This window comes from Taurulus bubalis (assembly GCF_910589615.1).
Source record: "Taurulus bubalis genome assembly, chromosome: 3".
Classification (NCBI taxonomy): Eukaryota; Metazoa; Chordata; class Actinopteri; order Perciformes; family Cottidae; genus Taurulus; species Taurulus bubalis.
The window spans coordinates 27882105-27950177 of NC_136591.1; the positions used below are offsets into that span (position 1 = coordinate 27882105).

General features: G+C 42.3%; 5 protein-coding genes across 7 annotated transcripts; 2 read left to right on the forward strand and 3 right to left on the reverse strand.

Moving 5' to 3' along the window:
- Window positions 1–6578: 6578 nt before the first annotated feature.
- Window positions 6579–9871, reverse strand: sod2 (superoxide dismutase 2, mitochondrial). Its single transcript, XM_079216261.1, has 5 exons — window positions 9793–9871; window positions 8593–8798; window positions 8271–8387; window positions 7304–7483; window positions 6579–7230 (listed from the first exon to the last, which is right to left on the reverse strand). Exons 1-5 carry the CDS (start codon window positions 9828–9830, stop codon window positions 7085–7087), a joined length of 687 nt encoding a protein of 228 aa, XP_079072387.1. The 5' UTR covers window positions 9831–9871; the 3' UTR covers window positions 6579–7084.
- Window positions 9872–11181: 1310 nt separating this feature from the next.
- Window positions 11182–17507, forward strand: wtap (WT1 associated protein). 3 transcript variants are annotated; one of them, XM_079216061.1, is made up of 8 exons: window positions 11182–11319; window positions 11897–11934; window positions 12045–12100; window positions 12202–12260; window positions 12407–12537; window positions 13415–13593; window positions 15983–16137; window positions 16290–17507. In XM_079216061.1, the coding sequence occupies exons 2-8, from the start codon at window positions 11905–11907 to the stop codon at window positions 16946–16948; spliced, it is 1269 nt and encodes a 422-aa protein (XP_079072187.1). In that variant the 5' UTR covers window positions 11182–11319; window positions 11897–11904; the 3' UTR covers window positions 16949–17507. The 3 variants fall into 3 exon arrangements, with proteins under 3 accessions (XP_079072187.1, XP_079072189.1, XP_079072188.1); XM_079216063.1 differs by lacking the exons at window positions 15983–16137; window positions 16290–17507 and having other exon boundaries at window positions 13415–14252; XM_079216062.1 differs by lacking the exons at window positions 11182–11319; window positions 11897–11934; window positions 12045–12100; ... (1 more) ...; window positions 12407–12537; window positions 13415–13593 and adding an exon at window positions 14301–14332.
- Window positions 17508–17988: 481 nt separating this feature from the next.
- acat2 (acetyl-CoA acetyltransferase 2) lies at window positions 17989–22396 on the forward strand. The gene is made up of 9 exons (XM_079215037.1): window positions 17989–18088; window positions 19160–19294; window positions 19387–19568; window positions 20467–20584; window positions 20686–20829; window positions 20902–21024; window positions 21134–21288; window positions 21373–21483; window positions 21561–22396. Exons 1-9 carry the CDS (start codon window positions 18040–18042, stop codon window positions 21729–21731), a joined length of 1188 nt encoding a protein of 395 aa, XP_079071163.1. The 5' UTR covers window positions 17989–18039; the 3' UTR covers window positions 21732–22396.
- Window positions 22397–22416: 20 nt separating this feature from the next.
- Window positions 22417–27309, reverse strand: tcp1 (t-complex 1). Its single transcript, XM_079215038.1, has 12 exons — window positions 27232–27309; window positions 26637–26722; window positions 26214–26342; window positions 25726–25823; window positions 25497–25607; window positions 25191–25372; window positions 24703–24829; window positions 24282–24457; window positions 24008–24131; window positions 23574–23766; window positions 23255–23418; window positions 22417–22873 (listed from the first exon to the last, which is right to left on the reverse strand). The coding sequence occupies exons 1-12, from the start codon at window positions 27302–27304 to the stop codon at window positions 22660–22662; spliced, it is 1677 nt and encodes a 558-aa protein (XP_079071164.1). The 5' UTR covers window positions 27305–27309; the 3' UTR covers window positions 22417–22659.
- A 5556-nt stretch (window positions 27310–32865) lies between these two features.
- LOC306734399 (pleckstrin homology domain-containing family G member 1) lies at window positions 32866–58030 on the reverse strand (the record flags this gene model as incomplete). The annotated part of the gene is made up of 17 exons (XM_079215756.1): window positions 32866–34388; window positions 35422–37249; window positions 37341–37460; window positions 37559–37744; window positions 37916–37977; window positions 38076–38168; window positions 38304–38337; window positions 38765–38851; window positions 39192–39287; window positions 39385–39567; window positions 40523–40654; window positions 41113–41263; window positions 42740–42786; window positions 48496–48565; window positions 49709–49809; window positions 54562–55127; window positions 58018–58030. The coding sequence occupies 17 exons, from the start codon at window positions 58028–58030 to the stop codon at window positions 33409–33411; spliced, it is 4749 nt and encodes a 1582-aa protein (XP_079071882.1). The 3' UTR covers window positions 32866–33408.
- Window positions 58031–68073: the final 10043 nt, after the last annotated feature.

Consider the following 68073-nt stretch of genomic DNA (forward strand, 5'->3'; position numbering starts at 1 on the left):
CTGAGCAGAAGAAGCTTAATCCAGAGAAGAAAAAGTGAAAGAAAGAGATGAGAAAGAGTCCAAGACTGACAGTACAATAGTGCAGTGGGAGTAAAACAAGAGGAATTAGTGTAGTTGAGGAGGTTGTATTAGAAGCAGGAATGGCAGTGAGGGAGTGTGAAATTATCTGGGATAACTGGAAGAATGCTTTGAGGGCTTATTTTCTAAGACTTTCTACCCGACTACTGGTCTGACTACCAGTACTGCATCTGTTTCTGAATACAGCAGTGACTATGGAAAAACCCCTGGCAAGGAAAACCTCCATCCCGCGCGCGCACACACACACACACACACACACACACACACACACACACACACACACACACACACACACACACACACACACACACAGTCTTCATTATTTCAAACAGGATTCAGACCTGTAAAGGACAGGTGAAACAAGACAAAAAGTGGAAACAAGATTAAAAGCCCCCAAATGGTCTCTGAGATGGGAGATTCATCTTTTCTATTACTTTTTCAAACTCTGTGGAGAGGAGGCGAACAATCTACCATTGAGACATTGGAAGTAGCTTCTGACTTTGTTTTGTGTCTCTTTTCAAAATACCTTCTGTTGTGACCCAGTCATTTTTTCCGTTCTGGTTTCTGCTGCTAGTTTTCCATGTGGAGATGTGTTTAGACAGACAATGAAATATAACAGGCCACAATGAGGAATGGATTCTGATGGATTCTCGCTAAAATATAGACAACCGTCCCTTCTGTCCAGCATAATTACATTATGTATGACACATGAAGTCAGCTGAGTGCAGTTTTCAGATGTAAATAGCTTGCCATGATCGTTCAATCCCATACATCAACGAGCTGATCGATAACTGTTTTCTATGAAGACTCTCAAGGACATGAATTAATTACTAAAAGGGCCCAAAAGGGTCAGACGCCCTTCTGGCTTTCAACTGCAGAAGGTCACTCAAAGAGACTCATGCTGACCACAGAGAGATGCAAAACGACCCCAAAGAAACTTAAAACAACACCAAAGAGACACAAATCCACTGCAAAGAGAGAAAATGACTATGATGTCTTACAAAAAGAGACACTGTTTGTATTTTCTTGTTGACATTCATGGTGTTGCAGTGAATGCAATCGGTTGTACACACAATACATTTTGTGAGGAATAAAAAAAACGGGAAGTTCAAATATTGCCTCTTTTTTCTCACCTTTGCACACCTGTGACAAGGCTGTGTGAAGCGCTATTGTTGGACTTTCTGCTTCCGAAAGTAAAAATGGCAACTTCCAGTGTAGAAAAGGTGTATTTAGCAGTTGAAAGAGGAAATATTAAATAATTGAATATGGGCCTGACACAATTCCCAAGAAACTGGAGAGACTCGATGACTAAAGTCATGGATTGCAGGTTTGCAGTGCCGCTAAAGGAGGTTGCATTGAGGTACATTATGATGAGTTCAAACTCTGTTCAGCAAAAATGAAATAAATGATGTGATCATACTGTGTTCAAATGAATTGTGTAAGATGTAGTTTTTGGCGAGAAACTTGAATAAATGCAGTTGTTTAAGGAGATATTTTCACGGCAATAAAAAATATATTAGAGAGTGAGTTATGACCTGCATAACTCCCCAAAACTAGCTATAAGCAGCTTATAATAGGCTCCATAACTAAAACAAGTAAAATTGCATGTATCAATGGAATAGTGGGTAGAACATTCGATCGCTAAAATAATTGATAGCTGCGGTCCTAATATAATAAACAATCACACATGTATCATGAGAACAAATGCCTGCGTTCCATTTATGAAAACATTTATGAAACATGCTTATTGAAAGTAACCCTCGACTCACTTTATGCTCTTATTTCTCCTGAATGCACATCTGCTGAAGGGACTGTTTTCCAGTCAGCCAATGTGTTATAAGGAGAACCTCCCAAAGTGTCTGCAGCTGCAAACACAGCCAGCTTTCCACGGTGTATTGGTAAAGGTTAAGAGGAAAACGTTGACACACAGCTCAATGTGTTGGCATATAAGGTACTGCTAGTGGGATTTATGTCTTGCTCAACCCTATATGCACTTATGAACATGCAACTTTCATCACGATACTTTTGTTCAACAATTAAATAATTTCAATAGATCACATTTTTGTCCTCTTATTTTCCGTTGTATTGTGTTGTTCAATGTTAATAGAACAAGGACGTAAACATTTACTTAGAATTGGATGGGATCAAAACAGCATGTGCATATTTTCACATACAAAGCTTACATATAAAAACTTTTTTAGATTTATATTCTCTGAATTTATAAAAATACTTGTGTTAAATGTGGTATTGTTATTAATATTATGTATGAATTAGATGAGCTAGACTGATAAATCAACTAGGTCTATCTATAGGTTGGCTGATATTACATTATTGCAGATATAATGATATTGGCATGTACTCCAAGTACATGCCAGCTGGTAGATAAAATTGACTTAGATATTCTTGAAACATCTACTGGCGTACCTCCAATTTACTAATAACATCTAGTTTAATATTCATATCTTAATAAATCAGCAAAAGAAACCTTCAGGCACATGGTAATAAATCGCAATTTTGGCTAGTTCATCCTCAGCCGTATTGTGGCTACCTGGTGAAGAAGGTGGAAAGTTGTGTTGTGTGAGACCTGGAGAGACCCATATGCTTTTAAATATGACCACTTTCAGTTCAACCCGGTGCAACAGTAACATCTCCTTGCCAGACAGGAAGTCAAGTCTTCTGCACATGAAGGCACCCTATTGTATTATAATACTCTCGTCTTTGGGTATCCTCCAGATACTCTTCACTTCTTTTCATTCTCTTCCCCTCTGACATCCTGAGCGGCCAGCCAAAGAGGATCTGCTGAGTGCTGACTCTCAGCAAAGGATGAGAGAAGACTTATTCTCTCTCTTGATTGAATCCAATGGGATTATTGAATCAAACCCCAACAGGCTTAATTGCCAAGAAGATGGATATAGAAATGGAAACAGCAGCTATAGAAATTCTGGATGTGGAAAGAGAAAGTACAGGCAGAGGTAATATTTTCCAAACAACAAACAAGGTGTCTGTGTTCTAAAGTGCTTTTCACTTTCAAGCTTCAAAAATGTCTCCAGTTTTCTCTGATCTGCAAGCCTGTAAAATGATCCATAAACCAATGCAGAGGTGAGGCATTATGAGTATAAATATGTTCAATTATTGTTGTTTAATGGATACAAGGAAGGATCACATGTCTACAATTCTCTTCCTTGTATGAGACACATTTGGCAGCAAGGAGAGAGTAAAAGAAAAATCTGAGATGGATTTGTGAAGCTTGGATTGATCCCAGATAAACCTAAATGACCCCGGGCCCTAACGATGTCCACACGCCTTGGAGATGACTGTTACATAACTGAGACGAATTAACCAGACACAGCCACGCCCTCTTGGTAAAACAATCTTTTCTTCTCTTTTCTTTTCAGCAAAGACTTTCTCAAGTTGGGCTGAACCAAATTCCTTGAGAAACTCTTTGTATATTCCTCGGGATGGTGGTGAAAAAACTTGAATGTCAGATGAAACTTAAATCCATTAAATAGGTTTAGGTAGAATACTCTATGACAAAAATAACAGATAGCTGCAGCACTATTTCTCCAAGGGAGATGCTCAGGCGTAGAAAAGCTAACAGTCAAATAAAACAGCAGCAGAAGAGTCCAAGTCACAGAGAACGATGAAACTTACTGTATACACCTAAACCTTATTCAAGCTCTTGAGGATGCTTTTCTGCAGCCATGATGAATCAATCAGCCTGTCAGGCTGAGGTATCAAAGGTTTCCCACAAAACCCTGCTGCCTCAGACCCTTTGCAATTTCTGGCTGTAGCTCTCAGCGCCTGGTGGAGAGCTCCCATCCAAAGCACTCAGACCCGGGCTCAGACCCAAACGGGTGCCCCGAATTTAGCTCCGTCACCCTCTCTGCCAGGAACAACGGGCGGCAAATGCTGGAAAGTTTTACATCCTTAATGCTAACACTTTACTTTTTCTATTGGCTTTCCAGTCCAAATGGGACAATGACAGCTTGTGTAGAGCAAACCTGGAAAGCAGTTCACATCAGGAAACAATGTGGGACAGCTTTGAGAGGCGGAGAATAGTCAGGAGCCTCGAAATGTGATGACAAAGCCGCTAGGGTTGGAGAGGCAGAGGAGAGAGATTGCAGAGATTTTTGGTTGTGCGCGAACAGATGACGGCCGATACACAATAGAACGTTTTCAAATAAAAAGCATTCGTTCGTGGGTTTTTATTTAAGATATTTTCAGTAATTGCAGAATGGAATTCTTGCCCATGAGGAAGGCTACTGTGACACCCTCATTGCGGACACCTCAGTGGCACAAATCAATCATCCTCGTGTTGATCGTGTGCCAGTGAGTGAACCTTTCAGAACCTTCAAGATGTACTGAACGCATTACATGACAACATATTGAGCAGTCGACCGGCCCACCATCATCTCTTTCCAGTCCCAGCGGGTGTCTTCATCCGAGAACCCACAGCGCTGTGGGGTCTGTCTGACCTTGAATTGAGCGCTTGGGTCCACGATCACACTCGACCCCTTCATGGATTCACTGGGAGTCACACAAAGCCGCATATGCCACCAATGCACTTAACAACAGGTAGCGTGTAGCTGAGCAGTTAGCAGCCGCTAGCTTAGCGGCTCACTGATAACATTATAGGATTTCCTGTAATGCGACAACACCAAGTCTCATTGCATGCTTGTGTGCGCCCACTGAAAAACCACACAGAGGAAGTCGTGTTTCCCTGAGTTTGTGTGTTTGAAGGAGAAACAAAAGTATCTTTTTTGTAGCAATTTAAAGTTATTTCTTATCAAAAACACATAGTATTATGGACATTCCTTACGTGCCTGATGGATACTCCATAAAGTTCAATATATTTCAGAGTTTTGCATGAAATAGTTTTGTAGGAAAGAGCACTAGAGACCGAGAGAGGGGAGAAAGAAGAAAGATAGATTTCAGAGAAGAGTTTAACTCAGTCTCACAGTCCCAATATTTTTCTTTCTTCCGTTCCAGAGGTTAAAGAAACGTTATCCTGATTGAGTTCCATCTTTTTTATGAGTTGTGGAAGAGGGGAATAATTTTTGGCACGCCCAAACCTTTACAGAGAAAAAGTAGGCCACATTTAGAAAAACTATCGCCTTACGAACGGGGGAGACTTCTGTTTTTAAAGACTGGCACTGACTCGCAAATGAAATTACTCTAGTTTGTCTACTAAAAAATATTTTTATTCCAAAAGCCGGATGAAGAAAATTGTCGTTAATCTGTCTGGGTTCACACAGGCTTTGGGCTGCAGCTGGTTTCTGCCACATAGTATATTTGGTCACGCGAGTCTCAAAAGGCCTGTGGGCCAGATTTAACAATCCATATCCACGTCACAAGAGTCAAGCTACAACCAATATGTAATTATTAACTGATGCATTTGCAAAGTGTAAATCAAAACTGTCAAATTGACTTTCTAATTTATTTTTTATTTGTAATGATCGACAATCCCAACCAAAATAATACACAACACAACCAAAGGGGTGCTGATTCCAGTCTCACAACTGGAGTCTGGTAACCACGTGCTTAACTGTGTCCACTGGAAACCAGTTTACTCACCACCGCCAGGAAAAGGGAGAGATCTTTCAAATGTTAAAATTCACACTGGCAAACTGGTCAGTCCTAATCACTAACAGGAAGAGCGACATCACTTGGATGACCGAAGATGAACCAGCTGGAAACCATTTGTTCAGTCAAAGTCCTTGATATTTCTTTTTTTAACAAACTCATAAATCACAGTGTACTTGTTCTGCTAAAGCCCTTTCAAATCTACTAGGTTGATTGGATAAAGGAGGTGCGGATCTTTTCAAAGTCTGTTTAAGCCAGAAGCATGACATAACTTTCATATATTCGTCATTTTAATGCACTTGCTAGTCAAGTCGTTTTTCTAAAGAAATGTGTGCATTAAATTCGCTCAGAGCATCGACAGCAGAACAACTTGGGAAGCACTGCCCTCTTTTGGTAACACTGCAAGAAGCAGGGCAGAACCTACAGTCTGCAGGCAACTGTGTCCAAAAAGTACTCAAGTCTAATATTTCAGCTCAGACACGTTCATAAGGTTTAAGCGTGTGCACACGAAAGATGTGCGAAAAATGTAAATCTTTTGATTGGACTGAAGGCAGAGAAAAACAAAAAAAAAGTGGAAAAACTTCTTTTTTGATAAGGCCATTATGTAGATGATGAGGATTACAGCCAGGGAGAGCTCTTTCAAGTAGACTGGTTTCCAAATGTCTTGCATTCCTCACCAAATGTAGAAAACAAAACAAAAAAGCCACTAATGCTTGCATTCAAAGTCCTTGTCATTTTGTTCTTCCTTTTGTAATTCCTTGACACGCGTTTCACCCGACAGTTATTGTGATATTGTCTATGCAATAACTATGTTTTATTTTCTCTGACATAAATAACTCTCCATCAATAGCTTGAAAAAGTCTTAGTCGATTATCCATCACCGTGAAGAAGTGGAAGAATGAAGGTCCAAACATGAAGCTTGTACAATTGAAATATATTTTTATTATAATACATCAAAAGCATGGACTGCAATAACAATTTCTGATTTTAGTGCGACTCATTCCGACGAAACTCACTGAATATGCACTCTGGTTATCCGACACCTAGTTCACACGATTGGGAGCAAATATTTGGTTGAGATTAACAATAGCCAGCCTCGATGGGAAAGGTGGCCGATTTGTGAGCTTGAACAGAGTGGAGCTAAAAAGCACTTGTAAATTATTTTTAAAGTTTTCTTTAAACTGTGTGTGCAGGGCTTTAAGTTTGCCATGAAGACAACATTATCTGGACCAACGTAAGACATATTTTAAAGTTAATTTAATCAACTTTAAATGTAGCTGATCATATGAAAAGGCCAAACGATCATAAATCTGAATACAAAAAAACACATCACTCAAGTGATCCTTACAACGTAAGCTGAACATTTTTTGCAACTACGATATTACCCAGGTCAGGAAGAAAAGGACTATTTAAAGATCCGGTTCTACTTTTTGGCGGACTGGAGACGCTCGCTCACATTCTCCCAGTTGATGGCGTTCCAGATTGCCTTAACATAGTCCGGTCGCACATTTTTGTACTGAAGGTAGTAGGCATGCTCCCATACATCAATACCAAGGAGGGGGATGAGACCTGAGAATCAGAGACACTGAGGTAAAGATCAGGCACTTGTAAAACAAAGTCATCAAAGAGGGTTTCAACAGACCTGTAGTTCCATGCAGGGGATCCTGGTTAGCACAAGCAGCGACACGAAGTCTTCCACTCTCCTTCTCGTAGCCCAGCCAGCCCCAACCAGAGCCCTGTACCGCCACTGTGGCAGCAGACATCTTCTCCTTCATCTTCTGGAAAGAGCCGAAGTCCCGCTTAATAGCCTCCATCAGCTCCCCTACAGGAAGTGACACATACAGGTGCTACTTCAGGGAAGTACTAGATATTAAAAGTAAATAAAAAAAAAAAAAAAATACTTAAATTTTATAGTTTATAGACCTTTGCTTCCCATTAGCAACTGCATTTAGAAACATTGCAACAGGAGGGGCCACTTTCACGTTGTCAAGTTTGAGAGGGTCTATTTATTCTATATTATCTGGAAGAGAGCTGCTATGTCAGTCTCATATTGTCTGAAAATTATTTCTTCCAATTCTTTTGTAAAAAAATTAAATAAAAAGACGTCTTTATGCAACTCAACTAAACACCATCTTCGACCACTAGGAGGCAGAATAATAAAGGAAAACAACCATAGTGGAACACAATGTGGTTGTGGGCACTGGAGTCATGTTTCTACCCATCTGGTGAACATAAAAAAACAATACAAGTTCTACTTTTAACTTTTAGTATGCAAAATCCTCATAAACACATCCTGGCTTACTGGGTGCTTCAGGAGCCACTTAGTTACTTTACTCTATGCGGTTTTACGCCATTACGTCTGAGCTTGTTCACTGGGAGTCACAGTCTACGTTTTATATTAATAACGGTGGCAAGACATACAGATATAGTTGGTAAGGGGTTATAAAACAAAAACAATGAGCTGTGCCGCTTTAAGCTCAGTTGGCTGTTCACTCACAGTAGGTATAGCACTACTAGCAAGCCTTTCACGTTAAGGAATCATGTGTGCAGCTACAAAACAGTTTAATAAAAATGAGATGACAAGCTGTTCATCGTTTCAAAAGCCTTACCCTGTGGCTCGCCACCACCATTTGGGGAGAGGTTCGTCCAGAAAATACTGTGATTTATGTGGCCTCCACCGTTGAACTTCAGAGCAGGCTGGAGGGCAATCTGAGTAGTCACATCTCCTAAAATACAAGTCCAATGCATGAATATAACTACAAAGACACATTTAGATATATATTGATAGATGTTAGAAAAAAATACAACTGTTTGCCAGAAATAAACATCAAAACACTACCCTGATTGTCAGCATTTAGATAACTTGATGTAGTTAATTATTTAATGTACAAAAGCAATGTACTGCTTAGTTCATGCAAGTTTGTTTTGTACCCTTTGCTAGTGCCTCCTGATATTTCTCCTCTGTAACATTGAGGTTGTTGACATAAGTGGCATGATGCTTGCTGTGGTGCAGCTGCATTATCTCTGCATTGATGTGGGGCTCCAGGGCCCCATAGTCGTAGCTCAGGTCAGGGAGCGTGTGCTTCTGCTTTGATGCAGATACCTGGCTTATAGGTAGGCTGAGGCTGGCTGCACACCTGAAAAAAAAAGAGCAGAGGTCAAACATGCCAACCATTGGAAATAAGAGCTTTTAGTCTGGTTTACGGGCAACTACGTCCAATTAGAAAATGAATATGTTATTCCTATGTTCTATGACAGTCCAAAAATATTAGTTACCATTATTTAACTCGTACTTTTGTAACCCACTTATTTAAAATTTGTGATGTCTTTAAGTATAAAGAATAAAACTGCTCCAGACAATTCATTGGGAAAGATATTATAGAAGACACCGAGTAGAGGCTACATATTTTGCTTAAACTGAAAACACTGCACATGTTATAGAGTTCATTTGGGGATATAATAATAGATTCTGTGGGTCCACAAAATATGTCTCCCATTAATTGTCGATGGAGGAGCTTCAGGCGTTCTATGGAAAAACGTCTCAGGTTCCTGGCTTTGAGGAAAAGTATCTTGTGTTCACAGTTAACTACTGATTAACCAAACCAACAACATATTGGGATTCTTAATTTAGGTTGTGCACCCCTTTAATGGAAATTATATGTTTCTAAATAATACACAGAGATAGAAGAATAACTCATCTGACAGGGGTACCTGTGATTAAATTGCACAGTATTAGCCTAAGTCAGCCTGGCACAGTTAGGTCCTATGGCTTGACAAGCCTTGCACAACTACCTGAACTCACCTGCTAATTGCCAGGTGTTGATTGTAGATTAATTAACCTATGAGCTGGTGGCACCAGGTTAGCATGTCCAAATATAACAGAATTAGATTATCAATCCCTAACACAACATAGGCCATGAGTACATGACTAATATATAAACAAACTCCTTCATTTGGTGCGCCACAAGCCTTGCTGAGCTGTTAAACCAAGTTAGCACCATGCTAACTGTTAGCTTCCAATAAACAACTGACTCAAGTTCAGGAACAAACGCTGTGAGCAGGAGTGCTTAAATCCTCGTGCTCGTTGATCAAGACAAATGGCCTTTAATGGCAAGTATATATCAGCTTTACCTGCGTACTTGGCCAACTCTGCACAGCATGTTCATCATAGTGCTCACAGGGTAGTCAGGACAGAGCAGACACACGAGAAACTGCCCTTGAAATGTGCGAGTTCAACTTGACAGCGGAGCGGACCGTACCATTATTATCGTACTGTGGGGGTGTCGAGGGGACTGAGCTGAACCTTCAACTGCGACAGTTATAGTCGACCCTCCGAAATGTCGATAGTCCATATATGATAACAAGTGTGATAAAACAAATCTGCTATTTCGGAATTAATAAGTATAACAGATTCTGGAGATACCTCACCCAAAAAGGGCATATTTTGTTATCGAACTAATCTGCTCATGTCTGTAATTTATATTGCATCCTGTTTCGGTTTTGGAACAAACCACCTCAGAAAAAAAAATTATACATAATAAAATATAATATAGCCATATAAATTGTTGTAATGTGCACAATTTTGCACAATTATCAAAACTACCAAAAAACTAACTAGGATCACGTGAACTATTCTGCCACAGCAAGACAGAGATCGTCTATATTAAGGCAAATGAATCACCAAGAATACAACGACGTCTCAGTATTTTTGATTGGTGGGTTTACAATTTTCGGAAAAATATGGACAAACAAGTGCATGTTGTCACTCAACAATTTTCTGCAGCTCTGCAAAAAGTAAAAAATAAAATAAAATCATGATGCCCAGACCTCCTGAGTTCTCATACAATACATGTATCATGCTAACAATATAACACACACCAGGCAAAGGAAAGCCTCAACTCACAACAACGCACAACATCCGCTGTCAAAATAAACTACACAACGACTATTACTAATGATTAGCATTATAGATTAAGCTGCAGGAAGTCATACTTTGGTTTACAAAGTATAATTTCAAACTGTGAAAAAATATCAGTCACATGTTCCCAGAGTTCAAGGATGTCGTTAAATCGCTTGAACCAAAAGATAGTACATGTATTATGGTAGTGAACCAGCACACATTTATAGATAAGATTCTGGAACTTACATTTTTGTCAATGATCAATTAATTAATCTTAAAATATACAATTGTTTTGATGAATCAAGTAATTGATTAAGCTCTCATGTATACAGCTTTCAAATATACTCATGTATGAAGAGCATCAAACTGTATCCCATACATTACAAACCTAAACTTACAAGAAATACCATATCCCATTAATTTATTCTAAAGAAATAACTATTAACATTTGATTGTTACTATATTGTTGAGCTAAACTGAGCGACGAGCATCTCTCAGTCACGTTTTAGATTCCGGAAATCGCGGCTGAGTGAGAGGTCTGTTTCTTTTCTCGCAGTCTGTGGTTGTACTCTGCAGCAACGCGAGTGCAGCAGCTCGGCCACTGTTCCCCCGTCAGTGACGAAGATGATGGTGATTACGCAGAAGCGAGCCAACTACACATAAATCCACAGCTAGTTTAAAACATAGTCGCGATTTTGCCACTTGTGAAGAATCCGTGAAGCCGAGAGGTTCCAGAAACGTCGAAAGAAACGGGCCTGGTATGTGCTTTGATGACCGAAGGCCCGAAATCTGCAGCTAAGAGCCCGCTAGTTTCAGGAAAAGGAGCGCAAGGGAGGGAGTCATTTCCTTCACCGCCATTTTGTGATAACAAGGAGCCGAAAACAGAGCCAAGGATTGCATGCTGCCAGGCTGAACATAAAGAAAATATTGTTGGCCTGCGTTGTAATTTTAGAGCTTATATGTATTTTGCCAGCGGATGCTAAACGACATGAGCACCAGAGAGTTCGCCTTGGTTCGCTTATTTCTGTTCCTCGGCATCGTTGCTGCCACACCAGCTAACACTAGGCACGTCAGCTCGTATTGACTGGTAATGTTAACTTTTATTTGGTCGGCCATGCAGTTTTTCTCGGCTGCCACACACACCGCGAGCTGCATCTTTTGGTCGTATACCACCTAATTATTTGTGCAAGTTTGCAAAGTTATCGTACTTGTCATGTTTGACTGCGTGTGGGTAGCCGACGCGTTGCTGCTCAAGATGTTGCAGCGGCTCCTACACACGACACCAAGCTGTGATTAATGATCCTCTTTCTCTCATCTCTCGTGCTTTACTTGTAGAGTTCACCATGACCAACGAGGAGCCTCTACCCAAGAAGGTGATTGCCACTTCTAGTTTATTCACATGTCACGAGCCCCTTCGTGTCTAAATGTGAGGTTAATTAATTATGTTTTTTATTTAACCAGTTCTCGTTTTTTTTCGCTTCAGGTTCGCCTCAGTGAATCTGACATGAAGACCCTGACCAGAGAGGAGCTGTGTGCGAGGTAGATGACATCACTATACTTGCTGCTGAATGGTTCTGTGGGGACACTTGGATCTATTTAGGTTGAGCTGCTAATGTTTACACATGTTCTGCTCCTCTCAGGTGGAAACAGCATGAAGCGTATGTCCAGGTCCTGGAGGCTAAATATACAGAGCTATGTTGTAAGTGCATCTGCTGTTACTGAACTGTAATCCAGCGCAACAATATTTATCTCGCCAGTGTACTCACTATATCACTTTATCTGGCTGCTTGTGAAATGGATGTTTCTCCTGATGGATTTTTTTTTCTCTTTTCTTCACCGCTTTAGCCAATGATGCGACGGGTCTGAAGGAGTCTGAGGAAAAGCTCAAGCAGCAGCAGCAGCAGGAGTCTGCACGCCGGGAGAACATCTTGGTCATGCGGCTTGCCACCAAGGAGCAGGAAATGCAAGAATGCACAGTACGTATCTATTCCTCCACCTAATGCTACTACACTATACTTAGTATCCATTAGTTATCATGGTATGTAGGCTAAAGGTAAACAGTGTCAAGCAGGATATCTTCAGCTCTCATCAGATTGACAGCTCAGTGGATCACCCAGTGGCTTTAAGGTAACACATGCCATTCTAACAGGGCAGCAGACGAGAACCCAACACACACACACATAGAGGTTAGGAAGGTTTGTTCTCACTTTTCCTTCTAACCATAGAGTTGAAATAGTACAATTTCTAGCTTTGAGGCATATGGGTTACACCCTTGGCCTCTCCGGTAAATACATCTAAAAAGTTCTGTGAAATTCAAGGTCATCATAGCTGTGACTGTGGCAGGTGAGTTTTTGTTTGTTCTGACCTTGTCTGGTCTTTCTTGAATGAAAATGGTCCAGGAAAGCAACTCTCATCTAACCAAAGCTTTTGATAAAGATTTGAAGTGGCTTTGGTGTCATTTGGATCAATCTTAATAGCTATGACTATGATTTTTTTTTTATTTATTTATCTTGTCGTTCTGAATCTAAAGTCTATTCAAAGTGTATCACATTGTTTAAAGAGGCAACATGCTGTAATGGCTTGAGTCCTTATCATAACGTAAGGATCTGGGGGCCCAATTTATTCTCCTGAGGCTCGGGGTTGAAAGATTGTTGATAACCCCAAAAACGAAGCTGGATTTTTGAACTAGAACATTTTCGTGCAGCTGATTTTGGAGGAAATTGCTAATGTAGCTCTATAGACTGAAGACTGGTAAAGATAATGGATTGGTACTCCTAACAATGAAACCTGCTTAATTCACAGTGGTATACTACACTTTACTGGTCAGTAACACCTGTTTGTTTTATCCTACAGACCCAGATCCAGTACCTCAAGCAAGTCCAGCAGCCGAGTGCAGCCCAACTGCGGTCATCCATGGTGGACCCAGCCATCAACTTGTTTTTCCTCAAAATGAAGGCTGAACTAGAACAGACTAAAGACAAACTGGAGCAGGCCCAAAATGAACTGAGTGCCTGGAAATTTACACCTGATAGGTAAAGACAATCAAAATAACCCCCCCTCCCAAAAAAAACTGTCAAGACTTCCTCATGCCCCCCACCCTCACTCTCACTGCAGGCATGCAGGGACTATGGTGGGGGGGAGGCTGACAAATGCTGTACTCACCACAAGGCTCAGACTTTACAGAAAGCCAGTCACTGCAAAACAAAACTGTTTTTGTACTCTTGCACTGCGCCAGCTACATATCACATAACCTAAAGTGAAAAGACAGAATGGTCAGGTGACACTTGTGTTTCAGCTCTCTCCCCTCGTATCCCCTCACCGTCCAAGGGCCTGAAGGAGTCCGGACTGTTCCTGAAGAGGCGGTCTCTCACTTCCCAGCACGGATATGCCCTCCCCGCCCCCTCAGCTCAAACCAGACAGTTCACTTATTTAATAGGGGGGGCTATGGTGGAAGTTGAGTCAGGCAGGGAGCATCCCTAGCCTAAAAAAACTATTGAACATTTTACAGACAATTCCCAAACTTGGTTTATAAAGACATTTAACTGTGGATTACACCACACGCATACCCTGTAGTCGGCCTGAAAAAGACTTTTAGATGCATTGCAGTAACATGAGGAAAGCTTCTAGGATTAAAAGTAAGACTGTGGGGGGGAAGAGCCACTAGAAACGATGTTGAGACTGTGAGCAGAGCCAGATCCTCGGTCCACTGAGGACTGTGGTTCAGGGATGAGGGTCCAGTCGCCTGTGTCTTTGAACATAGGCCCACTCACGGTAGAGTGTATTTACATGTTTTTATTTTGTGACTTGTTTCTTTTGATTGCCATTTCATTTGATCGCTCTCTCTCGTTTCTCCAAAAAAACACTTACTGCAGTGTGTGTGTGAACCAAGACGCATGATTGGCTTTGATTGTTTACACTTGTGTACATATTTGTACTTTTATGATGAATTAAGCTTTGCTTAATTTTCCAGATTCATACTGAAACACACTGCTGTAGGTGCACTGAGTCCTGTTTTCAAGTTGTGAATGCAAATGTCTTTAACGAGTCATGTCATAAGTTGATGAGAATGTATTTATTGTATTGTTGTGTATTTTTGCGATTGACCTCACAATCTTTCCCTCAGCCATTTACGCTAACAGCTCATTATACCTTTTTTATTCTCACCTGTGTGGCACAGATCTTTGGCCACTGTACTCAGAATGAAACACGTGGAATCTGTTTTGTGTTTTCCTGTCTTAAAAAACTAATTCATACTCCGGTCTCACACATATGTGAGACGGTGAGATTTGAGCGGGCATTGTATAGACTGCCTTTCAAGAGCTAAAAGTATGTCACCCCACAGTCCTCGAGGGAAATGAATTATACTAATTATCAATTGGTAAGAAATGCAGTTAACTAATTCACTTTCAGTGCACAGTTCCATTATTATGACAAGTAAGAAGACCAAATGGTTTTGACCAGTTTTCTGAGCAGTGGCCACTGTGATGACTTCCATAGGGTACAGTTGCTAAGTTACTTGCTGTTCGTGTTAATATTTTTCTTTCCCTCTGGCCAGATGACTTCCTACGGCATCTATAGACTAAATAGATGGCAGTTGGTTATGGTTTTACATAACATGTATGGCTGTCATTTCTCAAATTTGGCTGTTTGATTCAGGCTTTTGTAAAGCATAGCCACACATGCAGCTAATGTCAATCTAACGGGTGTGATGGACTGTTGGAGAATCTCTTAACATGTTGAGAAAGCAGCGCCTTATGCTATTTGATTTGACTGCTGAAGTACTTGCTCCTGTGTGTTTTAAAGTGACTACACAAAACCAGTGCCTGGTTCTGTAGTGAATATTTCCTATTTTGCTACTCATAGTTAAGGGTTGTTTTTTCAATTTGAGGGTTTATTGTAGCGTGTCAATCTAATATTACACTGTTACATTTTTTTATTCTGCTTTCAGTGATGTAGCGGATGCGTTTGAATTTGAGAAGTTGGTTGCTACAGAATTGCCACTGTTTTTTTTTTTTTTTTTTTAAGTGCTCACTTTTCTTCAATATGCAATCTGGCGAATTAAGTTAGTTTAAAAATGGATGCCTTAGTTCCACAGAAATGTGGGTCTAGTTAGCTATTTTTGGGTTTCAGCGACAGTATTATAACAATATTTTTCATACATACTCAGAATTTTGCCTTTTAGTCAGTTGGAGAGAATATATGGGTTTGTATATACTTTTACATGTATTTGTACAGAACAGGTTTGTCAGTAATTATATGTTAAATTGGAATCTAATGAAAATCCTGTTGTGAGTCCTTCAGGGCTGGCCAGCTTAGAGAGTTAGTTGGCCTTCAGTCGTTGGAACAGATCATTGGCATCACTTTACTCATTGTGTTTGTCTCCTGGTTCACTGCGTGATGTGAAACTTGTTTCCCTTGCAGCCAAACGGGAAAGAAACTGATGGCCAAGTGTCGAATGCTGATTCAGGAAAACCAGGAGTTGGGTCGACAGATGTCCCAGGGACGCATCGCCCAGCTGGAGGCTGAGTTGGCCCTGCAGAAGAAGTACAGCGAGGAGCTCAAGAGCAGTCAAGACGGTGAGACCATGAGGAGCATCCACATCTCGCCGCCCGACCATTTTTACTTTATCAAATGTGACCGCTTGTCATATGTCTGTCCTTTAACATTCTACAGTCAATTTGATTGTAATCTTTGTTCTATGTCTGTTCTTGATCTCTGTCTCTCCCAGAGTTGAATGACTTTATCATCCAGCTCGACGAGGAGGTGGAGGGGATGCAGAGCACCATCCTTGTCCTGCAGCAGCAGTTGAAGGACTCCCGTCAGCAGCTGACTCAAACTCAGGGGGCGTTGACCGGAGCAGGACCCAGCAGGACTTCACCCGCTGCTTCCTGCTCGTCCGCTGAACCGCCCACCCAGCCTGAGCCGGCCAGCATACTGTCTGAACCAATGGGCAAAGACTACGGGAGGGTCTCCAATGGACCAAGCAATGGCAACTCCTCCCAGAGAAGCGAGACCACCACACCCAGCCTGTACCGGGAGGTCAGCAGCACTGAGGAAGACTTTCCCATGTCCCCAGTGGTTTCCAGCCCCGGTGAGACTGAGACCAAACTGTCCAACCACTCGGAGGAGGCGTCAGGGAGTCAGACTGCTGCTGGGCGAGTTGGAGGACCTGTGGGTTTCGGGAGCCAGCTGAGCGCAGGGTACGAGAGCGTGGACTCTCCGACAGGCAGCGAGACATCATTGACTCAGCACTCGAATGACACAGACTCCACCACCGACACCCATGAGGACAAGGCTGCCCTGGTGACCAAGGGCACCAGGACTGCAGGGTCACGGCACACTCAGAACGGCCTGGACTCCAGCACGAGCGACAGTGTGGTTTTGTAATGTACTTTGACATGTACTGTCTTTTCCTCCTTTTTTTTGTTTTATACAATATACAAACAAGGCAACAAATGCATAGTTGGTAACACAGCGTTGCAGTCCGAGACATTTTGTTTTCACCCTCCTCCCTTTGCCTATCGTGATGCCTCTGTCACCTTTGTGTTGCTAAACAGGGATATAACAGGTATGGGTTAATGTTAGATTTGAATTGAGTGGAGGTATGATTTAAAACTAGTACGTTTCATTCTGCTGTTTCTTTGAGCATGTCTATGCTGTTCTCTTGAGCTCTTGACACTGAAATCAGGCATCTGGTGTTGTAACTCATCGTCAAGTCAGTAAGTATCACTGAATTACAGTAGCTTTGCAATATTCAAGGTCATTTTTAGATGTTGGCCTGTGTTTGTTTTTTCTTTTTTAATGCAATTTTAATTTTCCATTGACAAAAAAATTCTGTTCAAAAGACTCTGTTGAATTGTGAGTAGTTTATTTGCGATGTTCGTATTATTCTGACTTCAGTCCTTTTCATGTACTGACCAAATACCAATAAAGATTTTTAATACTACAGAGTGAACCCATTATTATTACTACCCTTCAATATATTAATATAGAAACATAATACTTATATAACATTGGCTCATCTGAAGCATACATATTCAAAGGCCTCATAATTACCCCTCTGGGTCTGAAAGGAGCCCCCTTCAGTAAGTAAGAGGACGATTTATACAAATACAATGTGCTATTGTGTTATTTGGTCTTCATTTTTTAAATATTTTAAAAAATATATTTTTTTATTTTTTTATTAAAGACATTAGAAATACACATGCAGATGAATCAAAGTAACATGACCAATGTGGGATGGTAAATACTTAGAAAACATAATATTAATAATATAATGTAATTAGAAAATGTGCATTGTGATGAATTGGAGAATCCTCCTCCCACACCCACGGGGGCACTGTGGTGCATTCCCTCACCAGTCACACTTGCACATATCCTACTGGGTGCAGGTCTAACAGAACAGGCAGCGCAGTCACTGAGGACCAGACAGACGAGAACAACTAGACCACTCCAGCTTCACCCAGCCGCCTGTCAACATGAACCCCGAGCCTGTTGTCGTCGTCTCTGCCGCACGGACACCGATAGGTACGACTTCCACCCCGCTGAGCCTAGACACGTTCACTTCAAACAGTTTGCTGACTTACCGCTCTGCTGTTGCTACATTGTGGCTCTTTGTCGCGCCGGTCGCGTGAACTGTATTGACTATGAATGTAGTCATTAGGTTTCTTTGTCTGTACTTACACGTGAGCTGCTTCTAAAGATGTATGAAGTGGGGTCTTGTTTAATTTGGCAAAGTGGTTGCTGTCGTTCAATTACGTGGGTCGGGTCTTGCAGAGCTCTGATTGGTTCGCCCATGTGCGCGGAGTGGCCGGTGGCCGGTGATTGGCTGGCTGTTCATAGTGCCACGGAGCACGAGCGTCCCACCATTGGTTCCCAACAACACGCCCAGTGTAGCAGAGCCAGTTGGGCATGTTTCCTTGCTAAGATGTATCAGAACCATAAAACCAACATCGATATCATCCACCACTGGGTGTTGTGATCACTTCAAAACAATGCGCTCCCTTAAAGCCACTGGGTGATCCACTGGGTGTTCCACTGAGCTGTCGATCTGATAAGAGCCAGAGATGCCCTGCTTGACACTATTTACCTTTAGCCAACATACCATGATCATTAATTAATACTAAGTATAGTGTAGTGCTGAAATGATGTCAATTAATAAATTAGTTTGTAGGGAAAAATAGAGCATTCAATATTTAATAAAGTATTATTAACCGAGCATTAGGAAAGTGGAGAAATAGATACACTACTACTGCATTTCCTTCTCCTTGGTGGCAAGTCACATGACCAAGATGTTCCCAGTATGTTGCTTTTTCTCTGACTCCTCCCACCTCCTCACATCATGACATCTGATAAGGTGAAGAGGGTAATAAAAGAAAATGAATCAGGAGAAACATCCCTTTCCCCAACAGCCAGATAAAGTAATATAGTGAGCTGTCTGATTGCTGTCACAGGCACTAGCAAAATAACTTGTGTTGGATTACATTTCAGCTCCAGCAGATGTACTTAGAAGTTTCCTCTCCATGAAAATGTTTGATTAGTGGTGTCCCAGTGGGTTTTTGCTCATGCTATTGTATCTTTCACTCCATTTTTACACAGGGTCCTTGAACGGTGCTCTGTCCACAGTACCTCTGCCTGAGCTTTGTTCGGTGGTGATCAAGGACGTTCTGAAGCGTGCTGGGGTGAAGCCAGAGGAGGTCTCTGAGGTTATTATGGGACATGTCTTAACAGCAGGTGAAAGCTCAAAGTGTGAATAAAAGTGTGGCAGAGGTCCCATATTCTATTTGCCCGATTCCAACGTATTTTTTCCCTTTCTGTCCTTTAAGGGCAGGGCCAGAACCCGGCGCGGCAGGCCAGTGTCGGGGCCGGTATCCCCTACCCTGTCCCGGCTTGGAGCTGCCAGATGGTGTGTGGCTCTGGGCTGAAGGCCGTGTGTCTAGGAGCTCAGTCCATCCTGACGGGAGAGTCCAATGTGGTGGTGGCGGGCGGCATGGAGAGTATGAGCCGGGTAGGTTGTGACACAAGGAGCGTCGGAGAGGAATAGGCAATTACAATCAGATCCCATGGATAATGGAGCGTGTAGGAATCTTCTTTAAAATACTATTATAAATAAATCTATTCATTTATAATATAGTATCTGATTATATAAGTAATACACTTATTTTCTTTACTTGCTCTAGGTTTGCAGAAAACAGGATATTTCTGAAATTAAGAGATACAATCTTTTCAGTATCGGTACCAAACTCAGTGTTTACAAGTTAATATAGTATTGTCATTGATACTTAAAAATTATACCAACTCATAGATGTAATTATTGAGGAGAATTTGTGGCATTCGCCAATTTGATCATACTTGTAATAAGGAACGAACAACATTCTCTTTGGTCCAGGTGTGTTGTATGAGTCATTGATTGCCTCACAAATAAGGGCAGTAAGAGCCTTAATAAGAGTATAAATATTATACCGACATTGAATAAAATCAAATATTGAATAAAGACAAACCTAATGCAAAATTACACATATACAGTATAATATTCTATTGGACATTGTAGCATCACATTTTTTGTCAGAACACTCTAAATACGACTGACAATAGGACTGCCTCTCCTAAACTTGATATATTTGTATGCTTCAAACAGCAGGACTTGAAGCTCTGCATTTTTTAATTCTTCTTTTTACTCTTGACATTTTTGTGAATGAAACTTGCCCACGGGTAGCCTTATATGGGCATTGATTTCTACTAATGATTCTAGTTGAAAAGGAGGGATAAAAACATGTTTGTGAATACAACTTGGAATACTTGCACCAATAGAATGTAGGATAATAAACTAAAATGTTTTCCAGCATGCAAGGGAAGACTTATATTTCCTCGATGATGAGACGTCTTCACTGTTTGTTCCACCTCAGGCTCCTCACACGCTGCCAATGAGAACTGGAGTGAGGATGGGCGACGTCTCCCTGCAGGACTGCATTGTGGCCGACGGCCTGACGGACGCCTTCCACGGCTACCACATGGGCATCACAGGTGTGCATGGCGGGGAGAACACGCGCAACACCTGATTCTCACACATCTTGAGGAGTATTTAGAGGCATGGTAAATCTTCTGACAATATTTTTTTTTAACAGCCGAGAATGTGGCGAAGCAGTGGAAAGTCAGTCGGGAGGAGCAGGACCAGTTTGCTGTCCAGTCCCAGAACAAAACGGAGGCAGCACAGAAAGCCGGACACTTCGATCAGGAGATTGTCCCAGTCATGTTGTCATCCAGAAAAGGTGCGCTGTCACTGAGTTTGTGTTATTGAGAAATTGTCTCGTTTGTCTGTAACAATAGTGTGTCCTCTTCAGGTCCCGTGGAGGTGAAGGTGGATGAGTTTCCTCGCCACGGCAGCGACATGGACAGTATGTCCAAACTCAGACCCTGCTTCATTAAAGACGGCAGCGGCACCGTCACCCCCGGCAACTCCTCAGGTTCGACAGTTGGTGCTCTGTTATCTATTTTGACTTGTTGAGACGACGTCACCGAATCTAATCTCATTAACCAAACACGTCTGCCACTGCTGTATCTTTTTTTTTTTAGGTATTAATGATGGAGCAGCAGCAACTGTCCTCATGAGCCAATCGGAGGCTGTGAGACGGGGCCTCAAACCCATGGCCAGAATTGTAACTTGGGCTCAAGCTGGCCTTGACCCGTCCATCATGGGAACTGGGCCAATACCCGCCATCAGGAAGGCCGTGAGAAATCAGAGTCCTCAAAATGTAACAATTGAGAAAATGTATCTTCTCTATTATTCCGTCATTCGTGTCCTTCTCTGATAGGTCGAAAAGGCCGGCTGGCAGCTGGACCAAGTGGACTTATTTGAGCTCAATGAAGCGTTTTCTGCCCAGTCTATTGTTGTGGCTAAGGAGCTTGGCCTGAATTTAGACAAGGTAACGCTCATTTTGAGATTTTAAAATGTCACTCCAGAATCGACCAGCATTGAATCACTTCTGCTGTCTGTCCTCAGGTGAACGTGAGTGGTGGGGCCATCTCTCTGGGCCATCCCCTCGGCATGTCCGGCTGCAGAGTGCTGGTGACCTTGTTGCATGCACTCCAGAGGACCGGAGGCCATAAGGGCGTGGCTGCTCTCTGCATTGGAGGAGGGATGGGCATCGCCATGTGCGTGGAGAGAGTCTGAGATGAAAAAACCCAATGCTGCTTCTTGGATTGCACTCGATCACATCTTCAATGTATAAGGGGAACTGAACTCATTGTTTACACTGCGGGACACAATATAAAATGGTTTACCTGGATTCTTCAATTACTGGGCATGAGGAACACGTAATAAGAGTTGTAATTGTTGGATCTTATTTAACAGTAGCTTGCTATTTTCACTGTGAACGTCAATTAAATGAACCCTTCCTCAGGTTATAGTTGTGTAGCATGCAAGTTAATACTAACAGTTTTAACATGTTCCAAGTACACACCATACTGTCTTTAGTAGTTGTTGACAAGCAGTCAATGAAGACTTGTGTTATTACCTTTCAAATGACCTGTTTTCAGTTGAAAGTGTAACAAATTGCTAATGAAAGGCTTTATAAGTGTCCATTTTGGACAGGCTTTACCTTCTCTGTAGATCATTTTATTTGATTAAATATCTGATAAATGTTTAAAATGCTGGGCTTTAAATTGTTTTAAAAACTGATTCTGAACAACATTGCACTCTTAAATGATGCATACAGCAGCTTTGAAACACATCTAAGTGCCAAATGTTTAAATATGCTAGCCTTCTCCAACCTAGTGCTTCCTGTACATGGCACATTTGTGGAATGTCCAGCGGTCTACATATCAATAAAGAATTATAAGCCAGTCATGACTTCTTTGAAACTCATTTATTAAGCTGGCACAATAACAGACACGAGTCATTCTGAATTAACAAATCAACGGCCATCTACAACCATTGGAGCTTTATTAAGTGTCCCAAAAAAAACAACTCAAGTCGTCTGGAAGCAAGGGAGTGGGAGAACAGTAAACAGGCAAAGTGCACGGCCTACACAAGAGCAACAGCCATGAAGTGCTCCTTATGTATAAATACAGGTGAACATATCAGGACCGATCACAGCTTTTTAACCATTCAGAGATCCAGATCGCACAGCATCCTGGTAACTACTACCGCCCTCCTTAGGCTCTGGGAACAGTTTGATGAGGTCGTCGATACGAAGGATGGTGATAGCAGCCTCAGTGGCAAACTTGAGGCTCTTTGTCTTAACCATGGTGGGCTCGTACACGCCAGCCTGACGGTTGTCTCTGGGCTTGCCGTTGACCAGGTCCAGACCAATCCTACAATACAAAAAGTAGTAGTCAAATACTGAACGTTCGACATAACATCAATTTAAAGCAATCAGCTGAGAAAGTAAAACTTGAACAAAAAGGAAATGACCAATGACTTTAATAAGATCATTTTGTTTGTCAAACGTATCTAAGCTCCTGCATATTGTTATTTTTCTCAGCATTGAGCAAAAGCAGATTTATGTTGGAGTTGTAATTAACAATTTATTTGTTGAAAAGTTGTTTGATAACATTCAAAAATAGAGAAACATTTACACTTCCAGAGCCCAAGGAGACCTCTTCAAATGTGGGGTTTTTTTCCCCCAACAAACTAAAGAAAATATATATATATATATTCCAGTTCCATGACTGGTGCAGGAAGGAAAGACTCACCACTTGAGATTCTTGCGTTCAGGATTAACCTGAGCCTCATTGTGGAAGGCCCGAAGCTTGGCCACCAGATCAGTGGAGTCCTGTGCTGCATTTACAGCCAGTGTCTTGGGGATGATGAGGAGAGACCGAGCAAACTCTGCAATAGCCAGCTGTTCTCGGGAACCCTGAAGAAACATAAATGTTAAGTAACATATCAGCATTGGGGATGAAACAGGGCAACAAACCCCACTATCTAATCATCACTATAAAAATGTTTATACAGACCCCAACCCCAGATACTAACTAGTTGCATGCAAGGTTTTCATAGAATATGGCTCACCATGCTGGTAGCATAATTCTCAAGATAGATTGAAAGGGCTGCCTCCACAGCGCCACCTCCTGGCACTACAGACTTTGACTCCAGCACCCTCTTGACCACACAGAGAGCGTCATGCAGCGAGCGCTCCATTTCGTCAGTCATGAAGTCATTGGCCCCACGCAAAATGATGGATGCTGATGTGCGTGCTTTGGTGCTAGGCGGATTCAAAGTTAGGAGGAAACAGAACCAGTACAGTTAAAATGTGTCAGACTTTACCTGCAGACAGAAATGAGGGACAGTCTACATATAATTATCATTGTCCAAGTTTATTACAATAACTCCTGCTGCCAGAACCTAGAGGTACAATTGAGTGCTAAAAATAATTCTGGTCCTACTCCTAAAAAGGAGTACTTTATAGTTAACATGAGGTATAAAAATATAGGTGCAATTCCTACTTTTTGATAAGAATGAGCTCATCGTCACAGATGCGTTCTTGGACAACCTCTTCTGCCTGGCCAAGCATAGTGGCCTCAAATGTCTCCTCTCCCTCCAGATTGGTCAGAGAAGGGCAGATGGTGGCTGAGAATTAACAAAAAAAACGTCACAATGATATGTAACAGTTCAAACCACTGCAAAGGGCTTGAACAAAACATTAAAACACATACACAGATGTTAAGACCAGTAACACAAAAGCAAATCAGCGCAAACTTCGGTGTGCTACCATCCTACCTCCTGTTGCCTTGGCAATGCGCTTGAGGTCCTTCTTGAGAACCCTTCTCACTGCCAAGGCTCCTACATCCACGAAGTACTTAAGACACATGTCATCAATGCCACCGGTGGTCAGGATAACCGTGGCGCCTGCTGCCAAAATCTTTTGGATCCTCTCCTTGGTGATATCAGATTCCCTGGAGCAACAAAACCCAATGTTAGATTCAGTTTCACTAGTTATATTTAGATACAATACTACACACACACTATAACATTTTTAAGCCCACAATACTAGTACAGCTCAATTAGAAACTGCTGCCTTATATTGGGGCTGCATATATTTTCACTGTAAACTATTGATTCACGATCACAGCAAATTGAAATGTGAATGTTCATAAGGATGCATTTGTGACAGTGCAAGGGGAAAACAGATAGTAAGCACCTTTGTCTGATCTGGTCAAGCTTCTCTGGGTCATTGATAAGGACTTGGACTCCCATCTTCATCTTGGTCTTCTGCAGGCTGAAGTCCAGGCAAGCAATCTTGGGGTTGACAATACGCTTTACCATGGCTTAGGAAAAAACAAAACAGTATGTTTAATAAGGGGAACTATCCAAAGAGTAATTACAACTCCCTATACCGTAAAACATAACAGTAATATATAATAGTAAAACACATTTTACTTTGGGATATTATTCTATCGTCTGGTTTGAAAAGTTGTGACCCAGTTTAGAAACTACTGAGTCTAGAATTCTTTCAAATCCAGTACAATCCCACGCGTATCACTGCTTACGCCATCAGATGAGACATAGCAGCACATTTAAATTAGTTTTATCAGCTATGGTAAAATGGCAATGCATGTGGCATCACCCAATGCTGTAAAGTAAATCCTCACATTTGAAATGTCAGCAACCAGCGTACTAACAACTAACCTTGTGATCCAACTGTGCAGTTCACTGCATAGCCATTGACCAAGAAGCTCTCTTTCTGGCTGCGGCCATGTGCTTTCAGCACATTGACAGAGTTGATGGGATATTTGGCCACCCCCTTGCTGTCCACAAACTTCACTGCGAGGGTAGCATCCACCACCATGTTAGCAAAGAAGTCTGAATCACTGAGGGGTTAGGGTTAAGGCAGATAGAGGCTTTCATCACAAAAACATTTACTCACTGCCTGCTTACTCCAGGAATACAAATCTAAACAATACAATGTATGCACTGTGCAGAAAAAAAGGATACATTCCAATGATTTTGGAGGACATGGAGGTCTTGGCTGCATTGATCAAGCAATCTCTGCCAAGGTCATCAGTTCCGATAGTGAGATTCTCATTAATGTAGCGAACTGCTTCCCTGGAAGATAAAAAGACAAGTTTGCATGTCAAAAAATGAGGGACAAATCTGAAGCCCCCAGCGATAATCAATGTTGATAAAAAAACAAACTGAAAAGTAGTTTCTCAGTGCATCTTACTTGCAAGCCAGACGATATCCACTGATGACTGATGTGGGGTGAATCTTCTGCTTCACCAGCTCATCTGCACTCTTGAGCAATTCTGCAGCAAGAATTACCTGAAAGAATGTCACAGTACAAATGTAAGTAAAAACCGACACTTGCTTTATAGTCAACTTGAGAATACTTTGTTACACAACCAATAGTTTCATATTGTGCCATCATTTCTTTAGGGGTGGCAGAAATGAGGCTGCTCAACCCGTTCAGACACTGAAGGACAGTTTCTCTCTCCCGTTAGCATAGCCATGCATCCGTAATAAAAGGCAGATGCATGGTACTATAACAGGATATTACAGCTCACTTTTTACAACAAACTGAAGTCAGTATTAAGTCTGCACGAAGAAATGTTTACCAACCACAGTTAATTCCCCCTGAGAGTGTATCAAGAGCTGTAACACTCTACCTCGAAGCTGTGACACCAAATCAGTGCAACCATTGACCCTACTCACCACAGATGTGGTCCCATCTCCGACCTCCTTGTCCTGCAGGTCAGCCAGTTCACACAAGACCTTAGCAGCTGGGTGCTCCACTTCCAGCAGCTTCAGGATGGTTGCTCCATCGTTGGTGATGGTCACATCCTGTCATACAATAACATATGGGAGATGAGCAACTTGGGCCACATTATTCGCCATCACGTAAAAAGACTGATGAAGTAATGGGCCTTTTAGCAGTGCTGTTCACATATCACAGCAGGGTCAACACAGGTGCAATTGATACAATGATTATGGTCCCAGTCTAGTTGTTGTGTCACAAGCAATCCAGTGAGCCAGCATGCATAATACCAGGGCCATAATTCATGTTACTGATTACATCTGTGTTTACCCTGCAATGGCATGCACATTCATATAAATATTGTTGAATGTGACACAGACCCCGATGTCGTCCACCAACATCTTGTCGAGGCCAACTGGTCCCAGCGAGCTCTTGACGATGTTGGCGATGGATGATGCGGCCATGACTGCAAAGACAAGAGGGGAGCTGCTACGAGCACTTCCTACTATTTTATTCTACATTTAAAGAGAGCGGGTGCACCCTTTAACACGTCTGACTGAACTTGTAATAATACTCCCATCATTGGCATATTCTGTCAGATTATTGAGTGGGGTTTACAGTTATTTCGGAGCCACACCTTCAGACCATGACAGTATTTTTCTACCCCATTAGCATAGCCGTCCATTCATAGGATGAGAATGGAAAGTACTGAAATGGGATTGTCACACAACTAGCGAGGTTCAAGTAAAGTGCACACAGTTTACAAAAAAGAGCAGGCGTTTATGTGCTTTGCGGAATTTTCACTAGAGACAGGGCTGAGGCTTAAAGTTGACATGAAAGTTAGCTCGCATTAGCATTAGCCACACGTGTGGTGTGCGCAGTAAATAAAATCACTTCTCCCATCGAGCATTCGTGAAGCACATAAAATACATGAAGCGGAGGTGCAACACCAAGTAAAAGGACACCACAACTCACCATTTTGAGTGCGAACAGACTCGCCAGTTGTTCTCTGGCCGAGCACATTTAACGGACCATCTAACATCGACATCTTGGAAAGACACACAACCACGAAGAAAGGAAGCGACGCGGTGCACTATGGGTAAACCGGCATTTAGCAGAAGGTTCGAGAAGACAATGTATTAAAAACAAGCTGGAATTTGTCTTTTAAGGGATTTTCATGATGTCAAGGGTGGCAACATTGCATTTGTAATAATGTTTCACGTTAACTAGTTCCCTTATCAATATAGAAAGAAAGCGTTGTCACATTTCTTGTAAACTACATTTCCCGGCATGCCTCCCATTTTCTTTTGGCGCTTGCTAGTTTATGGTGTCCTGCAAGTGCGGCCTCTGCTGTTCATTTTGGACACAACGTTCATGTTTCACAGTGCAACTGCTGTGGAAGTATTTAGAGGACGACAGTGTTGGTTTTGTTCAATATAAAGATGTTTCTCTTCCTTTCTTACCACATCTCCTTCTTCATTTTGTTTTTTGACATTTTATTTTTAGTTTACCTTTTGGAGGAATTGTGTGTTTTATTCCTCTCTTGATGAATTGTCTGAGCTATCGTCACTTTTTTGTTTCTCACATACCAGTATAAGAAGCCAGAAATTGTAGAACAGAAATGTTAAATGTATGTTTGAGGTCTTTATGATACTCAGTCATAGTTTGCCCATCAGAGAGCTGACAAAAAGCAAAAAATTAGATATTTAATTTCTTGTTATCTGATTTTCTCAAATTCCAATATTTACTTTGGGCTCAAAAACACATTATTGTTTAGGATATACTCCTTATCATGGAAGACATATCCAACTTTTTTTTTTGTGAAAAATAATTGTCTGGGCATAATTTCTTTACATCAAAATGGTACTCATCTCCTGTGGGGATGAGTCCGCCTACAGGTGGAAGACTGACCACCTGGTGCAGTCAAAACAACCTAGAGTCACAATGAGATAGGTGTCAATCACTTACTAATGTTCAATTGTTTTCTTTTTCTGAATTTACCACACACTCTTTAAAAAATAATAATTAAGTTGTCCTATTTATTTGAAAGCATCCCTGCATTTTGGGCTTTATCACTATTCAAGCCACAGACAAGTTGTAAAGTAAAGTATTTATTATAAGATGGTTTTATTCAGATTTAGGGGTGCAGACAACATTTCAATCAAATACTGTGAATATTTTTAGAAGTATATTTTCTATCTCACACTGCTTAAAACATGACATAAATTCCAAATCACAACATGTGAAAAGTTAAAAAGCACAAGATCATGGCCTAATGTTAATGTCAGGAACTATGCATCAAAAGCAAGTTAGGAATAAGTATATGTTGTTGTTTTTTCATTTTACATTTTCTCCTGTTTCACTGGTGGGGATTGTCTGTCTTCATTGACTCTCTTTTTTTTGCACTTTTCTGTCTTTTTTACATTTTATTTGTTTATTTTTATTTGGTTGTTTCAACTTCTGTGACGTCCCCGTCAACGCTGTGGAGTCCTTCCGCTTCCTGGGCTCCACCATAACCCAGGACCTCAAATGGGAGCCGAACATCAGCAAGAAGGCTTAGCCCCCACTTCCATCCCTCATATTCTAAGTACCTTTACAGATGTTAGTTCCTTGTCAGGTTATACAATTAATTGGACAAATCAGCTCTTTTACCTTTAAATCAATATTTAACACCAAGTTCCCTACCTTCTAATATCCCTATTGTTAAACATTTCAAATACCTTGGCATTGAAATCTTCAAATCTCTAAATACAACCATCTCAAAAAATGACTTGAACATATATAAACGTATTGAATCTGACCTTAACTGATGGACCCAGAGTTCAAAATCGTTACAGACTTGGTTTTCAATTGTGAAGATGGATATTGTACCGGAAGTTAATTTTTTTGCATCTATGTTACCCTTATCTCCACCACCTAGTTATTGGATTAAATTCCACTCCCTAATTTCCAAGTTCATGTGGGGCGGGAAACAACCACGAGTTAAGATGTCCACACCACAAAGGCATAAAACTAAAGGTGGTCTTGCAGTTCCAAACTTTAAATATTATTTTTGGTCTTTTGCTTTGAGACCACTCTCAATTTGGTTGAATCCAAAGGCATCGGTATCTTGGAAGCCAATTGAAGAAAACCTTGCCGCACCAAACAGGTTAGAGGACCTGGTTTATTCCAATATTCCACTTAAACAAGCTAAACTCTCACTTGGCCCAATTATATCGTTTGCACTATCAACATGAAAAAAAGACCAAAACAAATCTCAAATGGCATCACGATACCCCAATCTTTAATAACTGTCTATTACTTACCAGTGGTGCCCCATTTTCTTCATCAACATGGACAAGCAAAAGGATAAACAAACTAGCACATATCTTTAATGAGAATGGTTTAAGGTCATTTAATGATATACGTACTACATATGACATACCTGGCTCATCTTTTTTTCTTTATCTACAACTAAGATTTTCACTTAAAGCATACGGGGTACCATGGAATGACCCTTTAGGATCACATCACCTGCATTCTATTTTGAATATGCAAGGCCGAACCAAGGGTTTAGTATCCAAACTGTAATCATTATTCTCTGTATCTTCTTACAAAACCTTACATGTTGAACAGGTCTGGGCCTAAGACCTCGAACACATGACGGAGAATGTGCAGTTGGACTGGGATTATATTTGGAAAGGTATAACTGGAACCTCTAAATGACCTTTCTGCACTGGAATTATCACGGCATCAAAAACACATCTTACTAACTGGCCTGACAGCCACAAAAAAAATGCTATCAATGCGTTGGCGTCCACCTCATACCCTAACAAAACCCCAGTGGTTAGCTAGCTATCTTGATGTGGTGAACATGGAGCTCTCAATAGCTAGAGTACATGGTGCTAAAGAAAACACTATTTTATCCTGGTCTACGGCTTTAAGCAAAATTCAACAATGTATGTAAATATATAACAATATAATACATTCCCTTGTATAATATTTGTAGATGTGAGGGGGGAGGGTGTCGCTAATAGTGGGAGGGGGGGTAATTAAAACTGTGTGTATGTGTATGTACGGGTGTACATGTATGTGTAAACATATATATATATATATATATATATATATATATATATATATATATATGTGTGTGTGTATATATGTGTACATGTATATATGAGGATGTGTATATGCAGATATACACCTATGTATTATTATATTTTCTTTTATTTGTATGATTATGTGCATTTGTATCTTTATATACCTGTGTTGTGCACACCTTTTCTTTATATGTATATCTAGAAAATCAATAAAAAATGTGATCACAAAAAAAGCAAGAAGGCTCAGCAGAGGATGTTCTTCCTGAGGCAGCTGAAGAAGTCAATGAGACAATGAAGGTGCACTTCTACACTGCCATCGTTAAAGCCAACCTCTGCTCCTCCATTAGCGCCATATTTACCATATGTATCTATTATTGCACTATGTTTATTGTTCTATTGTTTTATTCTATGTTTATTGTTATGCACCTTACAGAGTCAAATTCCTCTTATGTTCAACATACTTGGCAATTAAACAATTCCGATTCTGATGTTGGTCTCAATTAGTCACATAGCATTATGTTGAAACCTCAAGGGAGTGTGATTATATTCTGCCTGACACATTCAATATAAAGTGATATCCTTGCTATGATAAAACAAAGACGTGCTCTCAAATAAGAGTAATTCATTATTGTATCTCTCACTGAGCATATTCTCCACAAAATGATTAACATTTAAATGCGGTCATATTTTTAAGTTGCTCTGCTTGTATTGAATGTCTCACAATTCTCTTTGAAAAAGCAATGAATACTTCTTACTGATCACCATAAACTGTGAATGAATATCAGCTACTTTCAGGAAGCTGAACTCTCTCCCCACCTTCCCACCCCCTCCTCTTTTAGACTTCTACGTCTGACTGCTGCTATAATACAGACTGATATGTTATATATGCTGTCTATATGTTCTTTTTTTAAAATACCTATTTGCACTTTATTATTATTATCTGTATTCACTATATGTTGGACAAGAGAGGAACGTATTTTCAAATCTTCTGTATGTTTGCACAAGTGGAAGAATTGACATTAAAGCTGACTTTGACTACTGCTCTGTACCGTATTTATAACTATTGAATGAAAAAAACACAAAAACACAGATGAGTTTAATCTGAATTTATTACCTCCAATACATTGTTTTGTTGAGCAATGACGACTAGGCAGTTAAAAAAAATACAGTACTTAACTTAAACATTAAACCATTATCAAGCATAGCTATCGCATACAAGAATAACTTTCCTAAAATGTACATCTTTACAAAGTGTTTACAAATAAAATGTAAAAAAAGACAGAAAAGTGCACAAAAAAGAGTCAATGAAGACAGACAATCCCCACCAGTGAAACAGGACAAAATGTACAATGAAAAAACAACATATACTTCATATTCCTAACTTGCTTTTGATGCATATTTCCTGATATTAAAATTAGGCCATGATCTTGTGCTTTTTAACTTTTCACATGTTGTGATTTGGAACTTATGTCATGATAAGCAGTGCGTGATAGAAAACCTACTTCTGAAAATATTCACAGTATTTGATTACAATTTTGTCTGCGCCTCTAAATCTCAATGAAACCATCTTTTAATAAATACTTTACAACTTGTCTGTGGCTTGAATAGTGATAAAGGCCAAAATAACAGGGATGCTTTCAAATAAATAGGACAACTTTAGTGTTTAAAAAAAAAAGAGTGTGTGGTAAATTCTGGAAGAGAAAACAATTGTGTTGTATGAACATTATTAAAGTGATTGACAACTATCTCATTGTGACTTTCTTTCCGTGACTGAAGATGCAATAGTAGTAGTGTGACCGCTGGGAGAGTCCCAACGTTAACTAAGTAAGACTATCCATTTGAGAGAAAAACAAAATACATCAAATACAGTGTAGTATTTCACTAATTGTGTTCGATGTTCTCCTTCCTGGTCCCTTTAAAAACTAAATATTAAAACATGTGTGATTTGAAAATAAAAAGGAATCCACTTTTTGAGATGCACATGTTACATGATGGATGCCTCCAGACCAAACACGTAAACACATCTGATTTAATCACAAATTCTAAATAAATATGAAGTTCATCGGTTTCTTATAGATTATCTAAAATATCAGCGTCTTCTCTTAATTTAAAAGTGTGATGCCCTATTGATGACCAAGGTGGCAGGTAGAGTGTAATCCTATAACTTTAAACAGACTTACAGGTCTTATGTGTAGTTATACAGTACTTAACCTATTGGATACTAGCCAACATGTTTCCTTTACAGCTGCATCATTTTTGTAACAATTACTGCTAAAATCTCTTAAAAGTGACATAGCCTGACTCTAGCCTGAGTAGCAAATGTGAACTGCAAATTTGTAAAGCTGCTTGTCCAGAGCATTTTGATAGTGTAAGCACAATTAAAAACATGAGCCACCACTGTGGCTCACAGCTCCTACACAAGTTAAGACCAACTAGTGCTGAGGAAGCAGTTAAAATAACCTTAACAGCTAATTAAAAGAAAGAGGTACTCCTGACGTGGCATGTGACGATCCGCCAAAGATAATCAGATTGTTGGTGCTTGTACTTCGGTTTTAGACGATGGGCACAGAAAATATTTTATTTCTTACAATTGGTAACAGATATCCTGAACTACTGTAACTGTACAACAGTTTATTGGCACAAAGTCCTCCAGCAGAACCAATTATTATGACTCCAATTATCTCTACAAGGCGCACGCATAAAGCAATACAAGTTTGAATTCCTTTGAATATTAAAACTCATTCAGTCACACTGAATGCCTTTACAAATGACTGAGCACATTTTTACTTTGACCGCTGAAGTTTCAAGTGCTAAGGCAGCTCACCTGCAGGCTTTTGACTATTAACAGCAACCTATCCTTTACATTGAAGTTCTGTAACAGTGAGTTTCACCTAAGTTGTTACAAATATGGCTGCAATCAAAGAAAGTACATCTGAACTACGTTGAGAGCTGTGTTACATTTGTGGATTAAGATGTTGAATGATGGATGGCATTCAAGGCAAAGCAGCAGTGTCCGTTTTGTTGCTATATCCTGTATGTTTACATATATTTGGCTTTTATTTGTCATATACACTCAGGCAAAGCTACTGGAGCTCAGACACTGGAACTTCTCCCTCAAAGATTGGCCGATTTTGGGTTGGCTCTGCTGCGGCTCGCTCCACAGGTACTTCTCCAGATGCTCGCGGTCCATTGACCTCAGCGGGTCGCAGGAGTGCCCCGGAGTGCACGGCAGACTCTGAGAGTGGACACGACTCCGGTTCTGATTGGAAAGGACTGCCGAGCTACCGTTTCGCTTTGCCAACCTGTCCTGCTCCTGCTCGCTCTCGTCCTCAGAGCGGATCTCTACATAGTCATCATCATCTTCCCCATCGTCCTTAAAATTAGCCAGGTAGTTCTGGGTGGCGGTGAGTATGCCCAGTGCGGAAGCCCGGTTGAGGACCACCACCTGTTGACCGTCATGTAAAGTGAGGTCTGACTGTCCCTGTGTCGAGCGCTCTGGGAGACTACTTTGCCGACCAACGCGACCCAGACTGGGGCCATGAAGCCTGTCTGTGGGTACATTACATTTGAGTCCAGATTGGTTCTTCTCCTGCTGCTGGCTGCCCAGAGAGCCAAGTGACTGACAGTGACTGGATGGGGAAGACTTTAAGGAGGGAGAAGACTGGGCGTTAAAGGAAGGATGTCTCTTAATGGAACTGTACACGTGCTCCTCTTTTTCGCTCGGCGCCGACATGCACGAGCTCCATCTCTGGGACGGTGGGGTAGTTGGAGATGGGGGGGAGGTCTTGAGAGAAGGGATGGAGCAGATAGAGGTAAGTCTGCGCTGCGGGGTAGAAGATGCTCGGACATCATCCAACTCACTGGACGAGGACATGAAGCTGGCCAGCTCTCCGTTGCTGTAAGTGGAGTGGAGCCAGTCCTCTTCCAGGGAGGTCTCAGGCATGGACGGAGAAGACGACAGCCCTGGATGGGTGTGATGTGGGCCAGCTGGACCGGGAGGATCCCTAAACATTACCTGGTCATAGAGCTGTGAGTACTCTGCAATCCTTGCACCTGGAGTGGGAAGACAGAGGATGTAAAGAAGGTGTGAGTGGGTTATGTTTGCATTTTTCCAATATAAATATAGAAATTTGCACAAGCCTAAAACCAATGTCAGTGTATCATTGTCATTGGATATTTTGACATGGGGTTGTATAAGGTACTTATGAGGGTCTGCACGCCCCCAGTTTGGAGAAGCAGTACATGCACAGAAGCAGAACCATGTACTGCTGTGGACGGGGGCAGCAGGACATGTCCCACAAACATTGTTTTTAAAAGAGTGCAGACTATATTTAGAATAATTTTGCAGGTTTACGTTGTCGTGAGACCGACAGGGAACTAAAGCTGTTGCATAAATCTATGCTCTCACCAAAACATTATTATTGTGTGACTTTGGTGAATCTCAGTATCTGACAAGGAACTAACCAGTCAAGACAGCAGGAGACCAGCGACTCTGGTGTTCTGCAAGGTAAAGATTAACGTTTCCAATGGAGTCTTGTGGCGTTGGTAAGGGCATAGCTATACAGTCTATGTTTTCAAAGGAGGAACTGAATGCCTGTCTCATGACGAAGTACATCGGCAAACATTTTCTAAATATAGCGTAGACATAAACAGATATTTACTTTTATAGATGAGCTTTTCTTTTAGGTTAAATACAATTAGCTGCTGTCCCTGTATACAGCAGTACTCACTTCCCGTGCCAGTACTCGTGTCTGCTTCTCCAAGCTGTAGGTAATACACCGACTATGGACAAGAACCTCATACAATCCCACTTCAAAACACCCAAACTATTCCTTTAAGACGTGACGTAATGTTTTATATAACCCTACAAAAGAATGATCCCACTTAGTTCCATGAAGTAAAGTCTATAGATATTAAAAATGGGTGAAAAGAGGGCCCTCTATTCGGATTGGTACTGGCAGATGCACTGAGTTTCGGTATTGGGAAAGAGGTTCAGGTTTAACCAGAACAGAGTATACTTAGTCACAACTATCAATAATTCCAGAGTTCAAAATGATTGTTTTGATAGCTGAATGTTTTGTGTTACCTATGGCAGTGCCCCCTTGTTTCTTCTCTTCCAAGATGGCTGCCAGGTCTTTCTGCTTCTTTTCAGTTCTGGACCGACTACAAGGGTCTCCGGGGTCCATGCTCCTCATGCGCAGCAGCTGGTTGGCTTTCTTGATCTTCTGGCTGTACTGTCGTGCCATCAGGAACACGCGGTTCTTTGATTTTTCCATCAGTTCCAAGTCCACAGACTCCCCCGACAGCAGAGAGGAGGAGGCCAGGGGGGAGTCCAGACCGGCCAGCTCACCTGGAAACAAGCTATGAAGGTCCTTGAGGGGAAGATCTTTCTGAGGGGTGTTTCGTTGAGGAAGCTCCACCAGATCGTCGTCCTCCAGGCGGAAGCTGCCGCTGCTGAGGCGTGCCAGTCTGTTACGCATACTCTTCACTGTGCCAGGGAGGGGCTCTGGGGGGACAGGAAGGGGGCGTGATGTCGGAGCAGGACTGTGGGGTTCTTCTGCACTGGTGCCTTCACTTTGAGGTTCAGGAAAGTTGATGACTGGGATGGTGAATGACGGCATGGAGGCGACAGGTGGGGGTTTAGGCTGATGTGTTGGGGGACTCTTAGTTGGAGGGCTGGCTGATTGAGGACTAACTACAGGGGGGCTCTTTGTATGTCTGTCTTTGACTGAGGACGCCTTCTTAGGCGACTCACTGGCACTGACAGGGAAGGCAGCTGGGAGTCTATCAGCTTTCTTCTCATTGTCCTTGATGTAGTTTTCCAGATCGTTCCAGATCTCATCGACTTGCTCTGACATCTTATCCCCTTTCTGTGAACGCTGAGAGAAAGTCTCGGAGGCAGACGAGGAGGAATAATCTGGCTCAGAGAAATATGGGACCTGATGGGATGTGTCTGGTCCTTCGTCCTCTCCAAAGTGGAGGCTCTCCTCGGATACAAACCCTCTAATGCTTTCAGTCAAGTCTTGTTCAGAGGCCAACAGACTGTCGCTCTCTTGTTTTAGTTTATAGCATTCATTCATTCCTTTAAGCTCTGTTGATGGGGGCTCCCTGAAACAGATGGTGTCATAGATGTTCTCCTCTACTATCTTGAGCTCACATGTGCCAAATTGCCTCCCCTCCTGTGTGAAGGGCCGATTGCTATCTGAGGAAATGTCTGGTTCAATCATAGGCTCTGTGACCGCAGGAGCCTCTGAAGCATTTAGTACCCTTGCGGCCTGGCCCTGTTTCGGTGGGTGGCTTTCCTCAAGATCTCTTCTGACGAGGCCCATATTCTTAAGGTCCTCATAGCTGATGTTGTCATACACATTTTCAATATCGTCTATCGTCAGCTGCTCGGCTGACGATGATCCAGATATTTCGTTGCTGGAGGATTCAGTGTGGATCACTTCCAAATTGCTGCGAGAGGCCTGGTCATCATCAGGGCTCTGTCGAGCCTCTGTAGCCTTCTCCCCTGCACTGCTCGCCCTCCGCAGGACTCTGCTCCCATCAGATGGAGGGTCAACCTGCACTGTGGGCAGCTGTTCGACGTGCCAGCTGCAGGGCCGAGCTGTCTTGGGGGACGAGGTGGCCCCTGACCTCTCTGAGGGCACCTCTGGTTCTGGTCCGCTTGACTCTGTTGGTACAAACATCTGGTAGATGTCCTCGTCCTCATCATCCGGCTGCATGGTTCTCTGGCGGGTTGGGAACATGGCCCTGCGAGCACGGTGGTCGGCCCAGATGTTCCTCACAGAATGGTCACTTTCTGTGACTACTACAGAGGGAATTGGGGTGTCTGGAGGCTCCTCTGTTACGCGACGGGTCCTGAGAAGCGGCGGGTGGTGACTTCCTTCCCTCACTAGGGATTCTCTGGCTTTCTGTGGTAAAAGGAAAGCAGAAGTTGTTGAGGCTGTCTAAAAACACCAAGATAGACAGATTCAATCCCCTTGGTGTCATTGTGATTAATACCTGTAGGTCTGAAGAGCTCATGTTGAAGGATTTCCACTGTTCTATACTGTCAACAGATGCCTGAGGGTTCAGCCTCTTCCTACTGCTTTTGCCAGGGATTCGCAGACGCTTTCCGCCACCCTGAATAAAGAGTTTTCAGCATTAACAACATGTTTGAAGGACTAGACATGGAAGTGTATATGCAAAGAACATCACTCGATGGGCAGCTTTAAACTCACCAGGCCACTGTCATCTTCATCATCAGCATCTTGCTGATGTGGCTCTTCTTCTCTGTCACTGTGGTCATAGTGATCTCCAGGGTCCAGGGACTCCTGCGATTGGTTGATGAGGCTGCGGCTGCGACCAATGGTGCCCAAAGCCAGCTGGGACATTGGCGAGAGCAGGGTGGTACCCAGACTTATTCGCTGGAGAGGAGAACGTTTTTTCATGAGTTTGGTACAACAACTTTAGTGTGTGTGAGTGTGTGTGTGTGTGTGTGTGTGTGTGTGTGTGTGTGTGTGTGTGTGTGTGTGTGTGTGTGTGTGTGAGTGAACTCATGCTTCCAAAACTGCTCATCATCTCTGGCTATCACTTACCTTTTCGCCATCTGTGTTGGCGGCATTCTGCTTGGCATTCTTCAATAATTTGGATAGAGGTTCTGGAAAGTCAAAAGAATTATTGATTATGTTAGGAAGTTCAACCTTTGCTGTGTGTCATTTAAAAAACAACAACAGTCAAGGTATTTTCTCGTCTTACCTTTCCTGCGTCCTCTACGAGGGGTTGGACCCTCCTTGATCTGATGGGAATCTTTCTTGTCTCCATCAGGGCTGTAGTGAAACCCTGGATGATCTGGAGAAATTACAGAAAACACATAATGATTCAAATTAATGTAATACTCCTAAACGGGGCAAAAGAACATCAAATGATAAAAGATCATGTAAAATATATTTTTTTTAAACTACACATATATAAATAGTTACTTACGCATTGCATCCATCTCCAAAATTGCTTGCTTAGCCTAAAAATCAAGTTAGAAAATAAGAGTGAGTTCAACAGATTAGATAATGAATGTAGATACACTTCGACACTAAGTGGCGCCACATTACAGTCTCTCTTTACAATTACGCTCATGTTTGACACTGGACAAGCAGCCCCTTTATGCAATCACAGCAAACTTTGTCAGTGACCTTCATCTCTGGAGAGAAATCCTTAGTTTCCACTTGGACATAGTCAAAGGCAGATGAGGAGCCAGAAAAGTGATTGTGGTTGATTGAAAATCAGAATCAGAGCACATGAAAGGAAAATGAGGAGAAAAGCAGGGGGGGAAAGATGAAGATGAAGGAGAAAGGATGTGGGAGTGACATCTTCAATACATCCCACTCAAAGTCTGTGTTTACGCCACCAGTGAACAGAGAGGGAGCTGTCAGGAGACGAGCTGCTCTTACCTTGGCAGGGATTTTGGCCGGATGGTTTTCAAGTATGAGTCTCTTGAGGTGCAAGATCCACATGCGCTTGTCTTGCTGTGATTTGGCCTGAAGGTAGAGCACGAAACATCAGAGAGAGGATTATACCTGACACAGCTGAGAGGTTGGGACAAACCCTGAAACCTTCGGAACATCGCCACACAGATTATCATTTATTTTTCAGGGCTTGTCCAAAACACAGTGGTTAGGAAACAACAATGGCCGCCATTACCCTCTAAACATGTCTGAGCAACTCATTGTCTGGACACCTGCAAATAATCTTCACGCTTTTGGCTTGCATTTTTTTTTTTTAAATCAAGGTTGCTTCACAGTTCAAATAAAACCTGTAATTACATTCACATTTTGACTTGTATAATGATGAGTGCTCTCTTATGTAATGTTGTTATACCTGGACTGTGTGCTGAAGTTTTGGATTCTTGTAGTGAAACACACTGAAACTCAGTGGTTCTTTCGGAATAACTTCCACCAGCATCAGGTTACAGCACTGCAGAAAAGACAGGGAGGAAGGAAGTCGTGTGAAAAATGATTTCACTGAGGAGAAACATTTTGATACGCGTTATGCTTCGAGTAGCATGACTGACCAGTATGTGAGCCTTGTATGTGTAGGTTTCTTCTCGTTTCTTGGTAATGAGCAGAAGCTTGTCAAACAGAAAGAGAGTTCTCTCGTTTTTGGCTCGCTGCAGGCGAAATGTTCCTTCAAGAACCAACTCTCCGTAGCCGATAAGATCAGGGCCCTTCCAGTTGGTCAGCAAGCTCTGGATCTCCTGCAGATAGCGCATAAATAAAGAGAGTGAGGGGAGTCATTTGGTTGTTTTAGAAACATGTTGCAGAAAATTTATAATAATAATGACTGACCACACATAATAAAAGTGATCTGGTTTAGCAAAAGAAATGTATAAAAAAATGTAAAAAAGATGCAAAATATTGAGCAAAGTGTTCAAAGATTAATAATAATAAATAAATAACATAATTTGTATGACACTTTTTAAAGCACAATCACAAGGCGCTCTACAACATGATGAATCAAAACAGCATATAAACAGTAGGAGATTTAATTGTAAAACATTAAAATAGTAAATTAATAATGAAATTATGAAGAAAAGGCGAGGATGAGGAGGAGAAAGGATGAACTGTTGTGCTACTGAAACCGACCATAACAGAAGGTTGAGGAAAGCAACAAAAAAAAGAAATACATGCTGGCAAGCAAAACATAAATAATAATGAAGAGGAAAAAAAAAAAAATTACATTTCTATCAAGCCAAGCCTTTCTCCGGATTGAACGCTTCCACACACATTCCTGCATTCATCCTACCCTTCTGGCTTCCAGCTGATAAAAGAAACAAGCTTCCCTTTTATGTGCCCTCCTTATGCAAGGCCATCATTAGCCCAGTGGAAAACGCAGCGACTTGCGTAAGACGTGGGGAGGATCAGAGCCATGGCTGATTCAAACCTAGACTTCACATAACTGTTCTGCAGAACAATAAAACGATTTGACTCATTGAAAATCTTTGAAAGCATTGCGTCGATTATAGACTGAGGAATAATGAGAGACGTGGAAAGTGTGCAACGATACGTCACGGAGGAGATCACACGCTCAACATTTAATGGATTCAGGAGAGGTTTTGAGCAAGGGTGTCAACACCTGTTTGACCACCAACAGTCCCAAATAAACATACATCTTTTGTATCAGGCATCTTTCTTATTTTGTGCTGGTCGTACCTGCAACCGAATAGCGTGCTCATGTTTCCTCTTCATGTCGTTGATGTGCCAGGCCACTCTCTGCATGGTGTCTATGGCTTCCTGCACAACCTCGTAGGTCTCTGTGTCCTTCTCCATGCGGTTGGCTATTTCCTGCACGGACGACAAACACACACACACACACACACACACACACACACACACACACACACACATACACACAAAGCTGGGAGTCAGCACATGCACATACTGTATGCACATGCACAGGGGTGCACTCATACAGGCACACGTGTGTGCGTGTGTGCGTTTGTGCACATAAACACACACCAATGCATGCACTGTAATGCAAAGTATATATACAGGAACATACATACTGAGCACCATATGTCGGAACATTTGGCTTCTCCAATGGAGATTGTCAGAGGGGGCCGAGTCAGAAAATGCTGCTATTCAACTGTACACATCCATTTGTATTGGTATAATAAAAAAAAACATTAGTGTGTGCCGGTCTGACAAGTGTGTGCCTGTGCTTGCATTTCTGTGGGTAAAGAGTAATTGTTTGCGTGTAAGTGTTTTTTGTTGTTGCAGAGCGAGACGGCATACACACGTACGTGCAGCAGTAGGTGGTACTTGAGGATCCTCTGCACCGGCTTGAGCAGGTAGGAGCCCAGGGGCAGGGCGTGCCTCAGAGATTCCTGGCGCTCGCGGAAAAACTTGGCCAACGCCTTGTTCCTCATGCACTCTGTTAGCACAGCCACCGACCTGTGGAGACAGAGTGCAGCGAATAAGACATCAGGGGTGCGTAGTGAACCTTAATTGGACATGACAAGCTGGAGTTGTTAATGTATGTCCTGAAGGACAATACAAAAAAAGAAGGAAAAGACAGAAATCATTTTTATCATGGTGTCTAAAGAATACAAATTATCATCTATCTGCCTCTTGCTGAAATGAATATCATATTATCAATTTGAGTGTAAAATAATACATGCACACGTGCATTCCTACACAGGCTGCCTGTATTTCAAATGTGAAGTCAATTATTAAATTTAAGGATTAAAAGTTTTACCTTCAGATCTCAATCCCCATATTACATATTCTGCTAAAACAGCAGTACCATAACACGTTCTGGTTACTGGAGCTAGTTAGTTAGCTGTGTGAAGAAAGAGCCTTTTTCATAACGAAATGGAGGCTTTGTGTGTGTGTGTGTGTGTGTGTGTGTGTGTGTGTGTGTGTGTGTGTGTGTGTGTGTGTGTGTGTGTGTGTGTGTGTGTGTGTGTGCTGCATGTGAGAGAGAACGGGCTATTGTCAGCTGTTTGAGATAGACCTTCTCCCACAGCCACACCACAGCTGGTGACCCCAACCAGGGTCACACACGACAGACACACTCACATGGGAGACACACACACACACACACACACAGAGGCTGCAGATGTATCATGGTCATGCTGCGCTCTAAGGTCGGGTTTCCTCCAGAACAATGTGAGGCCTGTGTGTCGCTTCACTGGAATTTAGACATGCACGTGCATGCGCACACACACAGAAGACACAGAAAGAACGTTTTGGCAATTCACAAATGACATTCACTTGTCTTTTTCCACTGTGCATATGTACATGCACACACACACACACACACACACACACACACACACACACACACACACACACACACACACACACACACACGCCATCATTAGTGTGTAATTAGTTTCTTCGCCCACGTGCCTTGCTGATCAGACACTGTTCGAGAAAAAAAGTAGCCAGGGGAGAAGGTGTGTTCGGATGACGCAGTGTTTCTTGGCATGAAGAATAGCTTCATGTTTCACACACACAATATACATACTGACACAACACATCATTCCTCCCATAGGACCAGACTCGCACAAAATAAAAAACATTAACAGCGTTAGATATGATAAGGTGACACCTATAATACTCCGTCTGTCAGTCTGAGCTGTAATGCTGTCAACAGCCAGCGAATAAAAGACTGGAGGAAATTGGGCTCGTGGGAGGGAGAGAGGCAGGGAGGCAGGGAGGCAGGGAGGGAGACCCCGAGGCATAACTGAAGGTAGACACTTTGACTCCTGCTGAAATGACTTCTATGGAGCATGTCAGTTCAGGCATTGATCCAGAAACACAATGAGCTATGTGAGACGCTGGGAAGATGGTGTGTGGAGGTGAGATCGAGACGGGATGACAACAACAGGTTTTGTGCGGTAGATGGTTGATAAGGAGACTTACCGTGGGTAGTTGGTGCAGTACTGAGTATAAATGTGGAATTCTTCACTCTGTAAAACACAACAGGACAAATTAGTTGATGCATTTGAATAACAGGAAATAATTAAAGACTCAAGATTTAAGTAGGTTTGTCTCGTTGCAGTACAATCGTCTCAATATTTAAAAGACCTGCTATTTCCAAGGTCAAAAATGCACTTTAAACCTCTTTTAAGACAACCAAGCTCAAGGGCAACTAATGCACTGGTGAGATTATTTTGTATCCATTTTCAAGGTTAAGGATGAACTTTCAGTCTAATGGAAACACATCCTCTTTAAGTAAACATTACATTTCATTTAGCTGACACTTTTATCCAAAGCAACTTATATTTTTGCTCTATACACCGTAGACACAGCAACGGGGAGCAATTAAGTGTCTTGCTCAAGGACACATCGACCTAGACTAGCGGAGCCGGGGCTCGAACCACCCATCCTCTAATTGAAAGATGGGCATGCTAACCACTGAGCCAGTCGCCACAGTCACCCCTGGGTTGTGGACTGCTGGTGTAACGTCTTGTCAGGTTGGCCTTTCAAATATACTTCCATATTTAAGTGACAGGAAATAACTGAAGACTCAAGAGACTCCATATTCTAACAAGCTCACAGTCACAATGTGAGCAGGAATGTTTACCATGTTCACCATTCCACTTTCTTTTCTTTTTTTAAAATCTAGTTTTGTTTAATTTGGCCAATGTATACGTGATTACATCACAGTGAACATCACATCTACATCCACCATTGTTGCTTTGTAACGGAGTTTAATTGCAGAATTATTTGAAAAGTCTTATTTGACACAACTTAAAGCCGACTTGATGTTCATAAAGCTGGATCACGCAACCAATGCAAGAGTCTGCTAATACATCTTCAAATTGTATTAAAAGGGTTTGAACACATTGGATGACTGGAACAAGAACATTTGGTTTAAATTTGCAAAACTCAGCAGCACAGTTTGCAAAATGATATGTTATATAAAGTGTATGTGCCTTGTAATCAAAGCAAACAAACCAAACTACTGCTAGTAAACGATGCAGTGGTCCGGTACGGTTTTGATGACTGGCCCACTTATTTCATGTTCATGGCCCAACACACTCGGAGCCCTCAGACAAGGCATCCTCTCTCCTCCGCTCACTGCTACTAATTGAAAGTCAACCTTGTAGCTTATGATTAGCCTGCGTCCTGGCCTTTGAGTCTCTGTTGATCCAAACGGCCCTGAGCGCTCAGATTATATATCCCTTCATACTTCGTCACTGCCCCTTTAATTGAGACTTTCCCACCTTGCATGCCTCTCTGAACATCAAAGACAACGTGACTTCTCAAAGTTCGGCGCTCCTTCCCTCTGCTCTCGGAAACCTCACATGCTCTCCGTCTCCATATTGGCCACTCTGATCTCCTGATCGCCATGTCATCTCTTCATTGATCTTTTGGGGTAATTTTCTCACTTTTCTTAAAGCCTTTTCTGTTCATCTACACCTCTCATCATGTTCTTACGGAGGCCTGGTGATGAACCCCTTTTGATGATATGACGTGAGAGTAATTCAACTCTATTTGTGTCCATAAACACTTGGGGGTTGCAGGATGCGGACAGCTCTCAGGAAGCGACATCATAAACACACAGGGCAGATGACGGTCTGTCCTGGTTCATAATGTACACACACACACATACAGAGCAATGTGGACACACATTTCCTAACATGCGATTCATAGTGAACTTACACTTTGCATACCATGTGTGTGTGTGTGATTGTTATGTTTCTTGCTGGAGGTAAATATACATTCATATTCAAGCCACACAAAACAATTCAAGCTACTTACACAAACCCAAACATTGCCTCCCAAAATATACTCCACACACACACACCCCACACACACACACACACACACACACACGATTTGTTAGCCCGGAGGTGCTCCGTGGGAACCGTCCTAAATTGAAGAGCAGAGCTCTCCTCCTCGTCTCCAGCAGTCTGCCGCCACAGACCAGGGCTAAACACAACCAGATGTGCCACCATCGATTTATGACGACACACATCCACACACACTTCTAATACACACTCTTAATATCCCTCTGGACCATGCACACAAGACCACAAGATACATAAATGCTTCTATGGAGTAAAAATTTGTGCCGAGCATGCACGTCTGTACACACAGACGTTGTCATTAAAGCTGACATGTCAGCACACACTCTTTCAACCGAACCAGGAAACCAGCAGACCCTGAAATAGCTCAGATCTATAATATACTTCCCTTTTAGAAATATATACAAGCTCAGCTAAATCATATAATCATCATATCCAAATGCTGCATGTGGGACTTTGGGCTCCCATATATGATACAAAATATATATTTTTCCAGAGTATCAAGATACAAATTATATAGAGCGATTTTTACTTTTTCGAGTGGTGGCTACTAGAAAAGGTTGAGTTGTATCAGCACCCACTGATCATTTTTAAATGAGAAAGTCATACATCAGCAGTTATTGTCGAGTTGTCAAGACTGGACTGGTCACAGTGAGTCATCGGCTCAGCAATGAACACAACACACTCGCTGGGGGCGAGAAAAAATAAAGCTTCTTATTCTAGTTGTAATAGTGCTCCCTGTGCTTCAGTCAGCATGTAGCAACCCATACAACACGTTAAAGGCTTACTCATCACATAGCACAGCTAGGATTTAGTCCAACAGAGAGGAACACGAGGATAGATGGCCAATTATCTGAGAGAGAGGCGGAGATTTACAACCAAGATCTGTCTCTTCTTCAAACACTGAGCTAAGTTGTGATTCTTGGCTGTTCGGACTACAAAAGTATTAACTGCAAGTGTGTGTGTGTGTGTGTGTTTGCATTTCACATCAGATAGTGAAAGAGAGGTTTGTGGTTTTTCTGGGTCTAAGCAACCATAACTAACTGTCAGAAAAACAAAAGAACTGTGGTTACTGATCTGGTGACAACCCTTTTACCACAAGTCAGTGTGTGTAACACACACACACACACACACACACACACACACACACACACACACACACACACACACACACACACACACACACACACTTAAGCATGGCTACATTGGTCCATTAGTAGTTTAGATTGTATTAGAGGATCTTCCTCAGACGTTGTAGTAAAATTGCAGATGTCTCCATTTCTCAATATTTTAATTACTTGCCATTTCCAAGGTCAAAACTACACTTTAAATCTCTTTTAAGCCAAAATTGGACAAAAGTGGTCAGAACATCTACAATCTAAAATGTAATTTGCAAAGGCTCCAGAGCAACCTTGTAGTAAGGAGATTTTGCAACAAGTCAAGAAGAAACCTTCCATCTCAATAGAAATATGTCTTTGCAAAGTAAACTTCAGGTTGTGTACTGCTGGTCTAAGGTCTGTTTTAAAAAGAATATTTATTATTTATTTTCTGCATAAATATGATCAAAAGTCAAGAGTCTGATCAAAAAATGACTCCTCGATCGCTCCCCGAGTTTTTTTAATTGTATTTTTGGTACCTTCCCATCATGCCCCAGAGTAATACTGCAGCTCTTTAGAAAGATTAAGACCTAAAGCATACAAATCTGCAATAATAATAAACACAAGCAATGACATTTTTTCAAGCCTTTCCAGTCCAAAAATCATGTTTTTCGGTTCAGAAATAGAAAAATGAGCAACTTTGACCTAAATCTTGCTCACACCATGACCGTTGTGTACTTCAAATGACCGTCTCCGTCATCGCGTGTCATCTGATGCGCTTTCAGATGAGTCTGAGGCCCAATGAGATCGCAGGACCTCGAAACACGGAAGCCAAAATGGAGAAAAAAGTCCCGTCACCTTTTCGCAGCTGGTGACGTCAATACTTTAAGATTCGTACAGTCTCTACGGTTACATACGTAATACTTTGAGCGAAATCCGCCGTTGTTAGGGGTACTAAATTAGTTAAATAGTGAAACGTTATAATTGCTCAGTCATGTTGAGGAGCTTACGGAGTTACATAATTATAAAAATATAACGATCTTTTTTTTCTAAATGTAGTCCATCGTTTCTCTTCTCATAAGGGTTTACAGTACTTTAGCCGTTTAAATGTATTAGATCGGAGCACTGGCTGTTAATTTCAATATTCACCTTCAGCAACATGTTGCCTGAGAGCAGGCCTCCCAGGGCACCTCTTTGTTTCTCAAGATTTCCCAGCAAGAGAGATTTAGGGACGCACAGAGTCCCCAAACTATGACCAGACTCTTCCAGCAAGCGTCCAAATTAAATTAGCTCTTAGACGGGTAAACAATATCTGAAGAATAAAAGCTTTACAGAAGCTAAATGGTTCAAATAAGGCAGCAAGTGTGGAGGATCAGAAGCGTCTGATTTGTACTCTTCATAACCTGAATTAGTGAAACGTTATAATCGCTCAGTCATGTTGAGGAGCTTACGGAATTATAAAAATATAACAATCTTTTTTATTAAATGTAGTGTACTTCTCACAAGGGTTTACAGTACTTTAGATGTTTAAATTGATTAGATCTGACCTGTGGTTGATGATCTAGAAGCATTTGAGTTTTTTAAAACTCACTTCCTCATTTTCAATCAAATCTGTAAAAAAAAGCTCTGGGTGGATCAGGTTAACAGGAGGCAACACAGAGTCATGAGTGTTGAACAGAATGTGGAGCAGGAAGTTATCAGTGCTACCAGTAAAAATGAGGGATACTTTTAATGGTTTTAATGGACACCTGCAGTGCGAGTACGAGTCTCGTGAGAGGAACGTGATCAGAGGCAGGAGGCTCCTGCAGGATGTGATTTGGCCTTACTTTCAGTTGGCTTTTGACCCCTGGCCACAAGGAAGCTATACTGTTTTTTATAATAAACGCTGTTCTGGTACAGAATAGAAGTCCAGATAGGTTGTCCGTATTCTAAATTGGGGGATTATCTGAGATCAGTCCATCACACAGTTACATTTTTCAGTCGGTAACAAGATGCCATCATGCTGGTTTGTTGATGGATTTCAGCTAATTATTCAGAGTGGTGCTGTGGGCTGCTGCACAACTGGTCCGTCTAAACAACAGCTGCTGTATTTAGGGAGCCTGGGATGCTGACTGCGACTTGTTTTTTTTATATACGGTCAGACAGTTGCTCTGTGGTATCGGGTGTAATTGCAGTCGGGCAGGGAGAGAATGTAAAGTGTAAAAGAGGAAATGCTGGAATGCAGCACATTATCATGGGACATAATCAGGCATCTATTTTTTTAGGGGTGTGGGGGGTTGATGAGTGGAATAAAAGCTGAAACACCCAGACAGAGGCACCAGTGATACTTTGACAAGAGTTGCTGAGTCTAGTTTTTCTTTATGAAGAACTGCTATTATTCCCCTCCAGTGAAAAAACGTGATTATATATTTGGACGGCCCTTAAGATTCCTCTGGAGTTGTCCTTCCTCCCGGACCTCCTGCTGCACTTAAACTTCACATTCCAACAACCAAATTATGCTACTGGCCTCAATTAACTTAATGCTTCATGCAGCGTTTTTCGCCAGATTTTTGTCAACTTGTCATGTATTAAAGTGCATGGCCTGTTTCTCATTGTCTGTCCTGTGCATGTTTGTGTCTAAACCAGCTGTTTGGACAAGTTTCAACGAGAGGAGGAGTGAAGACAGAGACACTGGAAGAAGTATTCAGAAATACAACAATGTAAAAATACTACTCAAGTAATAGCATCAACAACCAAAAACCATCATCAGGGAGGCGACCATCTTTACCTTGGAGACGAAGCACTCTGCGATGGCGACTGGGTCAGCGTTGCACTTCTCAAGGTCATGAAGAAGATCCCTGAAACAAACAAAGAACTCAAAGAAATCAGTATTTGACGTGACAAATCTGCACAATTTCCTGTGTCTAAACTAAAGTTTTTCAGGAGCAAAAGTGAGATACAGAAATTAGGTCTGAGGGCACTTGGCTCTGAACAAATGAGAAACTTCCATGAATTCAAACAGGCATCTCCTGTGTGTAGTTGTGCATGTGTGTGTGTGTGTGTGTGTGTGTGTGTGTGTGTGTGTGTGTGTGTGTGTGTGTGTGTGTAACTGCACACTGTGGAAAAAAAGTCCACTGTTGGGAGTTATTGTTTCATAGCTGAAGCATGAGGTCATTGCGACCGCTTTAAACTGCTTTTATGTTTCATTTCACTGGCCAGTTTGTCTGCGCATGACAGCTGAGAAATGCATCGGCGTGAAGAAAGACCACCCTGGCCGGAGCGCAACTAGCCACCTTGGTTTAGACCGGTGGGGACAAATATACCATCGGTGACTTCACGCACACGCACACACACGCACACACACGCACACACACGCACACACACCTGTTAATTTCTGGGATGTGTGTGTGTGTGTGTGTTGACTCAGCCTAGCAGTACATTGCCTGTTGAGCCTGAGAGAGCCAAAGGGCTTTATGTAGATTTATGTACAGTAGACGTGATTTTAGGTCTCATTAGCAAACTGAAAGTTAGGATCAATGTTGTTAAAAAAACATGACATTTACTGGGCACATTGATACTGCTTTGTGAGTTTAAGTCCTATAAAAGGAAGAATTACTGATGTAATCAGACTGTAATGGGAGGTCTGTCTGCTGCTATCCTCTTTATTGTTCTATTGATCGAGAACTTGAGAATGTAACCTTTTCTTTTCAAAATGGCACAGATTTTTCTGGAAGATACACGTCTTACCTAATGCTTCATACTATGGAAGTGCCAAAAAAATCATGGAAATAGGGATACCTCACGTCAGTCCGTGGTTAAATGTAATTAAGCCCCAATAGTAATGTAATAAATACAGTGTTATTGTCAAGGCATAGTACTTTTAACCCCAACTCAACCAGCACTATAAAAAGTCGTGAGCATGGGGCTCTTTCCCATTCTATCCGCTACGATGTAAACGCAGCATTACATCTCAAGTCTCCAGCTCCGTGAGTGTGTTGTACCTGTTGAAGTGGTAGATGTCCTGGATGTTGCCGAAGAGGGAGCCTTTATCCTCAGAGCTCAAGGCCAGCCGAGACTGATTACTAATACACTCCAAGTAGTCCTGCAGAGAGAAAGAGAGAGAACATCGTCACGTAGGAACTTTACTGCTGACACACACACACACACACACACACACACACACACACACACACACACACACACACACACACACACACACACACACACACACACACACACACACACACACACACACACACACCACCTCAGTAGTTTTCAAAGCTTTAGTTGGATAGCCTTGTGATGAAGACTCTGTTCTGTTGTTCCATAATTACGCTCTATGAGTTATCTGAATGTTATAGTACGAATACTTACTCTTAATTAATTGCTTATTAATTGCTGAAACAGATGCTTTTATATTGCTGGTCTTGAGAGAGGCTGAATTGCTCATATTCTTGTGTCTCAGGAGAATGTGCCAACTCATCTTTTTTATTTGCTCTGGCAGATAATTTGCGTTTGTGATTTGGTCTGGCGATGACATGCTCAAGTGTCTCAGGCCCAGCAACAAAGTAACTTAAATGATGTATAAATTAATCAAGTACACTGAAAGCTACAGGAGGGTCAGTCCTCCAGCTGTAAGATACAGTTGCTCCCAGAGCTAAAGAAAACATTAAAATTGTGTTTTATATACTTATACTCAGCATTGTTTAGGTTACATTACCCAGCAATGTACAAAAGCAATTTTGATCTAGTTATGCTTTTGTAAAACAAAGCCAGGTGTCATGTAGGCAACGACAGGTCATTTGTGCAAGGCCCTGCCTGATCCCTGTATTGTTGTTTAGTGCAAACAGCTGGATAACGAAACACTGCAGGTCATCTGGTTTAGTGAAAATTAATACCAAGGTAAACAACAGGTTTAACATGGCTACTTGCTGAACAACCGGTATAAGTCTATCCAAGAGGATTTTTCTCTCTGGCTCTTATCACTGTCTCCATCACTGCCATTAGAGGAGTGCTTATTAAACACCAGCCTCAGGTCTCAGTCTGTCCTGCAAGTGAGAGGTGGGGAGAGAAGGACGGATACACCAGCAGCCAGTAGTAGAAGATTGTTTCTCGTCGTACACGACTTTGTGAGAACATAACAACACTTTTGTTGCACAATAATTTGTCATTATTGCATTGCTGTTTGCACAATTCCATCATCGTCATTACGGTCTTCAGTCAATAAATCAGACAACGCAGTTGAAGAGCAGCACACACATCCACAAAAATGTTCTCAATGTGGTGGTACTTTAAACCAGGCGCAGGTGTGGAAAGAGGTTGAGGAGGAGGAAGAATCCAGTACAGTAACCACAGTCTGTCACTGGGCAGGACAGACATTACAACACTGAGAAAAGTACTAGGCTGCCCTGAACGCACACCCACACTGATAATTTCAACACACAAAACAAGAGACCGAAGAGGAGCGAGAGAGACTCTCCCTGCTCGCTCCAATGTCGGTTTGCCTAGTTTCCAGACTGCTCTGGTGGTTTCTGCTCCTGGTCGTCTTTGATGTATTTAGCCATCATACTCATTATTACTATCATAGCTGAGCCGGCCCATTAAATGTGTTTTGTTCGGTAAACGCATGGATGTAAAAAAGAAGAAGAGACAAAATGATCTCAGCTAAGACAGAGACTGGAGAGATGACAGATGACAGCCATCTTGAATGATTCGGGTTTAAAGGTAAAACAAGAGCTTTAGGTCAAGATTTTGGTTTTAAAGGATTTAAGTAACAGAATAAGGCTAACGGGCGTGTTGGTGGTTATGTTGGGGGCGGGGTCACGTCAAAGGGTCATGTTTAGAATTTGTTGACTATTAGAGGTAATGTGATGCTTTATTAGCTGCGGCGTCACACATCTGACTTGGCCTGACCTGTTCAATCATCACACTCAGCCAAAGCCTGACTGAGCTCAACAATGGCCAGCGTACACACACACACACACACACACACACACACACACACACACACACACACACACTTCTCGTGTTAACAATTAACCTCCTCGAGTACACACTCTTTTCATACACATCAAACCCGTCCCTTATTCGGCACCGAAGTAGGAAGTCATTCCTCCAGACAATGCAGAGTGTAAACATCCAAATCTCATTACTTTCAATGTTTATGCAGGTCAAGTGAGGTTCCCTTGGATCTTACTGTATTTCTAAATCCCTAGTCAGCTTCAAATGGCCTGGTGATGTGTTAAGGGGAAAAGAGATGAAGAGGAGGAGGAGAGAAAGAAGTATCAGAGCTTTGTCTTTGAGGTTGTTTGTGGATGACGGTTTGGCCTCATTACACACACTGATCGAGCCGAGGAGGGGTAATCACGCAGAACGAACTAACACCAAAACAATGTTTTAAGTGATCAGTGGCTCTGAGACACACAACATACTGCAACTTAAGGAAAATAGACAAAACAAAAGCAAATGAAGAAAACCGCTTTACCACAGAAGACAAACGCTGCAAAGTCACAACCAGAAAAGTACAAATCGCACTGAACATAACAGAAATGAGTTACAAAACAATGGGACACTATGTATGGCAGCCGTATTCAGTATTTTTAGTGTCTCCAGGAAACGACTGTTGTTCTGCAACCAGTTTCCATTGTGTTCTGAGCGACTTGCAGCATTTCTGTATTTGGTTGATTTTCCCGTCTTTCTATTTCTTTCCTTGTTGTGTTTTCTGTTTTTGCAACATGTTTCTGTATGTGGTTCAGATATTTTCTTTACTTGTAACTCTGTTGTCTATTTGCATTTGTTTTCTTACGTTACAGTGCGTTGAGCTTTAATTGCACCAACCGACAAATCGTGTGATACTTACATGACTTGCATAATTGAAATGCACCCATACATTTAACACACAGGCATACCGAGAGTGTGAATGTGTGAGTGTGCGTGCGCGTGTGTGTGCGCGTGTGTGTGCGTGTGTGCCGCTGACAGATGAACCCCAGGTGAGCCCTTGGGAGTCTGGCTAAATATTTGTGTTGAGGCTGTCACACCCTCTTCTACTGCAGGAAGCAGCATGGGCAAAGGGATTACTGGGGGTTGCAGGAGCAGCTCATATAGGACGGTGCTGATAACAGATGGGAAAAAGCTGTCTAGCAGCTCCGGTTGTCTTCCTCAGTATGTGTAACCTGTCATGTTAAAAGCTCTATTCGCACAGATACAATCTTTACATCCATCCTTTGTGCACTCACTGGAACTGTCATTAGAGAAGTGTAGAAAGGCTGAATGCACGTGTCTATTTCTAAAGTACTGGTGAAGAATTCGCTGTCTTGCCATGTAAGCGTGGTCTTTCAGGGCTGGGTGGTCCGCTATAGTGGCAATAGGTGGTCTGCAGGGTTATTAAGTACAGCTCCTAAGCTCTGTTCAGTGTTTTCCTAACCTACTTTGGACATTGTTATCTCAGAGCTAAGTCCCTCTACATACCTTCCTCTATCTCTCCCCCCTTTTCCTTCACCTTCCAGTCCTGAAGAGGGCAGGAAAGGAGGAGCAGGAGAGGTTGGGACATCGATCAAGGGTGAAAGGCAAAAACCACAAAAACCAAACTACCACTACTTATCCCCTCTCTTGGGAGTATGAGTTTCCTGCTTTCTTTTGACAACAGCCATATACCTTTTTAACCTCAAATAACAAACACGTACAAATAGACACATGCACACTCACACGCACACGCTGGCCCATGAAGAGACAGCATAGAGTGGGGGAGGAAGCACTGTGAAGGAGGAGGTTATGGGAAAAGGTGGGCAACACTCCAACACACGCATGCTCATAAACACGTGCAAAATACAGCAATTGCCACACAAACAATCATTTTACACCACGATCAATCCAAATTAAGCTGCAGAATGTAAACGCAAAACACACATCACATCTGTGCGCCACATTTTTTTATGCACACAACATGAATTTGAAGTTTCCCAGAGAACCAAAAAGAGCTGAGCAGGGAAACAAAGAGCAAGGAGAGCAACCTTTGATACAAACCACTGCACCCAATCCTTAACAAAGACACTAAAGCCCTGACTAGAGGCAATGTCTATCCTCTCAGTTCAAAGACATACTTACAAAAAGAGTGTATTTATTTGAGTGTGTGCATACAGTATTGTCGGTGTGTTTAAAATAGTCTAAAGTTTTGAATGTGTGCCTGCAGCACAAAGGCACCGGTGTCGTGTAACGCGACCAAACCCCTCCTGCAAGCGCAGGTGACCTTATTGTGTTGGCGGTTCCTAGCAGGCACCGAGTTGTGAGCGGAAGTTGCGTGAGGAAAAAAAACCACAAAGACCGAAGGGATGTGTGTTATCTGGTGATTTAAAGTATTTCTCCTTGCGTTCCACTGCTGCTTGGGCCTCAATTGGGTCAGCCGTGAAACATTTCAAAGTTGGGACTTTCAAAAGACTTCAAACTGCATGCTCCCATTTCAGTTTATGCTTCCGTTTACTGAACTAGAACTGAAGTTTCCAAAGTGGGGCCCCCCCGGTCAAGTCTTAGTTAAAATGTTCTATGATAGAAATAGATATTTTTCTGCGATCCTGCTATGTTTATCGTCTAGAGTATTTACATTGTATTTCTTTCAGATTTTGCTCTCATTTGCTTTTTTCTCTTTGACTAGACTTAATAATGTAATCTCCTCAGGCCTCAATAATCAAAATCATGCAGATTTCTCAATAAATATGTTAAATTCACACACACGTCACAATGAAGACAAATTTGTTCAAGACCTCATTTTACATTTGATGTCCTGCCAAATATGCTAATACACATACAATCATTCTGATTGTGTTTAATTAACATGTTATTGTGGTTGAGGGTTCCTCACCTCTACAATGCTGCGCAGGTCCTGGACGTATGTTCTTTCCGTGTCCAGTATCTCCTGCACCACCCGGTCCACATACGTCCTCGGTCCCTGCACCTGACCCGTCTGTTCCCCTAGTCCATCTGGACCAACCTCAGGCTCTGAATGTTCTGTCAGAGTCTGTCCACCGCTCTGTCCCCTCCCTGTGTCCACTCGTCCATCGTTTCCGTCATCTTCCTCCTGGCATCCCAGCTGCCGGGCGGGGACCAGTTCCAACCGAATCGCCCCAGAGTCCCGGTCCGGGGTCACCGGGTTGCAGTGAGGGGCGGGGACGAGGGTGGAGCGGCTGCCCAGCGAGCAGTGACTGTCCCGGGAGGATGCTGAGGAAGAGGTGGAGCTGTAGCTGATCGGCCTTTCGGCACTGTCGGGTGAAGAGTCCATGCTGAGGGCGGAGCAGTAGCGGAAGGAGGTGTGGCGGAAGGCCGGGTTGCGGAGGCAGCGGGCCGGAAAGTCAACGGAGCTCAGGACAGAGCCGGAGTCCGGGACTTCAGGAAGAGGAGGCAACGCATCAGGCAGGTAGTTGTAATCGTCTAGAGAGGAAAATAAGAGGAAAAAAAGAGAAGAGATTTTAAATATGTAAATAGGGTTTTGATTGGTTGCGATTATTTATGTATTTTTCCACGCTAACTTCCTCATTTTCTCCTGCGGAGAGCTCCAGCAAAGGTTGTGCTGCAGTGCAATGTCAAGTACATTGGCCAAAATCAAAGTGGAATGCCTTGGAAGCATCGAGATGACAGAGAAAATAAATTGCCATACCATAAAAAACTTCCAAAATTGCTAAATCCTGGCTCAATGCACGAACTGCGGTATTTGTCTTGGTTTTTAAAATAGCTTCACACTGGACTTCCTGGTTTCTGTTTCCTCTCCTGTCGGTACTAACCTGTAACAACACGCCCCCACACCAAAGCAGCCTCTTGAGTTATTGTGCTATTGTTGGTCTGAATGCGAAACAATGTCTCTGGTAATTGCATTTTCAATTTATGGTTGTCATATTCATCCTAATGCCTGTGTATAACAACTGCAAATAAACACACTTCTGTGCTGTTAAGCACAGTGCTTGACATCTGACATAAATATTAAACAACGTATTAAACAAGGCAAAGAGTAAAATGTATTTGTTTATAGTAGCTATATGGCTCTCAAAATGAATGTCCTAATGATTTGCTGATGCTGTAAAGTCACACACAGCAGAGCCGTTCAAATTATAATCAAATTCACACATTCGACAGGTACTGACCTTGTATTTCTTTTTCCCAAACTAAGTGCTAAAGGGACTCACTGTATGCAACCTCTGCATGTTACAACACCACTTTCATATTCCTACAGTGCCGTTCTGTTTAGCATCCCAGTTCCTGACATTCCAGCTGACCACCATCTGGCTGACCACCCGCCATAGAGCGACCATGAGCCCTCCCAGATTTGTCCTCAGTTACACTCAAAGAAACGTTTGATTTCTAAAGTATTTGTGCGAGCAGTAACTCTATGCGTGTGTGGGAGCATTTTTTGCAGCAAGACAGAACAAATGATTGAGTTTAATGACAAGATTAGGAGTGTAATGCTGAGAACACTCCACTCGGAGGCAATGAATGAAAGCCCTATTTCGATGGAGGAGAGACGCGTTTGTGTGTGTGCAGCGACAGGGGTCTATTTGGCGTTAGGCCGGTGCCAAACTGGCTCAAAACCTTGTGCCCGCCAAGAGATCCGTTAAGATATGATTACCGGCTCCCAAGGCCCCAGAGCCAAGGCCAGCTGAAGTGAAACCACACAGGCAGCGTGTCAGACAGATGCCTTCTAAGTTTTCCCTCAACGTTTTCCAAGGTCTAGCTTCTCAGAAGGGCCAGCTTTGACAGGAAGAGCAGGGAGCAAATAAACGGAGCAGACAAGCGAGGGAAGTTCGGCATGAGGGCCTCATACCAGCTCTGTGGGAGTTTGACACCAGTCTTTATCATCAAAGCTTGATATACCGGTGACCCGGCAGCACCGGTGTTGTGGCAACATAGAGATCCGATGCCTTATAGGACAGTGTCGCTCTCTCGCTGCCAGCATCGCCGGCTGAGGCTAAACCTGTCTCACTTCAAAGCATCGAAGATCACAGACTGAAAACATGAAACGTGAAACTGAGAACAAGCTCAAAGAATCCCGCTCTCTCACCTTTCAAATAGGTACCTCGGAGGTCTTTTTGCCATGGTGACACCTCTTTTGAAATCACTTCAGCAGCAGGTTTGACTGGTCAGTGATGGAGCGATCAGGGTTTTGATTCTGGCAACCACGAGTTTACTGATACCAAGTGAACCTCCATTGTCCTGCTCTAGCTGATGATCAAATCTAAACTTCCCCAGCTGCTTGTTCCTCTACAAGCTTAAAACTTCTGGCGTATCATCCCTTAAATGTGGTAGTATATCTACACATGCAGCAGATATTAAATCAAAGAATTGTCATTCACTTGGAGTTGTATTACTTAGTTATTACTCTTTTTACCTTTGTTTTGTTTTTTTAGCAACTGAATGCTCCACTTTCTTCATGAGCTAATTGCTCATTGTATCTGGCTGCTGTTGATGCTCTGCAGGTTATCCATTGTGTTCAGTATTGATTAGTGCTGCTTTCCCACACAGCAGTTTACCCTCAGATCCATCCCTGTTCACAGAACTCTTACATGTGTATCACAGGAATACAAAAACATTTTGAGTTATATAGTTTCTCAGAAGGAAACTAAAGCAGTGAATCAATTTCCATTTCGCTCCACTGCTATGCCAAGAAAAGCAGGAAGGAATTGGAGCATTCAAAAACTTTTTCCCCCTCGGACAAGTTTGGAACTGATTCACCAGCCATGTTTGTGTCTATCCATCCAAATGTTTGCACTCCTAATCCTGACCCACTTTTTAACAATTACAGATCAGACAGGAGAAGGAATCTGGTGGGTGAAAACAGCACACTCACACAAACCAACAGCCTTGGTTTTTGGATAAGCAATATACTGCTTTCAAGTTAGCGTACACAATGCACAAAGGCCTTTATTAGATTACATACCATGACATTAATGGGTAACTTGCCATTTTCTTTGCCCTTTGACAAATCTATAATATATCCTTCCTTATCACAGTAAGTGATATATGTACATCTATACTGTGTGTGTGTATCACACAAAATGCATTCAGTTTATCACTCCAAAGATAACACTAACTGAGCTAATAACTTAATGGTCCAACACCATCAATTTAGGCCAGATATCAGTGGGCAGAGTGTGCACATGTGCAACCTGCACACACACACACACACACACACACACACACACACACACACACACACACACACACACACACACACCAAATACAGAGAAACCATGTTTCCGTTTGCCATGAAACCCAAACACCTCAAAGAGAGATTGCTCCATCTTGTGTTTGCCCAGCCCCTCCCTCCCACCTTCCAGCTTCATGTTTGGGGCACACCCTGGCCGTTTCCTGGGCGAACTGGCTCTTGTACACACACAGACAACTGGAACCCCCACCCCTCTTCTCAACACACACACACAGACAGAGAGCAAAGATGTTCGAGCTTCAGTTACCTCCTGTCCAGATTATGTTCAACCTGATCCTTGTAAATGATCTCTAATTATGCTCCTCAGCATGCAGGTTGGGACTGTTTCTCCTCTTTGTGTGCGTTTATGTGTAAGGATTAGGGGAGACAGAGAGAGAGACACTAACAACCTGGCTAGAGAGAGAGAGAGAGAAAGAGAGAGAGAGAGAGAGAAAGAGAGAGATAGAGAGAGCGAGAAAGAGAGAGAGATAGAGAGAGAGAGAGCGAGAAAGAGAGAGAAAGAGAGACTCTAACAACCTGGCTTCAATCTCTGGCTTTCATTTAACATAAAAAAGACAAAGAGCTGGGTTGCTTTATTATTCAGTCAAGTTTAATAAGTTGAAAATCCGGCCAGTCTGGAAGGCAAACAGCGAGAGCCACGAGGAGCCAGAATAAAGACAGAGCAGACAATGTACACAGCGGGTATAACACACTGGCAATATACTACACATGTGGTGTTTTGATCTAAACATAACTCTTGTCATTCATTGTTTGATTAATAAATACCTGTAATATGTAAATGTGAAATTAAGGTCTTCAAAGTACCCTCAGACATACACACGGTTAAATACTCTTTTACATACTCTGATGCATATTCAGCAGCTCATCTGGATTACATTGACATGTTTAGAATGTTTTTCAGAGTTGAAGACAACCTCATGTAGTGAATCACTTCAGATTGAAAAGGAAAGATGGACAATTCTTGACCTTGAAAATAGTATTTGACCAAATAATTCTGGCACAAGGTCCATTTAGTAGCTGTTCTGGACATTTTGGTCACACCATCTTCTTTAGCAGAGTTCCAGCAGAGAAAAGTTTCCCAGTTGTGTTTAAATCTCACTCTGCTGCGACACAATTGAAAACTCCCCGACAGCCACTAAATGGACTTTGTGGTGAGATCTTGTGGGTGTTTTGGTAGTATGTGCCTTATCTTCGCATACTCCTTCAATAATAAAAAGGAATTGAACTTGATGATCTATAATTATCAGTTGCTAATGACGATGCAAATATAGCTAAGAATGAATCAACACTATATCACACTAGTTTAAATGTCCATCTGCACACTGTGTCTGTTCATGTTCATTCACACATGTGCATGTATATGACCCACAATGCTGCAGTCAGTCACGCAAGCCTCACTCCCAGTCCAGCCAGGTTTAATGTCTCACGCTACACTTAAATCGTCCACTTCAGTGGAGCTCTTTATGGTCACCTGAAGTGCTCTTTAAGCTGGAGTGGTCAGCAAACAGCTGTCAGCACCCTCGTCTCTTTACGGCCCTGATGATCATCACTAGTAGCTCAAACAGCCCTGACGGTGTTGTGTAATGGGTATGTGAACATCCTATGTGGACATTTAAATCCCAAGAAATATTTCAAAATAAATTTGCAGACAAAACAGTTGCAAAATAAAATACCTGTGGTTTTTCTTTTGGGATGATTGGTTTCCCCAATCATTGGGTTTAAACCAAGTGTAGAAAACTGACAATGTGTATTATTCTGGCTCCAGCTACAAAGCCTACACGCAACTTCCAGGCAGTATCCCTCAGCAATAAAACACAGCTCTGGAACATCAAAGAGGGGATTTCATACTGAAAGGATTCCAACTTTGGAAAATACCCAGTTGGTTTGGCTAACTCTAAAGGCTCACATTAGATTTAGCTGAACTTTGGATTGTTGGAGGGAGGACTGTCGTGCAAGAGAGGAAGTGGTTCAGGGTCAGTTTGGAGAGAAGGAATGATTATAATGACCAATGAACGGGCAGATACGCTGTGGATTACGCCACATTGACCCTGGACTTGCATGCAATTCTACTTATGCTACATTGGTGGTCTGTGTTTGGGTGTGCACAGTCCATGCAATCATGAATGTTGGGCTGCATTGAGACAGTCAGTGCGGACATTTCAAGACATTGGTATTTGACAAAAACATTTCCATTATCCAAACCGCTTAACCTATTCAGGGTCGCGGTGGCGCTTGAGCCAATCCCAGCTGACACTGGCAGGGTTCACCCTGTACAGGTCTCCAGTTTATCACAGGGCTGACACAGAGAGACAGACAACCATTCAAACTCACATTCACACCTACGGGCAATTTAGAGTCCAATTAACCTGGGCTGCATGTCTTTGGACTGTGGGAGGAGGCCGGAGAACCCGCAGGGAACCCATCCAGGGAGAACATGAAACTCCACACAGAAGGACAGCCCGGGATCAGGGATCGAACCCAGGCTCCTCTTGCTGTGAGGTGAGAGTGCTAGCCATATATATATATATATATGTATATAAATAATTAAATGGAAGAGAACTACATTCAACGTTGCTGATCTTTGGCACAAACATTTGCCCTTTTGACCAATTGCTAACTGCATTGACACTGAGGAAATATAAAGAACCAGGCAGTCCACAATGAGGGTGTCATATTAGATGTTTTACACCATCTACTTGTATATAACTCTACTCTGGTGAATGAGAAGCAATGCTAAGAGAGCTTTCCTCTTCATATCCATTTCGCCACCAACAAAACTAACCACAACCAACGGCAGCCAAAGCACAATCCACAAGTAGTCGCTACATCACTGAGCCGTAAAACCACTTATTTTCTATACAAAATGAATGTATTGTGACACTTTGGATGAGCATGTGAAAGAGAGACGTCAACATCATCATTTCAGTTTGTGAAAGACTGTCATCTTCACAGCTTTCTTCTTGTCATCTATTTCCCTTCTGTTGAACTCTCATTCTCTCTTGCTCCCATTTGCTCACTCATTCCTTTTTCATTAATATCAGTTACATCCAGACTCCCTGTCTTTATTCTTGCCATCTTCTTTTTGTCCTATCCTGCCAATATTTTTTTCCCCTCTATTTTTTCCCCATTTCAAACTCATAAAGTAACTCAAGGTTTGCTGTGTGAGCGCCACAAGACATTCCTATGGGCTCAAACCATGCCAAGCATAGATTTAATATGTAAAAATACACATTGACCTGACTGTGTATACGGCTATACAGTAGAACACCGGGTCTCATATTTGCAATCAGAGCACATCTATGGCGTTGTGCCTCATAACTTTTGGAGTTTCTGGGACAATTTAAAACCTTTAAATGGCCTCTATTTTTTACTTGAAAGCAAGATTTTGTGAATGTATTTGAATTAAATTCTAAAAGTAGATTCAGGATGCATGCAGGAAAGACAGTTTCTTAATCTTTACGAATTAGAAAGAAAAATAAAATAAATTTAAGATCAAAATAACTCAAAGCCAGGAAATGTCCAGCTGATGCAGACAAATAGAAACGGTGCCATATCTGGTCTCATGAGGGCATAAGGAAGACATTTAATACAACATTCACAAGAGTTAATCCACCTTCAACCGTTGGCCACTGAGCAGCACAAAGACTAAAATAGTCAGAATAAACAGCTGCAATATTTATCTGCAAATGACCAAAATTTGAGGGGAAAGCCTGCAGCTTTTGTCCCAGACAGGACTTGACCACACACTTTGTACAGCTCATGGATCCTTTAATTAAACTTGTTTGTCTGTGTGTGTTCTTGTTTATGCTGCAAAAGCCTACCAGATGGCAAGTAAGTTCAATTCCATGCAGCTTATTGCTGACTTTACAGGATAGATTTTATGCAAGTACAAGTTGGGAGCAAAAGCTTCTCAGTGAGTTATAGACCAGTGGTTTCTGTCTTCACTTTGGCAACATCTAGGGAACACTATAAGCTGCGATTTAAGAAGAAAACATAATGGATAAACAAGGTGGGAGGAGGACATGTGTGTGAGAGAGGAGGAGAGGACCTGAAGGAATGAAAGTAGGAAGAAGAGATGAGAAGAAAGGTCAAAAGGTCAAACACCACCCACTCCCTTGGCTTTTTTCGTTTCCATTTCCCACTTGCTCCGTCTCATTTTGAATCAAGTCTTTTGTTGTACGCTAACCCTTAAAAGTATCCAACAAAATTCTCTCCTCATCTTTAAAGCATCAAAAACAATGTTCTGAGAGTTTGTTCCCTGCAGGCGGAGCAGAGAAACAGCAGCACGATGAAGCACATAAGTCCTTACTGTTTGTTTAGTTATGGCCTCACATCTTCCGCTGCGTCCACTTAGAGGTCAGACTCGCTTTCTGATAGAGACGCAGGCCTGATCTCAACTGACGCTAAGGACCTTAAAGTGTCACAGTGATTTCACAGCGCCGCCAAACGACTGCCGAGGAGCCGAGAGAAAAAGATAGAGGGCGCAGGTGGGAGAGAAGGAGAGGCGCGAAGGATGGCATCGGAGAGGGGAGGCGCTTTCCAACGAGGAACTTATCACTGGGCCGACAAAGAGCTGCGCTGGCTGGCTCACACATTAAAATGCAGATGTTTTCAGAAGACGGATGGAGAAAGAAAAGATGAAGAGAAACATTTCTTAATTACTGTGTTGGCGCAAAACAAACTGCATAAGCTCCAGCGATCTCAAGACAGAAGTTTAAACTTGGTGGGACTTAATAGACTCTTGTGGTTTTCATTGCCTCACAAAACATGGCTGAAGTAAACACACTCACACACAGCTGGGAGGCTAATTAGCAACAAATGGCTTTTTCTCGCGATAAACTAAAACCACTGACGCATCTGCCATGGGCGGTGGCATTCACACACTTTATATACACAGATTAACATCCCTTATCTTCAGGTTGTGTTTAAGAGATGTGAGTCTGGGAGAGATTCTCTGTTCGTCATTGGACATCAACGACAAATGTGCAGCATAGTTTTAGCTGACAGCACCGGTGTTTAGCCTCTGTGGGAAAAAAGTCCTCCTGCAAATTTACACCCCCTATTTCCGGACACACACACACACACACACACACACACACACACACACACACACACACACACTCTCCCACCCACTCTTGGGACACCCATGCGACCGTGGCTGCACACACCCTCGATGCATGAAACACTAGCCTCGTTCTTTGACCCGATTGGATTGCAGCCCAAAGCTCGCCACTGGACTCTCTGCATCCACTTCAGTCACTGTTAAGTCCTGAACACTGAAGCATGAGATGGAAGAACTATTGATTAGTTTTCTATATTAGCCAGATTACTACAAAAACAAAAAAGGGATCTGCCTCTTCATTCGGCACCCATCCAGCCTCGACAGGGCTGCAGTTCCTTGCACGCGAGTGCTCCGAATGGGGGGCAGATGTCCTCCCAGCGGACTGGGCTAGCAGGGTGGGAGGAGAGGCACGGAGGGGTCCATTGTCTCCGGCACCTCAAAACCAAAGAGTTTGCTCTAAATAGTAATTATTCCCCCCCCCTCCTCTTCTCTGTTCTGCTCCCCTCTATCCCCATTTGTAGCCACCCCCAACTGCTGCCCTCAAGGCTCTAATTTGGGTCACAGGCTGCAGAATGGCATCCCGACACTCAGTCAAACCTACACCCAGCGAGAGGGAAGTGACACATGTGCCGGCCCGAAGCGATATGAGATAGAAAGAAAGTAGTCTATTTCATTTGTTGCTTTCTTAAATTCATACCATATGTGTCTTTAGTTTTCTGTAGAGCCGACATTTAAATGACTTGTGTAACTACCAACAAAGTTAAAGTGTATAACCACAATGATGGCGAAAGCTGTGTGCGCCACAGTTTCAGCCTCATTAAGAATTGATCCTGCGAAGTCTGCGAGAAAGCAAACAGGCTCCATTCAACACCGGGGGCGAGAAAACAACCCGGAGACGCTGTTCATACAGCTGGACTGCAGAGAGACGGACGCTGCAAAGGCACTTCACACTGCGCTGTCAGCCGAGGAAAAAATATCACACACACCACACAAAAGAGCCAGTAAGACAAATAGCCATCACTGGCTTGTAAAGGGACCTTCAGTTTATAAGCTGCCGTCTGAAGTTTGACCAGATGGCCCTTGAAAATAACTACTTTTTGATATGTTTTTGTGATGCCATACGTGATATCTTATTCTGATTATCGGTAGCTTCATGAATTCACTAAAGAGGCATGCAAAGACAGGATATTATTCTACATGAATCTGGTGTAAGCCTGTTTGATTCAGTTTGTAGACATGCAGCACCTTTGACAGTCCCACCACATCACAGAAACACTTCACCTCAGAGAACTTGTGTGTCTCTAATTTGTACATGCTGGGAAACATTATTGAACACATTTAAAGAAAAGGAAGAAGAAAAGCTGCTGCTTACCGGTAGGCATTGTGGTTTTCGCTCCAATTTACCAGAAATTAGAGTGAATTATTTTTTCTTTTTTAATAGAGGTGCAGATTGTAAAGGTGAAAAGGATTTCCTGAGCAGGTCACATATCCAGAGTATTCCAAACAGTTCTTTGCAGCAAAAGCCAGGAGAGATTCCCTTAGATTTCTCAAATCATTGTGAGTCCTTTCTTCTGCAGTCCGCTCCACCAAAATACAGACAGGAGCATACGATCTCAGGTTTTCTCCTGAACACACACACACACACATGCACACGCACACACACACGCACACACACTCAAACACACTGCCCTGGCTGATGTCTTTTCTTCCTCTCACTTCAGCTTGCTAAGGATCTCCTCTGTCTGAATGCCTTTCTCCCTCCCTCTCTCCTGTGGCAACACATCCACCGCATGCAAGTGTGTGTCTAAAAGTGTTCATGTGTGTGTTTGCATGTGAGTGTGTGTGTGTGTGTGTCAGAGTGAATGGCCTCTGCTCTCTACTGCTCCCTCCCTGCTGGGTATTCCCCTCCCCTTGACTCCTCCTCCCTCTCTCCCGGAGCAAATTACAAGGAGCTGGGAGTTCCTCCTCTCTTTTTCCTCTCTTTCTTTCCTTTCTTTTATCTTCCCCCTCTCCATTTCATTACTGCCTCTTCTTCGCTCCGTCCAAAACTAAACTTTTAAAGCTGGGTTTGTGATGCTTGCAGGGCCGGCGACACCTTTTGTGTGTGTGTGTCTGCTGCACGCTCAGCAGGCGGCTGAACTGCGCACAGCTCCAGAGATCACACACGTACACACACTTTACAAGGAGGTGAGGGGGGGTTACGGCTGATCAATAGAGCCAGCTCAAACAAAAGCTCCTCGTCCACTGCACCGCTCATTGTGTCCCACATCAGAGAAAGGCTGGACCCAATGAGCACACAAAATGTCAGAAGTGGGTTCCCAAACGGTTTGGCTTTTGTTAACATGCTTTTATACAAATACACATTTTTTTTAAATTTACAATACATTCCAAACTGCTGTGTGTTTTAAGGCACCCTTTACTGATTTTACAAATTAAGTTCATGTTTCTCTTCACAGTCATCATCAGAGTTATTTTGTCTTGGGCTCAAGACATAAAAAGGGATACAACCATCTGCATCATTTCAATGTGGGTAGCACAATATTAAACCTCCCTCCATTTTGGCAGCACCCAAAGGCTCACGCTCATTTGCTCTTGGGCGGTTTGTTCAATCTACATATTTTACTTCCGAATTTTTTTTATTTTAATGCTGGAATCGAACAATCTGGTCTTTTTGAGCCACGTAAGCCAGAATACTGTGTGGATGAGTTATGGCGTCTAGAGGAGGAAGAGACAGCCACAGCATTTAACAGCATTACAAAATTGAGGTGTGGTTCTGGGGAGGGTTTAATTAAAGATAATACAGAGTTGCATTATGGCATTTGCTTTGGAACTTGACTAATACAAGGGAGTTAAAGTCAGAATATCCCGGCCATTGTGAAAATGTCCTCAATCTCAGCATGTCTGTTGTAAGTCCGCAAACTTAATGGAAGTGCAATAATAAATCCCTCCAACCTTTTAACATTGAGTTAAGACAAGCAGCCAAACAAGAACTAAGTAAAAGAGAGCCTAGTTTAGTTATAATTTACTACAGGAAATATTTAAAATATTAAATGCCAACTTTTGATACTTGATAGTTTCCTAAAGCAAGATTCTACAGAGTTTAAAAAGCAGTTTGGTTGGTAAGAATCACAGTTTAATACCCAGTCCTGTGTGTGAGTGAGTAAAAGCCTGTGGAACTACAATAAAAAAATAAACAAATGTGTAGCAGAAATAAATCCTGTTTGTTCTTATTATAGGACCCCTCAGATTAATCTTTTGGCCCCTCATAGGTACTACGAGCCCCAGGTTGGGAACCTCTGCTCTAAACCTGTATAATTTCAGAAAGCAGGACAGGTTTAGTGTACCATAAAGAAAACACACGTGAGACAACGGGGCCTCAGTCTCTCACACTAGAGCAAATGTGTTGACTATTTGTCGCCCCTCTTTAAAGACAGGGACTAGTCGCAGCAGCATGGGGTCCTGCTAACACCGCCCCCTTCACCTCACCATACAATGATAGAGACCCACTGGGCTATCCCCGCTCCCTCTCTCTCACTCACTCACACACACACACACACACACACACACACACGACCCCAAGAAGCACGACCCCTCTCTCTAATGGGCTGAGGGTCCGTTGACCCACGAAGCGCCTAAATCTCCACTCCCAATCCAAATAGTGTCCACCTCCCCCTGCCACCTCTAACACACACACACACACACACACACACACACACACACACACACACACAGACACACACACACACACACACACACACACACACACACACACACACACACACTCTAAACTCCTCGGTTCAGCCAAGCACGACCTGTTGATGACAGAAGCATACAGCAGCAGTCCGGCTTATCTGATGCCCCCTGAATGCTCCGAGGCCTCCCTGCAGGAGATCGACCTGAGAAACAATATTGTTCCTCTTATGACGATTGCTATATGAGCTGCTACACTTGTAGACATGTTGTTTTAACGAGGGTATGAACGGGGAGACGGAAAGGCTGAGAGTATTGATAGCAATCAAAGATTAGTTCAATGTTTTGACTACATATTTGATTCAGTAAAAGAAAACTTGCTTGAACAGGTCTTAGTAAATATGTTTCCATGATGGAAGAGAGAAACATTGCAGCAGCCTGTGGCTCCAATTATTATCATTTTGTATATAATGTGTTGATTATAATTTATTAATAGTCATTAATAGTCTGTAAAATGCCTGTCACAATGTCCCAGAGCCCAAGGTGACGTCTTCCTTGGTTTGGGCTGGTAATCCTAAATAAATAATTCAACATTTTGTAAAATACGCTTCTTTACATCGCAGAGTTAGATAAGAAGAGTGATACCAGGAGGCGGTTAGCGTAGCTTAGCAAGACTGGAAAAAGTCCTACCAGAAATAAATTCATGCATCAACAAATGTAAACCCAACAATTAGTGAAAGATGCTGTTGAGTTGCATTATGGGTAATGTAGAATCCAATGTTTCTAGAGGTTGTTCCACATTAAGGACACAAATTCTGGATATCTCTCCAACAACAATTTTGATGAAATTTTTTTTTCTTCAGTTCCCAGACTTCATAGAGGTGCTTTGCTTATTTGTGGGTGTACTCTTAAGTGATTAATCGACAATCAAAGTTTCTGCACTATTTGTCTTTCCCTCCGGCCATCGCTCCTTGCCGCCGCCCGAACTTGGCTCTGCTGCGTTGCACCCCTCTCTCCTTTTCAAAGCTCACAAAAAGCTACACGCTACAGACTCTCTCAAACTCACTCCAACCACTAAGAGTCAGAATTGATGGTTTGAGAGTTTGCGCCGTTGCCAAGCTGATCGAGAGCAACAGCGCCATGGTAGTCACTATGACGACAGGGAGGCATTCATCTCCCAGGCAAAGTGGCGTGTGGAAAGACAGCGAGGACGAGAGAGAGAAGGAGGAAGCGTATTATCAATGAAGCACCCCATTCCTCATAACACTTGGGCAGTGCAAACAGTGAAGCAGGGCACAGGGTTCAGACACACTCTATTCAACGTTTACTGGTGTGCACACACAATCACTTGTTTTCCAACAGCGTTGTAAACTCCCACTTAAAAGACTACAGCCTCTTGAGAATGTTTT

Excerpts from the sequence above, each read along its gene's own strand:
- sod2 (XM_079216261.1), bottom strand. The coding sequence starts at position 9,830 with ATGATGAACATGCTGTGCAGAGTTGGCCAAGTACGCAG. Across the intron at positions 8,388-8,592 it reads TCAGGAGGCACTAGCAAAGG|GAGATGTGACTACTCAGATT; the intron begins GTACAAAACAAA and ends CTTGTATTTTAG. Across the intron at positions 7,231-7,303 it reads TCCCCTGCATGGAACTACAG|GTCTCATCCCCCTCCTTGGT; the intron begins GTCTGTTGAAAC and ends TCTGATTCTCAG.
- wtap (XM_079216061.1), top strand. The coding sequence starts at position 11,905 with ATGACCAACGAGGAGCCTCTACCCAAGAAG. Across the intron at positions 12,261-12,406 it reads TAAATATACAGAGCTATGTT|CCAATGATGCGACGGGTCTG; the intron begins GTAAGTGCATCT and ends TCACCGCTTTAG. Across the intron at positions 16,138-16,289 it reads GCTCAAGAGCAGTCAAGACG|AGTTGAATGACTTTATCATC; the intron begins GTGAGACCATGA and ends TGTCTCTCCCAG.
- acat2 (XM_079215037.1), top strand. The coding sequence starts at position 18,040 with ATGAACCCCGAGCCTGTTGTCGTCGTCTCTGCCGCACGGACACCGATA. Across the intron at positions 18,089-19,159 it reads TGCCGCACGGACACCGATAG|GGTCCTTGAACGGTGCTCTG; the intron begins GTACGACTTCCA and ends ATTTTTACACAG. Across the intron at positions 21,289-21,372 it reads TACCCGCCATCAGGAAGGCC|GTCGAAAAGGCCGGCTGGCA; the intron begins GTGAGAAATCAG and ends CTTCTCTGATAG.
- tcp1 (XM_079215038.1), bottom strand. The coding sequence starts at position 27,304 with ATGTCGATGTTAGATGGTCCGTTAAATGTGCTCGGCCAGAGAACAACT. Across the intron at positions 25,608-25,725 it reads GGATATCGTCTGGCTTGCAA|GGAAGCAGTTCGCTACATTA; the intron begins GTAAGATGCACT and ends TTTATCTTCCAG. Across the intron at positions 22,874-23,254 it reads GAACGCAAGAATCTCAAGTG|GATTGGTCTGGACCTGGTCA; the intron begins GTGAGTCTTTCC and ends TTTGTATTGTAG.